The following is a 70,547-nucleotide window of genomic DNA, read 5'->3' on the forward strand; positions in this document are numbered from 1 at the left end:
CACCTCAGCCCTGAAACAGCACAGCCAATCACACCTCAGCCCTGAAACCCCATATCAGCCCTGAAACACCACAGCCAATCACACCTCAGCCCTGAAACAGCACAGCCAATCACACCTCAGCCCTGAAACAGCACAGCCAATCACACCTCAGCCCTGAAACACCATATCAGCCCTGAAACAGCACAGCCCATCACACCTCAGCCCTGAAACAGCACAGCCCATCACACCTCAGCCCTGAAACAGCACAGCCAATCACACCTCAGCCCTGAAACAGCACAGCCAATCACACCTCAGCCCTGAAACAGCACAGCCAATCACACCTCAGCCCTGAAACAGCACAGCCAATCACACCTCAGCCCTGAAACAGCACAGCCAATCACACCTCAGCCCTGAAACCCCATATCAGCCCTGAAACACCACAGCCAATCACACCTCAGCCCTGAAACAGCACAGCCAATCACACCTCAGCCCTGAAACAGCACAGCCAATCACACCTCAGCCCTGAAACACCATATCAGCCCTGAAACAGCACAGCCCATCACACCTCAGCCCTGAAACAGCAGAGCCAATCACACCTCAGCCCGGAAACACCACAGCCAATCACACCTCAGCCCTGAAACAGCACAGCCAATCACACCTCAGCCCTGAAACAGCACAGCCCATCACACCTCAGCCCTGAAACACCACAGCCAATCACACATCAGCCCTGAAACAGCACAGTCAATCACACCTCAGCCCTGAAACACCACAGCCAATCACACCTCAGCCCTGAAACCCCACGGTGGCCCCGCCCGTGGGGAGGAGTGGGGGGTTAACCGCTAAGCTCTTTAAAACCAGCAGAACCGCAGCGGCGGACTGCGAGAGCATCACAGACGGTATGAACGCCGTCTCCAGTTTCTCCGAGCTCAGACTCCGACTCCTCCACTGTGTTTTCTCTGTGAAGCTTATCAAAGCACATGCGGGATGGGGAGTTTCAGATCCCTCGCTCTTGTCCTCTCCCTCATCCTCTCTTCCCTCTCTCTCTCCCTCCCTCTCTCTCTCGCTCTTACTGCAGGCCCTGTTTGGTAAACGTCTTGCGGGAGCTCCTTCTGCTTGTGACAGGAATCTTTGTCTTGCCGTGTGCTTCCTCCTGCTCGTAACGCATGAGGTCACCGTTTCGTTTGGATCGGCACGGCAACGAAACCCGCTAAGACGAAGATGGCGGTCGGTGGCGATGGAATTCTCAGCCCGTTCGCCACCCCCCCCCCCCCCCAAACTTATCTCATCTGGCTAAGGCTGGATGTACACCACACAATATCACAGCTGATTTGGGTATCGCAGACTAATTTTCGAGAAAACTTACAGAAGCAAGAGAAACCATGTGGCGCATACATTCCCCCCATGTGACTCTCTGCACCAATAACATGTGAATTTATCCCCAGGCCCCGCCCACCTGCAGAGAGGATGATGTCACGGTGCTGGCCGAGGCTTGTGGGAGCCTCAAGTGAGCTCGGGGAGTCCAGGTGACAGCCTCTCCCCGTGACCTGTGATGACCTGCGCTTCCACGGCCAGCACCAGATCACAGCAACCGGGCTCCAGCATGACGGCACGGAGGGGGATCTCTATGGCAACCCCAGGACCGGAACAGCGTAGAACACTGAGCTTCCTTACTGAGAAAGGAGGGCATCAGCTTTACTGAGAAAGCATCAGAAAACCTGCCACGCGCTCATGCTGCAAAACACCGTCACCAAAACCGCCCACATGCTAATGATGCTAAACGCATTACAGCCACATGCTAATGATGCTAAATGCATTACAGCCACATGCTAATGATGCTAAATGCCCTTACAGACACTGTGCACATGCTAATGATGCTAAATGCCCTTACAGACACTGTGCACATGCTAATGATGCTAAATGCCCTTACAGACACTGTGCACATGCTAATGATGCTAAATGCCATTAATTCTAGGGCAGTGTTGACCTTGGGTATCAGAGTGGGAGGGGCAAGCAAGAGTTGTGTAGCCAATCAGATGTAGGGGATAATTATGTGACCAAATATAGAGAGTTAGTTTTTTGCACATTTTGACCAGGTTAGCAGCGCTGCACTTCTGAGAAGTGGTAAGGGAGCTTCAATGAGCTCCAGATGATAATCTCATCAATAGACTACATTAAAACCAAGAAATGAACCAATACTGCTATGAGATTTTTGACCTAAAAACCACATTTTTCACGAAAAGCTTCAACATCCTGCTTTCGGCCGCCAGCGCTTCCCCGTCCGCTCCCTCGTCTGAAACACGAACGGCCGCTTTCAGGGGAACTCCAAAATTCAAATGGGGTTTGAGAAGACAGACGAGCACGGATCAAGCAGACCGGCTGTTTTGAAACCGACAGAAGAACCTCTGGCAGTAATGAACCTCTCCGTCACTGGCACACATGATACACGCTGTATCTGAGCTCTGGACAAACCTCACAAGACACATTCCTCGGAGTTTTGGAGAGACGTGCGTAGAGCGTGGATTAAATGTCCTCATCAGAGCTCTACGGGGGCTGAATAAAGCAAACTGTCACTCAGCCCTTCTGCGAGAGCCCGCCGTCCGAAGTCCGCAGGCCCACCGCTTCCGTTTGCACACCAGTTCATTTCAGCTCCGAACTAGACAAAAACAACCCAGCAACCAAACAAACACAGAATGTGAGCTGGGTCCTGAGGCTCTGTGGTGGAGAGGCTGCTCCCAAAACCACAACAGGGGGAAATCAGGCTCGGAGACGGCCAGGAATTCCTTTACCAGCGAGGGGAGGGGACGTGAGGCTACACACGCCGTCCTCTCCGGTGGTTTATCGCTAAACGGCGTTCGCCGACGTTCGTGTGTGTGCGTGTGTGAGTGTGTGTGTGTGTGTGTGTGAGTGTGTGTGTGTGTGTGAGTGTGTGTGTGTGTGTGTGAGTGTTTGTATGTGTGTGCATGCGTGTATGTGCATATGTGTGTGTATGTGTGTGTGTGTGAGTGTTTGTATGCGTGTGTGTGTGTGCGTGTGTGTGTGTCTGTGTGTGCGTGTGTGTGTCTGTGTGTGCATATGTGTGTGCATGTGTGTGTGTCTCTGTGTGTGTCTCGTGTGTGTGTGTCTGTGTCTGTGTGTATGTGTGTTCGTCTGTGTATGTGAGTGTGTGTATGTGTGTGCATGTGTGTGTGTGTGTGTGTGAGTGTTTGTATGTGTGTGCATATGTGCGTGTGCATGTGTGTGTGTGAGTGCTTCCTCTCCAGTGGTTTATTGCTAAAAGGCGTCCACTGACGTCCGTAATCAGCCTCAGATTCACCCCAAAGCGTTCAGGGTTAGGGAGTTCAGCGAGTGACGGTGCGGGCGAACGAAAACTCAATCAAACCCACCGTCCCACCGATGGCCTCAGCGTGGACCTCCCAAAGGAGCGTTCCAGTTCCAGTGTATCAACACATGAAAAACCGCTAGTAACAGACTAAGGCAATAAAGTAGCCGGCGTTAGATATCACAAGCTTGGATTGCAGGCTACTCCGTCTCCTCACTCCTCAACAGGAGAAAGACCCCAGTGAGTGTCATAAAAAAAACGAAAAAAAAATTTGGCATAAAGCTAAAAATTCCAGTTCGTCCAGCGTTCCCGAGTCTGGCGTTCCCTGTATTCCTGCGCGGGGACACGGAGTGCCGAGGTGGCGTGTGTTATTTCGGAGGATAATTTTCCCAAAGTCAACATTCCCCAACATGGAAAAGGAAGCCAGGCCAAACTGGCTGCATTACAATCGCGGCTTAAACAAACGGAGAAGGTGTGTGTGTGCGGGCGGCCGTGCCCCTGAAACCTAAACAATGAAACTGAAGTAATTTACACTTCACAGGGGTTTTAAATCCATTTAGTGATTTTCCTAATTGGTGTAACAAAAACCTCCGAAACGCAGATTCTTTGGATGCAGTGTTTTGCTTACGTTCGTTCAGGCAAACTTGTTTTTTTTTTTTTTTGGGCTTCAGAATCAGCAATTTCACTTACATTTTTTCCACGGTCTCATTCCCAGTCTCCAGGAATTACTGCAGTGCGAAGTCTAAATGGAGCTTTAATCGAGCGGTTTATAAATGATCTCATTACGTTCTTTAGATGTGTTCCACCAGAGCCCCGTCTTTAAGTTCCTGCAATTTTAATGTAATTATGAGCCTTAAATTCCCACTGTAGGTCTGTGCCGCAGAAAACGGCTGTTTAATCTGGCTGCAAATCCAGTTCTGTCACTTATTTCTGCATTTTAAATTTTACTTGTAAGCTCCCGACTGGAGAAGCCTCTTTAGAGTGTTTCTGTCGTGTCGCGGCTTTAAAACTGCAGAAGAATTTGTCTCTCTCTCTCTCTCGCTCTCTCTCTCTGTCTCTCCTTCTCTCTCTCCCTCCCACCTCTCTCTCTCTCTCTCTCATCAGCACACCTGACCTCTCTCCCAAACCCCATTATTTCTGAAACACTGCAGGCCGGGTGATGCATCCTGGGAAATCCGCTTTCCAGGAAGTGAGACGGCCCGCGTATAATCGAGTTCCGCTGCGTGACATGGTGACCCCCCCTCCCTCTCTGACACAGGCGGGCCCCCCTCCCTCTCTGACACAGCTGAGCCCCCCTCCCTCTCTGACACTGATGAGCACGTGCAGTAGAGACGACAGAGCTCCCGTCGCCACGGCGATTTTTCACAGAGAGGCGGAGCTCACGGGCCCTCTGGCCCTGCGTCGGCCTCGGTCACCCAGCATCCCAGAATGCACCTCTCTCCTACAAAGGGGCTGCGGGCTGAATGGGCAGAAGTAACGGACACAAAGCCGCCCGAGCGGCGCGTCGTGATGTCGGTGCGCGTGTGATCGATCGTCATGGTGATGGCGTGTTTAAAGGCATATTGAACGCGATACATATTCATGGCTCTCTTTGTGTTTCACTTGAAGGGAAGCACACCTCGTATGGGCACAGCAGCACTGCTTAACATTCAATTCAATTCAGTTCAGTTCAATTTTATTTATATAGCGCTTTTGAGAACTGTCACGATGACACTTTAAGAGCAGCAAGGCAAGAGGACAGAGCAAAAAGAGCAAACAGAGCAAACACCAGGCCTGAACCCCCAAACAGCAGGTACATAAGGTAAAAAAAAAAACTCCCAGTCGGGAGAAAACCCTCAAACATGGCTGCTTATCCTGGCATGGGGGGGCAGCCGGGTGGGTTGTTGTTGCTACACAACAGAATATCCAGTAACAGCAGAAGAAAGTGTGCATTATGCGACTCACATGAACGCACTGACACCGTAAACACAGGGCTTGGCCGCGTGGCCCACGCTGCCTTTGTGTTCAGTAAACGAACCCGCGTCTGATCCGGGTATCGAGTGTCGGGACTGGGGAACGTAAACAACGTTAATAACGACGGCGCACGGAAAGGACCGACGTGTCGACCGCAGAAACGCGGGGAGGCGGAGCAGACCCCCGGCGACGCGGCGAGGAAGAGGCTGCGCGGCGTTGTGTCTGCGCCAGAGCTGATCCAGTACATCACCGCAGGACTCAGGCAGACATAACGCTGCTTACACTGTGCGTGTTTAACAATAACCACCGCCCTCTCCCCCTCAGCGCCTGTGCACTCAGCGCTATAAAATGGCCGCCGCACCGTCACACAGGTGGGCTCACGCACTGCCGGCACCGGTGGCTTTGAGATCACGAGATGAAAGGCGCTATATAAATCTGGCCAATTATCATTTTCCATAAATTAGTGCCCCAGTCCCCCAGCTGAGCTGCAGTCTGCAGTCCCCCCCAGTTGAGCTGCGCAGTTTCTCTGCAGTCCACCAGCTGAGCTGCGCAGTCTGCAGTCCCCCAGCTGAGCTGCGCAGTTTCTCTGCAGTCCCCCGAGCTGAGCTGCACAGTCTGCAGCCTATCAAGCTAAACCTACCCACCCTGTATGACATCATAACCCACAATCCTCCTGGCCTCGCCCAGGTGTGGGCACAGGTGAATGTTTCCCTTACCTGTGTGAGCGCTCTGAGAGCCCCTAACACACAGCCCCTCTGACACTCAGCCTGCGCACGTGTTCCCCGGGCTGTCTGCGCAGACGTCTGGGCAGGCCTCCATCGCACAGCGGATCGTGTATTGCTTTTTCCCCCGTTTGGGGCATGCTGGGATACGGGCTGAGTACAACAGACTGTGACTAACATGTAAAATATGCTGCCCTGCCCCTCCGCTGTAATAAATACATTTCCAGCCCAAGAACCCTCGTCCTTTATTATTAGTTATAAAATGGAACATTGAAGTGCCCCTAAATTTCTGTCGGAACTGTCATTTTGAGCGGAGCCTCTCTCCCTCTCCCTCACTCTCTCTCCCTCGCTCGCTCCTCTCTATGTCTCCCTCTTTTGCTCCCTCCCTCTCTCTCTCTCTCTCTCTCTTGCTCCCTCTCACTCCGCTCTCTCTCCATCTCTTGCTCCCGCTCTCTCACTCTCTTTCTCCCTCCCTCTCTCCCTCCCCTCTCTCTCCTCTCTGATGTCATCAGTATAGCATGTCTTTATCAGGATGTGGGATTAGGCCAGCATCTGTAATTACACGCTGGCTTCCCAAGAAGCCCCGTCCAGGTCAGTCACGTCCTTAGGGTACGACAGTAACGACAGGCGGGGAGCCTTAGCGAGCGTGTGTGTGACCGGCAGCAGCGAAACACAGGAAGTACACGCGTGTGCGTGTGACCAGCACAGTGAAACACAGGAAGTACACGCGTGTGCGTGTGACCAGCACAGTGAAACACAGGAAGTACACGCGTGTGCGTGTGACCGGCAGCAGTGAAACACAGGAAGTACACGCGTGTGCGTGTGACCGGCAGCAGTGAAACACAGGAAGTACACGCGTGTCCATAAACCCAGACCGGCACCCAGCTGAAAAACAGATTTAAAAGGACGAGTCTGCACTCTGTATGCGCTCCTGAGAAACGTGAACCCGTTAACAACAGGAAGTTTCGAGTCAAGTCTTTGAGTTTTGAGCCTTCAAGTGTGATGCAGAGCCATCAGGCTGGAAACGTTACTCTCTGGCGGTAATGAGTTCACGTTGCCCGGGAGCACCTGCAGTGTGCGTGTGAACACTTCCTGTTCACCGGTGTAAACCGCGGCACCACAGTGACGTCATCGGCAACAATGACTGCACTCACTCAAACCCTCAGACTCACCTGTCACACCTGTAACCTGCACCTGCGGAACCATGGCAACGTGACCCAAAAACTGCTTGAGGCCTTAGAGACAACCAATCCTGTAAGAGCACTAGGCCTTCAGACAACGCATCAGATGACTTTTACTTTAAAGAATCTGAAGCTCTGCATTTATGCTCTAAATTTATCCCATTTCAAGCAGTGTCCCTGGGTCACAGTGCGGTGTGGTTGTTATGGAACTTTAAAACCGTTTTTACTATGGGAGCTGCGGGTTCAAACCCCCCGGTGGGATAAAGCCACTGTCATTTTAAGCAAAGTGCATGACCTAGACTTCCTCAATGCATATCCAGCTGTACAAATATGTAAAAGACAACAAAAAATGCTATTTAAGTCAGACTGAAGAACAGCGTCTACCAAGTGAAAAGTAAAGAATGCAGCAATTTATACGCGATCAGAGACGCTGTTTTTCTGAAGAGAAATGAGGTTCATTTCCAGAGCAGGAGGGTCTGAGGTGCAGGAACAGACCATAGCTAAAACCGACAGGTAAAACCACAGGCATGAATGCCCTTGGCGAAGAGGACACCCAGCTTCTTTCATTCCCTTTAAGAGCATATTCTTTCATGATTTAAAACTGGAAAAGGGAAGGGGCCCCTGGGCGATGACGGGGGCCTGTTCCTCAGGTAAGGCAGGTGTTTGGTGAACTGAGGACGCCCCACACCGCCCCTTTGGGAAACAGAGCCGGTCCTCAGAGTCGAGCAGTGATTACCGCAGCGGAGTGGAGAAAAGGGCCCAGACCACGGCTTTTATTTTCAGAGCGCACTGTAAGGACAGAAAGGGATATCCTATAATTTCTCCCCCGACCGAAAAACAACCTATTTTTATGCACGAACACAGCATGGCGTCGAAGCAATAAACATAAACGCGCTTCTTATATAAGGAGACTGATTTACTGCTTCGTTTGACTCGTTTATAAACGACACTTTGATTCGTTTCGCATTTCTTGTAAAAAAAATAATAAAATCCTTGAAACGAGGCCTGACAGAATTCTGACCACTGAAAGGCATCCAGGAGGCCGTCTTTGCAGCAGTGCGCTACACTGCCGCGATGCGGCGTTTGTCTGTGATTTACTTTAAGTAAAAACGCATGCGTGCGAGTTGGCGGCTTTTACGGTACACGCAAGAGGACTGGTCGCTGAGAGTTTTCCGTCAGCGCACTGGAGAGGTGGCATTCAGCATGCGCACCTGTTCCCACGCTCCTCTCTTCTCAGGATCAAATCAGTCGGAGCCTCCATTCTCCACTCCGGTGCCATGCGGGGACATGCTGCTAGACCCGGTCTGAGTAAAGCAGCACAGCTACAACACAGACCAACACAGAGCAGCATAGCTACAACACAGCTCAGCTACAACACAGAGCTGCACAGTTACAACACAGCTCAGCTACAACACAGAGCTGCACGACTACAACACACCTCAGCTACAACACAGAGCTGCACAGCAGCAACACAGCTCAACACAGAACAGCATAGCTACAATACATCTCAGCTAAAACAAAGATCAGCATAGCTACAACACAGAGCTGCACAGCAGCAACACAGCTCAGCACAGCTACAACACAGAGCTGCACAGTAACAACACAGCTCAGCACAGGCTAGTTCAGCACAGCTACAGAGCCAAACCAGTGAGGAGCAACTGCAGGATGTGGGGAACGAGAGCCAAACGCCTGCAGAGTGATGCAATCTACAGAGCAGAGAGAGGGAGGGAGGGAGAGAGGGAGAGAGGGAGGGAGAGAGGGATGAATAAGAGAGAGAGAGCTGTGGTGAGGAGTGCTCATAACAGGCTTTGACCTTGCAGGAATGTGCTGATGGGCAGGTCTGGCCCAGAGGAGGGAGGGAAGGAGAGGGAGAGGGAGAGAGAGGGGGATAAAGAGAGAGAGAGAGAGAGGGATAAAGAGAGAGAGAGAGAGACAGAGAGAGACAGAGAGAGAGAGAAGCAGGCCACAAGGGGACCTCTTTTCCAGAGACAGGAAGCGTGTCTGCAGCATTCAGTTTCAGGGGGGAAACACTTTCCCCTCTCTCCAAAGAGGGAACGATGTTACGGAAAGTCTCTCAGCAAACAATGAGTGGGGAGAAGAAGAAGAAAACCACACAAAAGGTGTCAAATAAAGAACTTCCTGCTTCTCCTACCTGCTGCAGCCAGCCAGTGTTTCTGCAGGGCATATTTTTATACCTCGCGCGTTTTAAAGGAACAGGATGAATCTTTATTTGTCCACATAAAACACCTACACGGTCGCACAACATCTCATCCATAAAAACACATTCACCAAGTGCTAACATTTCACTCAGTCAGAACAGCGACACGCCGGCCCAGTCTCGTCATTATTTCAAACAGACTCGGTAACGTGTGAGACTGACTATCAGGACACATCTGAATTTTTATTACGAAAAATGACACCGACTCCCTCCCGCGATTGCTCTGCCGCAGGCAGAATAACAGAGAGGTAAAGCGTGCGGTTGGGGGCGGCGCGTGTAAATATGTCAACCCCGTAAAAGGCCACAGTGCCTGGGTTTCATTAAACACAGTGAAATGGGACACAATGAGTACTGCCTCGGCCGGGGAGGCGGGGCTGGGGGGGCTACACATCGCTGATGGTTGAGATCAGCCATCAGTCGCCCCCCTACCCCTTCATAAGCACAAAAAAAACACAATCCATTATTATTATTACTGATCATGTGCCGGGTAGCCAGGCCTAAGCTAATAGCTACCAGCGTGTAGCTGTCACAAGCCAACGATTTCAGCGGTGATGTGCACGAGCGCTGTGGGATACGTTACTCCGCAGGAGTGGAATAATTGGAGCAGCCGTGTAACGGACTATATTTCCCTCTGAGGAGTTTGGGGGGACACGGAGGTGAAGGGGGGTGGGCTGGTTTGTGAAATAATAATTTACAAGCCGCGGACAGCAACCCTGCCGTTCCACGAATGGAATTCCGCCGTGTCCGCGTCGAGGCGTCGGCAGAAACCGGTAATCACGGAAATGGATGAAGCGCGAGCGAGCTCTCTGTCTGGAATGTGTAACGCATCCATCAACCGTCGCTTATTGGCCGTCCGTCCCATAGACGAGACCACTGCGACGGTTCCCGTTAAAAACGTAGTTCAGATAGGCTAAGTGTAATAACGCTATAAACGTTAAATGAACTCGCTGTGAAACGGTCTGTCGGTTCCACCCCCTCCCCCACCACAACAAAACAATGATGCGAGCTTGAGCGGCTGCCACGCGCACAGATGGATTATTTACGGCGTGCTGGGAGCGAGCGGCCGGATCCGGAGTTCACTTTCCTTGGTCCTGAATGGCCGACTGCTAAGTGCTGTATACAATTACACTTCAGTAACATCACCAAGGGCGACTCAATGAGAAACGGGAGCGCTGAAAATAGCCGGTGATTCAGAGTAGTCTGCGAGACGCGGCTGAGAAATCTTATCTCTGAAGGATGTTTGAGGGTTTTTTTTTTTTTTTTTTTTTAATCAATGACTCAGATTCTGTTCTTTTTTCAATGGAGAGCCTTGTTCCATTGAGTGGGACAGTTCTATTACGGCGAGGGAGAAACATTGTATTCAACAAAATTTTTATTTAGCCTTTACATTCATTAGAAGATCAATAGCAAATGAAGGCCACATCGCCTGTCCATTCATAGCTCGCCTTTCTGCGCCGCTCGCGCTAAAGCGGCACGTTTGTCGCGGTTCATTGCCTTTCAATCTTCGTGACAAGCTCGCGCGGCGATTTATGCTTTCCTCCTCGGCTCCCCGGTCTCAAATTCGCATCTCTCCGCCAATGCTGTTCGGGGCTTGTAATTTGTTGCCATTTTTCCTGGACTGGTTTGCTGTGGTTTGGAAAGTTCAGCCAGTCAAAGAGCACCGAGACGGCAGCAGCGGTGGTGGCGGCCGGGTTTCGGCCTCCTGTGAGAGATCCGATCACCTCTTCGTGCAGCTCCCAAACGCACATTTTGTGAAGGTTAAGTTCACCACAGACTGGATGTTCTCAGCGTCCGCACCGGTGTTGCGTAAAGTTGAAATAACCGCGGAGCGTCTCCCGTGGGGCTGGCTCTTCACTGCAGACGGTTAACAGACCCAAATACCCGTGGAAAACTGCGCGAACCAACGGCGTAGCCAACACCGCCAACCGCCAAACTCTGGGGTTTAAAATGTTCCACTGGTGTGGAAAACGTGGCCGCGTGTGCGGCAGCGTTCGGCGTTTATTCCCTCACAGGTGCACGGAGACCAGTCGACATAAATCTCCCAAAACCCTCTACTATCCCCTCCAGTGACTTGCTAGCCCCCCGCCCCCCTCCAATTACAGACACTAGATATGACAAGTCCTATTCCTCAGAAACAGTCAATATATATTCCGAGGCTTGAATCAACCTTAACTTCTACCCTCTAGCTGCGCTGGCACCACCTCCAAAACAATATTAACTAAAACCTTAAAATGTCATTGGCAGTCACGAATGCAATTTTATAACACACAGGCTTGCACTATAAAGCTCTATTTATTTTTCCGGAACAGCAAACATTTTAAAGACCAGCATTTTTTTTAAAGTACAGCGCTCACCAGTCATAGCCGTCTGGCACGAGGCTTTAACGCTTTATATTACATAAGCTGCTGAGGTTCCCCCGCAAAAATAACAAAATCTTTTTTTAAAATCTTTTTTTTAAAGTGGCACAGGTCCTGGGGAAGCAGCAGCCATAGGCCGGGGGTATTCTCTGTGTTCGCCATCACCAGCCGGGCTGCCCAGTGAATTGATTTAATGGAGATTTAAAACCGCGGAAAGTTCGAGTGAGGACAGAGCCGTCCCAAGTTAATGGCTTCATGTTGCTCGTGCTGTGAGTCAGGCTGGCTCGCCAAAACTTTCTCTAACTACTCATTCATTCTTTTATTTTTTTTTTTGTTTCAACATTTTTTCCAACCAAGGAAATACATTTAGGGTTTTTTTTGGGGGGGGGGGGGTGTTCTACTTTCCTCATTAAATATTTCTCTTGCTTGTTTTTCTATCCCGCATTTGGAGTAATATATTCATATATTTTCACATTTTATCCACCATTAGAAAAACAACTCCTGAGTTAACACTTCATCATACTATAACTGCATATATTATCTTATGATCTCCTGCATTACCCATCTCCAGAAAGCATACTTCAGCTATTACACATTCACTCTAATTTAGCCTCTCAAGATACATACATTTTTCTTCTTCCTCTTCTTTTATTAGCGGTAGTAATAATAATATACATCATAATATTATTGTCTGTTATGACTAATATACATATGTATTTGTTTTTGTTATTCTTGTTAGTCTATAAGGTTACAACAGCACAGCGCAGGTACAGCAGCCCAAACAAACGGACAGACAGGCAGACAGACAGACAGATGCTGCAGACAGACAGACGGACAGAGACACAGCTGCTGCAGACGGACAGACAGACACTGCAGCGCAGCTCAGCTCAGTTGGAGCAGACAGACAGACGGACAGAGACACAGCTGCTGCAGACAGACAGACAGACAGACACTGCAGCGCAGCTCAGTTGGAGCAGGCAGACAGATGGACAGACGGACAGAGGCACGGCCGCTGCATTCCTGTGTGAAATGGAAAAACCGCAGCCTCCGGTCTGCGCCGAGCCGTGTGAGTCATCGGAGGGGGCCGCGCGCTTGCAGAACTCATTACCGCTAATGTGAGGCGCATGGGCTTCCTGGGTCAATAAAGAGGCCTGGCAGCCCTCTCAGCCCAGCGGCGTGCGCGCACAGACGTCCAAAACGCGTTTTAAAGGAGATGATCACACGGGACGCAGGAGAGAATGCGCCAGGAAGCTCGCGCTAAAGTGCTCGAGGGAGATCCGAGCGAACGGGGGAATCTCCCTCTTCCGCCGAGCGCGTACGCCCGTGCTGATTGTCTCGCTCTGATGTATCCCACAGTCCTCCTGGGATTATCTCACTCTGCCAGACTTCAATGCTGCTGAGGTACAGAGTGCTTAAAATGGTAGCAACCGTGTTCTAAATGTTGCACTTTTATAAACGTCTTTAAAATAGGTTCAACCGGGCGGATTGGCAATGCTGCACACATCTGGATGCGGCATTTCTATACAATAGTGCCCTCGTGTGGACATGTGAGGAACAGGATTTTTTCCAGAAGAGACGGAGGGCGGGGGAGGGCTTGTCTTTGGGACTTTCTCCCAGACGTTTCCATGCTTGCAGTCCACCCACACTGCAATGGCTTTACACCTGAAATGTATAAGAACGCTAAAGTTCTCATACAGTTCATTGGGTTTTACAATGAACACAACCCATTCCCTGTCTATTCCCTGTCTAGTGATGTCACAATGAGCCAGAACCTGTGCATGTGCAGAACAGGCCTCAAACTGGCAGTCCATAGCACTTCACCCAGTAATTATCCTCACTGCCAAAACAGCAGCAATATCAAGAAGGTATATAAGGGAATATCATACAATGCATTCCATAGAAAGGCTGGCTCTTAACCAGTATATGACCCCCCCCCCCCCCTCCGCCCAATCCAGCTGGAGGTTCTGGGTGATGCAAAGTGTTTAGCTGGGGAAAACGGGTGGCTGTATGGTCGCAATGACACACCCAAACGCCGAGAGCGCTCATTTTCTGAGTTTATAACATGGGCACATACGAGGGGTGTAACCTATATTTAGGCTGACATGTTGAGAGGTATCGAGTTGAAGAGCAATTTGCGGTAGCATTGAAGATCTGCATTAATCAGACTAAAACACGTGTTTCATTCAAATGGATAATTATCATGGTGGCAAATTTGTCACTTACATATAAATATGTAATTGGCATAATTAATAACGGCATGATTCTGGGTCTTACTGGTCCTTGAGGACTTTCTCAATGAATGCTGGTGATTTGAATGATTATAGGTGCGTTAGAAAGCACATTCAGAGATTTAAACTACTCGGGTTTCCCCCAGCCATCAGTCGAAATTTGTTTAGCTCTTTGACAACCTACATTCACAGCCAAGGAACTCTCACAGCTGCAAGCGGGTTCACTGCTGACACCCGTGAATGAACAGTTGCGGTTTGGGCGGATTCATGATTTGGCTAAGAGTTCCGCTTGAAGTTAAGACAATACACAATTTCTTTTGTTGAGGAGTGCCGGTAACGAGATGCTCAATGGCAAGGAATCGTCATTGGGATATCTGGTTGCCATAGAAAACCTTTCACACAACGGCACCGCGCATGTGCCGAGATGACGTACAGGCATTCGCTACCATTCTGCATGTGTTCATTGTTTAGATCTCGCAACGCTGCTGTCAAACAAAACCCTGTGACAGAACAACTCGCGCACCCACGCGCAAGAAGCAAATCCCGAGCATCGCGCTTGAATGGCATAGCTGAGCATTTGAGACAAGCAAACGAGTTAGTCATACAAAGGCATGGACATTCAAATAAAATAATATTCCCCTTATCGCCTTATGTGCAACAAAGGGACCTTACCGGGCGGTTGTACAGCCAAATGTTAGCTGAAGTAGGCAGCTCCAATTAGCAAGGTAAGTAGGGAGATGCCGGCATTACGCATTGATTTTCTGTCGGTTCTGATAAGGTGTTTAATGATATAGTATATCCTTAAAGAAAAAATGTTTCGCATTTTCAGAAATGTTCAACGCTAATATTACTAAACCCAATTTACCGGCGTAATGCATTTACTTAATGTTGCGACTGAAATTTTCTGACTACCCAGTACCCTCATTACCTACAGGGCAGACAGTGGCGTGTGTTTAATTAGCTAACGGTCATATCAAAACCACTTCCCTGGGCAAATTATTTGTCCCAGTTTTACTTACTTTCTCTCAATGTAGTTACTGCATTTATTAATATATAAAACGTGAAAACAAACCAAATTAGATTTTTATGAGTATATCTACTCCAAGACCCAATTAACCGATATTTCGCTCACTAACATTCGAAATAGCAGCAAATGAGGAGCCAAACTAGCTGCACGCGCCTCAGCTGTGGGCTATGTATCTGGGGTTGAGATTTTCCGCAAGTGACAAAGCGGCGTTGTAGTTTTGGATAGTGTTTCAAAAACACGACTGGGGATTAAAAAATTAAGTAACATTTCTTTTCATACCGTATTCCGTTTGTTGTTCGCAGATGGCTTCGTTATGATGGAGGTGAAGATCACGCTGGAATCCAAGGTAGCGGCGTCCAACCTGCTGCGGTCGCTCCACTCCCAGTATCAGCTGGGGCACCTGTGTGACGTCACAGTGCAGGCTGGGCGGGAAGATCGCGAAGGCAGCTTCCACGCGCACAGAGCAGTCCTGGCCGCGTGCAGCGCCTATTTCCAGAAAGTGTTCATCGGCCAGGGGCCGGTAGGAGCGCAGCAGCCTGCCGTCCTCCTGCGGGATGTCAGCTCGGAGGACTTTGCCGCCTTCACGGAGTTCGCCTACACAGCCAGCGTAAAGGTCACACGGGCACAGCTGCCAAGGCTGCTACAGGTGGCCATCAGGCTGGAATGCAGGGACCTGGAGGAAGTGTGCAGGGTTACCGGGGTTACGCCAACCCCAGAGACCCCTCCCGAGCCCACTGACTGCAGTTCGATAGGCGTAGCTCCTCCAGAGGGACAAATCTCAAACCTGGAACCTGGGAAATGTGAAACTCTGGAAAGCAATGGCGGTATCACTTCCCCGAATCATGCGTCCGAGGGCGAATCAGCGGCCAATCAAGACAGAGCAGGCGCCGACGCCACTGTTGCTCTGGCGACCAAGGTGGTGATCAGGAGGATGCGATGCCCGGAGATGGAGGGAGGGGGCGGGGCAGAGGGAGGGGGCGGGGCCCAGGAGGAGGTGTTCCGATGCGAGGAGTGCGCGGGGGCGGAGTTCGGCTCGCTGAGGCTCTTCCAGGCGCACGCCCGGCGGGCGCACGGGGCGCGGCTGCTGGTGAAGTACGCCTGCGACCTCTGCCCCCGGCTGGTGGCGACGCGGCAGAACCTGCGGCAGCACCGCGCGGCCGTCCACACCAGCGAGCGCGCCTTCGCCTGCGCCGTCTGCGCCAAGCGCTTCAAGCGGCCCAAGGACATCAGCGACCACGCCCGCCGCGTGCACGGCCACAAGACCCCCCAGGAGTGCCCCCGCTGCGGCAAGCTGCTCGCCAGCAAGGCCGGCCTGGCCCTGCACCTGCGCACGCACACGGGCGAGAAGCCCTACCGCTGCGCGGACTGCGGCGCCAGGTTCGCCCAGAAATCCTCCTACAACACCCACACCAGGTGAGTCTGCCGGAGCCCCACACCAGGTGAGCCCCACACCAGATGAGTCTGCCGCAGCCCCACACCAGGTGAGTCTGCTGCAGCCCCACACCTGTGCTTTAAGAATGTAGATCTAAAACTAACAACAGTAATAACAAACTATTGCCCCCCAGCGAATCTGGGCCCTGTTTCACGAAGCCCTCCAAAATCTGGAACATGGACTGAAGTAAAAATGGCTGTTCTGGGTTTTACTCGGCGCAGTTATCCAGCCTAACGGAGTAATCCTGCTTTGTGAAACACCCCCCCAGGACTGTGCAGCCCAGCAGGGTGGTGATTAAAATACTTCACTACAGCATTTTCAGTGAAGATAATTGTTTATTTATCTTAATTTACAATAGCTTTTCATTTGTTCGTAATCTTTTCATTTTTAACACAGAAACATTCATCTGGGAGCGAAAGGAAGGAAGTCCAGTAGCCCCGCCCCCTGCAGGCGATCTGGCTCCTCGACTGATCTGGGATCAGCGGGAACACCGGCGAGCGGAGGAGAAGAACCGCGAGCGAGGGAGGAGGGCGGCGGACTGGGGAGGGGGCGGGATCGGCACGCCCCCGCGGACAAGGAAGATGATGTCAGAGCAGAGGGGGGCGGGGTGGAGGGGGAGGAGCCGGGGACAGAGACAGCGGTGCATGCTGGGAAAGGTAAGATGGAAGAGGGAGCCAGACGAGACAACCGTGAGGACAAGGAGGAAGAGGAGGAGGGGAGAGAGGAAGAGGAGAGGGAGAGAAGGGAAGAGGAGAGAGAGGGAGAGGAAGTGGAGAGGGAGGGGGAGGAAGAGGAGGAGAGCACGGAGTCCGAAAATAAAGATGGCGTCTGTAACGTTAGCGTCGGAGGGGTTGCAGCCTGTAGGTCCAGAGACAAGAGCCAGGGAGGGTCAGAGAGCGGGCGGGGCACGGGGCGGGGCAGCGAAGGTAAGCGTGTTCCGGAAGCCTCCGGAGGGGGCGGGGCGCTGCGGTGTGACCGGGGCGAGGGGCGGATCCCGGCGCGGCGCGCCCTCGCTCGGCGCTGCCGGCAGGCACGCGGGGCGGAGCCGCGGGACAAGCCGTTCCGCTGCGAGACCTGTGGGCGGGGCTTGGGCAGCGCGGGGGCGTGGCGCGAGCACCGGGACTGCGTGCACTCGGACGAGCGGCGCTTCGCCTGCAGCGCCTGCGGCGGGACCTTCAAGCGGCGGCGGGACGCGCGCACGCACTACGCTCGAACGCACGAGGGGCGCGTGGCCCGAGCGCTCTGCAGCGTCTGCGGCAAGATCCTCAGCTCCCGCTCCGCCCTCCTGTTCCACATGCGCACGCACACCGGCGAGAAGCCCTACCACTGCGCCATCTGCAACCAGCGCTTCACACAGCCCTCCCAGCTCAAAACACACACCAGGTAATGCAGCGCACGCGCGCACACACACGCACACACACACACACACACACCGGGGAGAAGCCCTACCACTGCGCCATCTGCAACCAGCGCTTCACACAGCCCTCCCAGCTCAAAACACACACCAGGTAATGCACACACACACTCACACACACTCACACACACACACACACACTCACACACACTCACACACACACACACACACACGCACACACACTCACACACACTCACACACCAGGTACACTAGACACATTTGCAGTATTGACCAGGAAAATCAAAATGGGTGGGCAATGCAGGGGGTTGTGTAGCCAGTCAGATGGATGGGGGGTGATTAGCTGCCAGATGTAGAGAACTTTTGTGTGTGTGTGTGTGTGGAGGCGGAGCAGGAAGTGACGGACGTGTCTCTGCTGGGGTCACACAGAGGTCACACAGGAGAGAGGCCCTATATCTGCGAGGTCTGTGGCGCGAGCTTCGGGGACTCAGGAAAACTCACCACTCACCGGAGAACACACACAGGTCAGAGGTCACGAGCTCACCCTTTCACATCAGCACTGTGACATCATCTCCTCTGTCCTCTCTACTTCCTGACTCTAGCAGGCTCCGCCTACCACCTCAGCACACAGGAGGAAATGGGCGTGATTCAGTTTTCTCATAATGAGCACACGCGTTGTGATTGGTTGAAGTACAGTCAGTCATATTTGACGTGGTTGTGGTGTGTTCCTCCAGGCCAGCGCTTGTTTCAGTGCGACGTGTGCGAGAAGAGCTTCACCTCCAAAGAGTACCTGAAGCACCACAAGGTGTGCCACCTGGGGGCGCGGCCCTTCCGCTGCGAGCGCTGTGGGAAGAGCTTCGGTCTGCGATCGTCCTACCTGCAGCACTGCCGGGTCCACTCAGGTATCGCCCACATGCTTTTCCCTCTTTTAAAAATATTTTCTGTTTTTTTTCTATTCCATTCCAGGGCCATCAGTGTTTTTGTTGATATCTGTTGATATTAACTTCAGGCAAAATAAAGTTGTGATGGATAGGTTGACTGATTGGTTGATTGCACCTTGTATGGTCCAAGCTGTATTGCTTTCTTTTTAATCATTGTAGTTGCTGCCGAGCAGTATGGAAAAGGGAGAGTTTTTGCACCAGCGCACCCTCTACTGGCAGGATGCTTCTACTGCAGCATGTCTCCCTGTTTCCCCCATGAAATGAGCTGTATATTTTTAAAATTATCTTATTTAACAGGTACATTTCAACATGGATTTTAATGTGTACTGCATACTACACCATACTTGGCTCAGAGGCTAATTTATATCTGAATAATCATATCTGTATTTGAATAGTACTACACTTTTTTTTTGGCATTGCTTGCCTTGTATATCCCTTTCCAAGCCGGCTGGATTTACACTAGCCTCATTCGCTGATTCAAAACGCAATAAAAATAAGTCCTCGGAAATTCTAAATGTAAATCCCCTCCCTCAGATACGCGGCCCTTTTTCTGTGAGCTGTGCGGGAAGTCGTTCACCCAGCAGGGGGCGCTGCGGAGGCACCAGAGGATCCACACGGGAGAGAAGCCCTTCAAGTGCAAAGCGTGCGAGCGCTCCTTCACGGACATGTCCACCTTACGGAGACACGTGGCGGTAAGCTCTTCACCTGGACCTGCAGAGTTTCAAATGAACATAAAATCTCTGATAATGCTGCTGTAAATTACACATCCTTACACCAGTCTTCTTCCCTTTTTAAAAAAAAAAAAAACTGAAAACCCCTCTCAGGTTCACGATAAAAAGGCTGAATGGAGGACCTATGTCATTGACCTCACCAACAAGAAAGAGCACAACTGGTCCAAGATCAAAGTGTTAGGAATCGGTTGTGAGGACGGTTGCCATGAGGATGCCGTTTCAGGTCTTTCTGCACCAATCGCCCAAGCGACAGGGCACAAGACCGACCAATCACAGCGCCTGCTCTGAACTTCATACAGTCAGGATGCTCCTGACAAAGGAGGTGGACACAACAGCTCCCTGCAACTGAGATTCATCAATGAATACATTTCTTTAACGTGAGAAATAAAAAAGACAGACTCTGCTATAGAAGTATTTATGTGTTCTGGTCATATATTACATTACATTTATTTAGCAGACGCTTTTATCCAAAGCGACGTACAAAAAGCACAACTCATACCAGTGTATTGATTACCTTTTTCTGTTGTTGACATTTCAATTTTTTTATCATTATCATCTTTACCATTTTTTATTGTATCATTATTGTAGTTGTGTGCTTAGCAGTGTCAGCCAAAAACACAACTCAATGTAAAATAGACAATGAAATTTATTACTTTTTAAAATAACATTTTTGGGTACATTTATGTGATGCTAATACGAAAACAATGGGAAGTATCTTGGCGTCTCAATGGAAGCATGCATAACATTAGCATAACATTGCCTTTGCTCGTTGCTGTTCTGTCAGGTACATGCGTACCTTGTGATTGACATAGTCAGCCTACTATGGTTCACTTTGATGTGTCATTGCAACACCAGTCTCACAGTGTGAGGTGGAACATTAATTGGTGATCTGCCACTTGCTGAGAAACTGCTCTAAGGCAGATAGGCTGGTAAACGTTTTGTAATTGGATTAATGTTCTCGTCAGAGTCCAATAAATTCAAGGTTGTAAGTCATAAAAGTACTTTGCATGATTTCATGCTCCTAATTTGTAGCGATGTTACGCATTACACAGTGAGCAAGGCCTCTAACGCGTTCATGGTATCCTCTTCCATTTAACGAAAAGTATAATCAGTGCATATATTGTGATTGTTTAAGAAATGTAGGCATAATTTCCTTTGACTTTTTTTTATTCTGTATTTAAACTGAGTAAATACAAAACTTACTGAAATACAATATAATATTTTATTTTAGTTTAGCTACCAGTTGCTGGACATGTATTTTAGTGAGTACGTGTGATCTGGGAACGTTCCGCATTTCTGCTCCGCAACCATTTTGAAAGACCTCGCCAAAGCGGTTTCAACCACCATGATCCAATATGGACGCTGCTGAGAGCGAAGGAGTTCTGGGTGCAATTCTTACAGGAAATACTCTCAGCGTCGGGCTGCTGCATTTGTGGAGTGCTGCCATTTTACCGAGCTTACGGTAAGAACGCTGTCAGGGAAATGTGCATATGTTTATCTGGTCTTACCGATGTAGTCCAGCGTAGTGTTGAAACGACGTGCTTTTGTTTAAAAATATGTTCGCAGTGGCACTAGTACAAATTAGCAAACTGTGCTTTTGAAAATAATCCAACACCGCGCCATTGCATGGTTGGTAGCTAGCTAGCTGCATAGCTTTAAGTTATTTAGCTGGCTAACTAGTTAAATGAAAACCGAAAGTTTTCCCACTAACTAGCTTGCGAGCTGGCTACATAGTTCCTTAACTATGCAACTTAGTTACATTAGCTAGCTACATGTCGTTCAACGGTATACCTCAAAAATAATACCTCAATCGCCACAGTCTAAATGCTTCAGTTTTAACTTCTCCCGCTAGCTAGCTAACGCAATTGTCCCCAAACGTATAGATTCGCCAGATGACGCTAGCCGTTTTCTGGCTAACATACGTACATCACTCGCTCCCTAACTAGATAGATTACATTAATTAGTATTGGTCGAGACTATGACGCGTCTGCTGTCGACAGCCTTTCTTTGTTAGCGAAGGTTAGATACTTTGCTTTCATTAGTTTACGATAGCTAGGTCAGCCAGAATTTCCAAGCTAACTGCACCATTGTGTGTTAGCTACGAACTCGAACACACGTGATGTCAATAATGTGCGTGAATCCCAAATCTATATGCGAATTACAGTGTAATGAAAGCGAGCTTCTGTACATACGTTTATCTTCCATTGCCAAACCAACTAATTATATTGACAGCCATGTTTGCAGTTAGTTCAAATCCCCATTACCCAGTGAGTTCTTCTTCACTGGAATTATGTGGAGGAGCCCGCAAAAATTGTATCCCCATGCCTTGATGTTCCGTTTTGGTTCGATAGCACTAGAATAATTATCACTATTAACCCCTTGTTTTAAAAACTGGGGGGGAAAAAAATAACACTCAGGATGTAACTCCTGTTTCCCTCAATGTTTTCCTACAGGCGTGTGGAATCATGGGGGACTCTGTAGTCCAGCTCGCGTCAAATTTCTACCATGAGAATTTGCTGGGGGAGATGCAGCAGCTGAGACTGACGGGCCACCTGTGTGACATCACGGTCCAGGTGGACTTCGAGGGCGAGCTGGAGGAGTTCGAGGCGCACCAGCTGATCCTGGCGGCTTCCAGTGGCTACTTCAAAGGCATCCTTCTCGGCAAGGACCCACCCCCCGCGAAAATCTTCCTGGGGACCGTGCCCCCGTCTGACTTCGGCAGGTTCCTGGAGTTCGCGTACACCGCTAAGCTGGAGGTGGAGAGGTCGAAGACGGGCGACATTTTGGAAATGGCCAAGCTGCTGCAGTGCCGGGACCTGGCGGAAGCGTGCCGACGGGCGGGCGGGCCGGGGACGGGCGCCGCGGGCGACCCAAACGCGCCGCAGATCGACGTCCTGCTGCGGGACGGCCAGTCGACCGATGCCCTGGAACACGACCCCGTGGCAGGTCTCCTGGCAACAGACCTGCTGGAGGACGGTTTGGGCGCGGAGATGGGCGGGGAGTCGGCCCTGACGGAGAAGCCCCGCCCCCTGAAGAGGGGGCGGAAGCAGGGTGAGGGGAAGTCGGCGGCGGCGGCGACGGGGTCGGCGGGGTCGGGCCGGAGGCAGAGCAACAGGCTGGCGGGCCGCAGGGTGGCGGTGGACCCCCCCAAAAAGAAGTACCTGAGGAAGCTGAAGGCTCAGCGCAAGGCTCCAGAGCCGACCACGGCGGCAGACCCCGTGGAGGGGGCTCCAGGTGGGGAGGGGGTCCCAGAAGGGGAGGGGCCCCTGGGTGGAACTGCGGATGGGTCCGGGAGCTCCAGGGGGGGTGGCGCTGAGATGGGGGGGGAACCTCCGGAGCCGGCGGACTTCGCCGACGATTACCAGGACCCACCGGAACACGACCCCAGCGAGTCGGACTTTCAGATCGAAGAGGACGAGGAGAAGGAGGAGGAGGAAGAGGAGGAGGAGGAGGGGCGCAGCAGAGGGGAGAAGAGGAAGAGGAACGGGCAGTTCCAGTGCGAGAAGTGCCAGCGCTCCTTCCACTACGAGAAGAGCTACCTGAAGCACGTCTCGGCGAGCCACGGCGAGCAGCCGGAGGTGACGTACCGCTGCGCCACCTGCGCCCAGACCTTCGCCAACCGCTGCAACCTGAAGATCCACGAGCGGCACGTGCACAGCGACGAGCGCCTCTTCCCCTGCAGCGTCTGCGGCAAGGCCTTCAAGCGCAAGAAGGACGTGAAGCGCCACTGCCGCCAGGTCCACGAGGGCGGCGGCGACCGGCACGCCTGCCCCGTCTGCGCCAAGAGCCTGAGCTCCAAAACCGCCCTGGTGCTGCACCAGCGCACCCACACCGGGGACCGGCCCTACCACTGCACCGACTGCAGCGCCAAGTTCTCCCAGAGCTCCGCCCTCAAAACGCACCGCAGGTAGGTGTGTGTGTGTGTGAATGTGTGTGTCTGTGTGTGTGTGTGTGTGTGAATGTGTGTCTGTGTGTGTGAATGTGTGTGTGTGTGTGTGTTTGAGTGTGTGTGTGTGTGTCTGTGTGTGAATGTGTGTGTGTGTGTGTGTGTGTGTGTGTATGTGAATGTGTCTGTGTGTGTGTGCGTGTGTGTGTGTCTGTGTGAGTGTGTGTGTGTGTATAACGTGTCTCTCGTGGTGTTTGTGTGGCAGGACACACACCGGTGAGAAGCCGTTCTCCTGTGACCAGTGTGATGCGCGGTTCACACAGAACCACATGCTGTCCTACCATAAGCGCTGCCACACAGGTCAGTGACTGAAACACAGCTACATAACTCCCCAATTCTCAGCTTGCGTCCAGTCTTTGAGTTTCAGCTCATCACTAGTGCCAGAACCAGCTGTACATTCCTTGCTGAGATTTCTGCTGTTTTTCGGTCTTTTCCTGATCAGGAGAGAAACCCTTTATGTGCGAGAACTGCGGCAAGAGTTTCGCTTCCAAGGAGTACCTGAAGCACCACGCCCGGATCCACTCCGGGTCCAAACCGTACAAGTGTGACATCTGTGGCAGAGCGTTCGCACAGAGGAACTCCCTCCATCAGCACATGAAAATACACACAGGTAACCCCCCGCCCCCAGCTCACCTGTAACGACCCGACCCAATGCTTACTGCCGACTGCGCTGAACAGGTCACAGATTCTATACGCTAACCAGATGATCTGCTGCTATTCCTCGCTTTGCTCTGGTTAGCATTAGGAGTTTCAGGTGTTACAGTACAGAACCTCTGTTGCCATGGTTTTGTACTTGACCCACACCCCCTACATAAATATTTATAAGATGCCTCAAATTGGGATGTATCAGGAGGCTGTATCTGGTCAGGCTATAGAATCTGTGGTCAGACTTTGTGACTCTTTATTGGACGCCCTTTGACCCTTGACCCTTGACCCCTGGGCTTGCAGGAGAGAGGCCCTACAGCTGTGAGGAGTGTGGGAAGCAGTTCACCCAGCTGAACGCCCTGCAGCGGCACAACCGCATCCACACCGGGGAGAAGCCCTACATGTGCATGCTCTGCAACCGCACCTTCACGGACAAATCCACCGTCCGCCGCCACACCATGGTGAGGTCAAAACACACCACGCCTTTATTAGGCTTTTTAGCCTCAGCACAGCTGTGCACTGAATGGTGGAGTAGCCTACTACTGAGTGTGATATTTCTGGAAACCCTTTGAAGAGTCGGTTTTTTGGAATGTTTTTTCAAAAGTCAGTGTTCTAGAACTCTGTTGCTTTCAGTTACCAGTAGTGACTGTGACATCAGCATTAGAATGCTCCGTTAAGTGTGATCTCACAGTTAATGCAGTGTGGGAGTCTTTATTTTTATTCACTGCAACTCATTTTGCAAATGATGCAAAAAAAAAAAGAAAAGATATTTGGATGTGCAAATGCGAATAACCCAGCCTCACACTAACCCAGCGGCTCTGCTCTCTCCCACAGACCCACGACAAAGACACCCCATGGAAGAACTACCTGGTGATTCTGGAGGGAAACATGGAGGGGGGGCGCAAGGTAACCAAGCGTGGAGGGGGCGGGGCCAAAGACAAGGAGTCATCGTCCTCCTCATCGAGGCCTGCGGTGGCAGGGGGGAGCGGTGAGGGGGCGGGGCAGGAGGGGCTGGGGCAGGAGGGTAAACAGGCGGATGGGGGTGCGGTGATGGCGCAGGTGCAGCCGGTGACGCTCTCCGGGGACTGGACCAGCACCAGTCACGGCGCCATCACGCTGGTCAGCCACACCTCGCTGGCCGGCTTCACCCTCATCCAGACCGAGCTGCCCGCTGCCCAGCTGCAGCCCGTCGTGGGGCCGGACTCCACCGGCATGGCCGCCACTCAGGTCATCTCCCTGGAAACGCCGGGCGTCGCTGTGCCGCTGCAGGTCCCGGTCTCAGTCTCCGCCCCGCTGTCCATCCACGTCCCTGGCTCCGCCCCCTTTACCGTTCCCATCTCCGTCTCCCTCCCCGCCCCCGCACCAACTTCCCTCTCGGCCGCAATTTCAGATCCACTTCCTGTCCCTGAGTCAACTCCACTTCCTGTCCCTGAGTCAGCTCCACTTCCTGTTCCTGTGTCCGTTTCACTTCCTGTTCCTGTGTCCGCTTCACTTCCGGTTCCTGTGTCGGCTCCACTTCCTGTTGCTGACACTGTGGCTCTGTCCGTGTGTGGGCCCGTGTCCGTCTCTGGAGACGTGTGCGTCTCCGTGTCTCCAGAGCTCAATGCCATGCAAGACCAGCCCCCCATCGTCACCTCTGACCCCTCCCCCTCATGCGGCGGCCATCTTGGTGGGACAGAGGACGTGACCTTGGAGACTGTAGACATGGAAACCATGGAGGTGACCACTGAAGACACACCCAGCTCTTGAGCTGCACGTTCGGCAGTTTTGGGGATTAAATCTAGTTCTCTCTACAAAACAGGACTTTGCCGAACTCCTTAGGAAAAGAGAAAAAATGTTTTTTGTTTTTCCGAGTGCTACGGATTGTTTTGTTTCTTTTGTTTAATTCAAACCGTAGAAGTAATTTAGAAGATGAAATCATGAGCCTTAATCTTTCCAAGATGAGTGGGATGGCTGCGTTTGAGCTGTGATGACGCATGACAAACCACTGTCCTCTGGTAGTACGAATGTTGAGTTTAATTTTTTTCTGCAAGTCCACAAAGCAGGTTTATTTTCCCTCCTGAAGGAACGATCATATGAAGCCCATGGTAGTGAAGCTGGTCGTGCTGGCTGCTCACTGATAAACTACAGGAATAATGCACACGATAGGTGTGTCAGAACTGTGGTTTTTTAGTTTACCAGCTTATTACCAGTCTGAGTGTCAGTTACAGCACAGGTAAAAAAGCCAGATGCTCCAGGTACTGAGGGCTCTGCTCTGTCAGACATTCTGCACTCTGTTAGTAATGCCATCTGTCCCAGCTAGAGGGTGAAAACAAACAAATGCTTCTTACAGCAGAAATGATCTGTTAAGGTTTTAAAACAAAAACTTTTCTCATTTCATGAAGATCATACAAGAGGAATTAGTTTCTGACAAAAAAAATGTAGAACTGTATTAATTGCAAGTATAGTGGTATTTTATAAGGTGAAAGGACAGAAGAAAACCATTTGCATAAAAGTTGTTGCACTATCTTAAAATACCACTGAATTGATGGTGATTGATGTATGATTAACTGGCTGGGGGCAGTTTATTTTTGTCCCAGGATGTACGGTTTGTGTGATCAGGGCGATGGTTCTGCTGGATGTGTAACACCAGATATAGTACTGCTGAAGAGAATATGTAGTGGTTTTCCTGAAAAACAGCGAATAATAAAATCGTGTTTTCCCTTGGGGGTGTAAACATAACGGACTCCGCTAAAGGCCATATGGACTGAACCCTGGAGAGGTGGAAGTGTGTGTGTGTGCGCGTCAGAATGTGTGTGTGTCTGTATGTGTGCACGTACACGTCAGAATGTGTGTGTCCACGTCTGTGGACTAACACACCTCAACGTGACTGGACAGACGGGTGTTCAGATGAAGGAGATGAAACGAGAACGAATTGGGGTGAATCAATTAAAAGAAATGTTCCAGTAAAAGCAGGAATATAATTCAACAATTTACCTCATCTCAGAAGCACCCCTGATTCTTCTTCCCCATGACAACGGAAGCCAGAAATATCGGTATGTCTGATTTTATTACTGTACATTAGAACGATCCGACACACGGTAACGGACACCAAACAGCTGGTTACTCAGCTGGAAATGACTCCAGAACGCAGGCGGATCATCTCTTTGCTGAAACCTTTTTTTCTTTGTCTTGTTTGTTTAATTTCACAATACTTGACACAATACTTTACATTACATATAATGGCATGCAGTTTGCCAGTGCGCTAGGGGAGGGGAGAGGAGAACAAGAACACAATCACGACACAGACATTTAGCACATTAGAAAGGTGTTACACTGAGGCAAGCTAGAATTCACTAGGGCAAATCTGGACGCGTCTCGTCCTGCAAAGACTCAAACACTGAGAACAGAAGGAAATGCAGACTATTCATTGACAGGGTGAACCGGACAGAAGCGATATCAATCCAGAGGGACAAAAATTCTGCTTTCTTCAGTGTGCATGAGACCAATTACACAAATACTGTTCAAGAACGGTCACCTGTGTAAAAATCAAACGAGAGGGCGGAGAAACCAGAGCATTAACCAATCACACGCTCCGAATCCACATCCGAGTCACCTGAATATCGATTATGCTTTATGTATATATGATAAATATATATATATATATAAGTTCATACCCATATTCCCTGTACATATTACAGTAACATCTAGTGTACAAGCATGCCGGTAATGCAGATGAGCGAGTGCTTTTAAAATGAAACTCTCTCATAATAACGCGTGGTGCAGTACAGGCTACGGTAACAGCAGTGATATGCTCAGCCGTCACCCCCCACAGCGCAGGTACTCATGAACTAAAGTCTGAAACGAAGCCCTTCTGCTCTCTGTTTAAAAAGAACCACACATATTTCCACCACCCGTTTCCAACCTGCCAATCAAAGTGTGCATGTCATTCACCACCCACAGAACTCCGCCCCCCTGTCTCACCCAGAGGACAGAACTCCGCCCAGCTTCTCCTCCACCACAGGCCAACCTCACAAGCACACACACCACACACACACACTCATACACCTCACACACACCTCACACACTCATACACACACAACTCACACACACCTCACACACTCATACACACACACACACCTCACACACTCATACACACACACACACCTCACACACTCATACACACACACACACCTCACACACACACACACCTCACACTCATACACACACACACACCTCACACACTCATACACACACACACCTCACACACTCATACACACACAACTCACACACTCATACACACACACACACCTCACACACTCACACACACCTCACACTCACACACACACAACTCACACACTCATACACACACCTCAATAACCTTGATGGAGTCGTCACACTGACCAGCAAACACAAGCAAACACGTGCACCCTACAGCTGCGTTTGATATGCAAATGAAAAGATAAAACACCTGAGAACACAATTACAGAAAATAAAAAACATAAGAGCCTGTTCAAAGAACTGTCATAACTGAAAAGATAAATATATATTTTTAAATATATCATTTAAAAAAAGATATCTTGCTTCCACGCTATCTACCGAGAGTACTACACGTCATGCACACCTTACACTTGTACCATATAATGACTATGATATACGTGGGGGGTCAGGACGAACGAGATAGAAACGCTCAACACTACCCAGCTTTCTAGAACCCGCTGGTCTCTACCAGCGTAAAAACCAGTTTCTGAACAAAAGCAACAACCCTGCACTTCAAAAGTCAGGAAGGAAGAGAGAGGAAAACAGAAGAAAAGGACATCCAACAGACAGAGAGGGGAGGCAATAAAGAGGATATAATTTCTGAAGTGCCGGGGGGTATGGAGTATGTAGGTACATCTATTCATATTAATATTCATGTCTATTGCAGCAGTATTAATAAGGGGGTTAGGAGAGCCTGAGAGCGGCTGATGCACAGGAAGAAGAGGGTGGTTGTGGGTAACATGCTGCAATGACCGCAGGACAGAAAGAAGAGGGTGGTTGTGGGTAATGTGCCACAGCGACCGTGGGACAGGAAGAAGAGGGTGGTTGTGGGTAACGTGCGCAGTGACTGCAGGACATTAAGAAGAGGGTGGTTGTGGGTAATGTGCCACAGCGACCGCGGGACAGGAAGAAGAGGGTGGTTGTGGGAAATGTGCCACAGCGACCGTGGGACAGGAAGAAGAGGGTGGTTGTGGACAATGTGGATGCTTCACTTCAGATCTCCCGCGTCACCCTGGATGGTCTTCTTGATGCGCAGTAGCATGGTGGTCAGCCATTGGTCGAGACGGGAGATGGAGTCAAACTCCTTTACCTGGCGCACAAAATAAACAAACACACCCTTAAACGAGTCCTCCAGTCTGGGCAAGAACCACCACAGTAATGTAATGTCATACACTACATGGCCAAAGGTATGTAGACACCTGACATTTTCCTCCTCAGTTATATTTCTTAGCATACACACCTGTCCAGATTTTATTTTACATAGTATCAAGTGAACGTTTTGCTGAAGCTGGTTAAGCAACACAGCAATGCCCCGCCTCGGATCTGAACCTGCAACCTCTCACTCTGACCCAGTTAGAAGAAGAAGAAGATGGAGATGAAGACTTACTGCTTCAGTGAATGCCTCACTGTTCTGCTCTTCATGAGCTTCCAGAAGTTTCTGCAGGGAGAGAAGAGAGAGTAAGGGAGAGGGAGAGGGCGTTCATGCATGTGTGTGTGTGTCTGTGTATGTGTGTGCGCGCGCGCGTCTGCCAGTGTGTGGACACGTGTGTGTGTGTGTGTGTAGTGCTGTAGTGTGTGTGTGTGTGTATAGTGCTGTAGTGTGTGTCTGTGTATGTGTGTGCGCGCGCGCGTCTGCCTGTGTGTGGACACGTGTGTGTGTGTGTGTGTGTGTGTGTATAGTGCTGTAGTGTGTGTGTGTGTGTGTAGTGTGTGTGTGTGTGTGTGTAGTGCTGTAGTGTGTGTGTGTGTGTGTGTGTGTGTGCGTGTGTGAGAGAGGGAGCATATTATATCTGGATGAGAGTGTAATGAAGCCCTAACTCACACACCTTCAGTAGCTTGCATTCCCTCGAGTCGGAAAAGGCGGGAAACATCTCCTCATACTTCTCCACCGCGAGCTGCAGGGAGGCGGGAACAAAACAAACAGCAGCGGTCACACAGACAGAAACACCTCCAGCGTCAGCGCTCACACAGACAGAAACACCTCCAGCGTCAGCGCTGACACAGCCTGCAGCCGGACATCGATAATCTGACAGGACCCGAGAGGCGGCAACACAGGTATTTACAGAGAGCGGTAAAGCACAAGCTTTACACAGGTAACACAGTGTAACACAGGGCAACACAGGCACAGAGTAACACAGTGTAACATACGGTAACACAAGTGACACAGGGCAACACAGGGTAACACAGGCACAGAGTAACACAGGGTAACACAGGCAACACAGGCACAGAGTAACACAGGGTAACACAGGCAACAAGGTAACACAAGGTAACAGGATGACACAGGGTAACACAGGCAACACAGGGTAACACAGGCACAGGGTAACACGGGACAACACAGGGTAACAGAGGCACAGGGTAACACAGGTAACACAAGTGATCAGGTGACACTCACCTTTGCGTTTAATTCGTCCACGATGAAGTGGCAGAGAGTGGCCTTGAAGAAGTACTCCTTGGCGCTGTACTTGAGCAGCGGGTTATCCATGGTGTTGGTCCCCACCTGAACACAAACATTTAAAACACACGAGCGTATTACTGTGCTAAACTGTCCTGGCCTCAATGCACACTTTCTGCTTCAGGTTTTTAGGCGTAAAATTAATTAAACGCACAGACAGATCATCTTCTTTAGGCTCCTGCTATAATGCATGTAGATAAAAGGTCAAACTGAACAGTGGAGGTGGAGGGGGGGAGGACGATGAGGGGGAGGAGAAGAGGGAGGAAGATGGAGAGGAAGAGGAGGGGGAGGAGGAGGGAGGAGGAACAGAAGGAGGAGGAGGAGGAAGATGAGGAGCAGCAGCAGGCTGACCTGCTCGTAGATCTCGACGGCCTTCTGGTACTGCTCCAGCTGGGCGCTGTACGAGGCCACCTTCAGCAGACACTTATTAGCAGAGCTGAGGAACAGAGAGCAGCGTCACACAGTGATACACACACTCTTACACACACACACACGCTGATACACACACACACACACACATATAAACACACAGAAACACACATATACACACACTGAGACCCACACACACACACATCCTGAATGCTACAATGCATACATTAGGGTGACATAACTACATGCCATTCATGACTGACAGCTGCCGGTGACACATTACCTGTTAGACTCCTCCCCCTTGTAGTAATCTGCTGCCTGCTCATAGTGTGCAATCGCCTGAAACACAGCGTTCAGTTAAGAGTACTTAACACAGCGTTCCGTTTAGAGTACTTAACACAGCGTTCAGTTTAGAGTAATTAACACAGCATTCAGTTTAGAGTACATAACACAGCGTTCAGTTTAGAGTACTTAACACAGCATTCCGTTTAGAGTACTTAACACAGCGTTCAGTTTAGAGTACTTAACACAGCGTTCAGTTTAGAGTACTTAACACAGCGTTCAGTTTAGAGTACATAACACAGCGTTCAGTTTAGAGTACTTAACACAGCGTTCCGTTTAGAGTACTTAACACAGCGTTCAGTTTAGAGTACTTAACACAGCGTTCAGTTTAGAGTAATTAACACAGCTTTCAGTTTAGAGTACATAACACAGCGTTCAGTTTAGAGTACTTAACACAGCGTTCAGTTTAGAGTACTTAACACAGCGTTCAGTTTAGAGTACTTAACACAGCGTTCAGTTTAGAGTACTTAACACAGCGTTCAGTTTAGAGTACTTAACACAGCGTTCAGTTTAGAGTACTTAACACAGCATTCAGTTTAGAGTACTTAACACAGCGTTCAGTTTAGAGTATTTCACGCAGCGTTCAGTTTAGAGTACTTAACACAGCGTTCAGTTTAGAGTACTTAACACAGCGTTCAGTTTAGAGTACTTAACACAGCGTTCAGTTTAGAGTACTTAACACAGCGTTCAGTTTAGAGTATTTCACGCAGCGTTCAGTTTAGAGTACTTAACACAGCGTTCAGGTTAGAGAACTTAACACAGCGTTCAGTTTAGAGTATTTCACGCAGCACACAGCTCAGAGTACTTTAACCTCTGAAACAAACACAGCAATGCAGACTGAAGTCCCTTAGCAAATATCACAGCTCAGGATGAGCGCAGGACAGACGCTCAGACTCCAGCGGGGTAAACATCACTGGAGACGCAGGCGATTCAGAGCAGAGAGCGAGCAAATTCGCCCTGCCGTGCTTGTGACAGAAACACCACAGCAGAGATACAACTCATAAACTCTGGTTACACACTCACTCCATACCAGCTCATTAAAGTTTCAAACTGACGCCGCCATGTTGGTGCATAAGACTGCACTGCATGGTATAAATATATAAGCACAGCTTCAGCAAGAGAACCAGCCGGATGCTGGGTGAGCAGTTCATGAGCAGGAAACCCATGAACACTAGAGAAAGGACTGAAGGTGGATACTGCTTCAATGTGCAGGAAGGCTAAATCCCTGTGTTCGTTTTGAGTGCCCCGTCCTGCTTCAGGCCCTCACTCCTCCATCATGAACACATATGTGCCTGAACACGCAAGCGGCGTGTTGCGCAAACAGCGCCCGGGGATAGGGCAGGTCCTGACTGACCCATATACTGACCAATCAGAAGCCAGCTCTGCCAGGTTTTGAAGCTGCAGCCGAAGGTAGCGACTGATCGCAGCAAACATGGTGAAACAGGACAGAACATGTCACTGCCCTTCCCTTCCTGAGTCCAGCTGATCTCTACACAAGAACTTTTCTACAAGAGGCCTGTTTCAGTGAAAACAAAAGAATCCCACCTGACTAAAATCTAAAAAAAAAACCTTTGATTAAGCTTTATTCATTTAGTTTTAATTTAGTTTGACTCCTCTTTTAAAATGGCGGCACTTGCTCCAGCACACCCCAGAGGAGGCTGTGGAGTTACTCTCGTGTCAGCAGTGTCCTCAGGGTTCAGACAATGAGGGCTGTGTATGATTAGGGCCTGCAGACCCAGCTCCTCCTGTTTGTAATGCTGGAAGCCCATCACGCCCAGTACCCACAATGCCCTGCACCCAGGCTCATACAGACCTTCTCGATGTCCACCAGCTCCGACTCGTACACCTCTGCGATTGTGATGTGATGTTTGGCAGCAATAGTGAACCTTCCCTGAAACAGCAGAGAACACCACAGTCTAAAGAGAGCTCAGCTTAAACCAGAGACTAAACCACAGTCTAAACAGAGCTCAGCTTAACCCAGAAACTAAACCACAGTCTAAACAGAACTCAGCTTAAACCAGAGACCAAACCACAGTCTAAACAGAGCTCAGCTTAAACCAGAGACTAAACCACAGTCTAAACAGAGCTCAGCTTAAACCAGAGACTAAACCACAGTCTAAACAGAACTCAGCTTAAACCAGAGACCAAACCAGTCTAAACAGAACTCAGCTTAAACCAGAGACTAAACCACAGTCTAAACAGAGCTCAGCTTAACCCAGAAACTAAACCACAGTCTAAACAGAGCCCCGCTTAAACCAGAGACTAAACCACAGTCTAAACAGAACTCAGCTTAAACCAGAGACCAAACCAGTCTAAACAGAACTCAGCTTAAACCAGAGACTAAGCCACAGTCTAAACAGAGCTCAGCTTAACCCAGAAACTAAACCACAGTCTAAACAGAGCTCAGCTTAAACCAGAGACTAAACCACAGTCTAAACAGAGCTCAGCTTAAACCAGAGACTAAGCTACAGTCTAAACAGAGCTCAGCTTAACCCAGAAACTAAACCACAGTCTAAACAGAGCTCAGCTTAAACCAGAGACTAAACCACAGCCTAACACCCAGCTACACACCCATCAGAGACTACACCTTAGCACAGCCCAATTTAAAGCCACCAGAGACCAAAACTAAACAGGCTTTTCATGCAATGTGCAATTCCCAGCATGCTATTAAAAACAGAGCTGTACATCCATTAGATAAATGATTACCCTGTAAATAGGAGGCTTCTCATGCATACATTCAGAACATCAACATACTGACACAATCACACACACAGACAGACAGACAGACAGACTGACAGACAGAGAGACAGGCAGAGAGACAGGCAGGAAGGCAGGCAGACACAGAGACAGTTCTCCTTTTTGAACAGAAGGACTTTGGTGGCCCTTATCTAGTGTTACAGAGACAGGTCATCACCACCTGCAGTAATGCTTACCATGTCTGTGTATATATCGATGGCTGTGTTTAAACAGTTGATAGCCTCTAGCGTTAGCATTAGGAGAAAGGACGGAAGAGTTAGACAGGGAGGGGGGGGGGGTCACAGAGAGGGTTAGTCAGGAAAGAGAAAGCAGAGCCAGAGAAACACTCAGCGGTTCACCTGAGGCTGAACTCCCTCTGCTTTTCATGACCTTGCTACACGGTAAACAGCGTAATCAAATCCATTTACTACCCGAAGCTCTGTTCACAGCCCCCCCCCTCGCACAGCCTCCTTTCACAATAAGGTTAAAAACACACGCTGCCATGACAACGACGCATCATCCACACAGCAGCCGCAGGAAAACACTTTGGAAATTTCTGCTTGAGTACCAGGAAATGATCAGATCCACTCACACAGCTGGGTATTTTACACTGAGAGAGAGATCCACTCACACAGCTGGGTATTTAACACTGAGAGAGAGATCCACTCACACAACTGGGTATTATACACAGAGAGAGAGATCCACTACACACAACTGGGTATTATACACAGAGAGAGAGATCCACTCACACAGCTGGGTATTTTACACTGAGAGAGAGATCCACTCACACAGCTGGGTATTTTACACTGAGCGAGAGAGATCCACTCACACAGCTGGGTATTTTACACTGAGAGAGAGATCCACTCATACAGCTGGGTATTTTACACTGAGAGAGAGATCCACTCACACAGCTGGGTATTTTACACTGAGAGAGAGATCCACTCACACAGCTGGGTATTTAACACTGAGAGAGAGATCCACTCACACAGCTGGGTATTTAACACAGATAGAGATCCACTCACACTGTGTGCCATGTATTACTTTTTAATGCTTATTCACTTAAAGGCTTTCTCATACTTGTTTTAATTGATCCACAGAGCCAGCAGCAGTGTGTGTGAAGTCACTGGGAGCAGCTGTGCGGTGTTTTAATTCGGGAACAGCAGACTGTCTCTCCTACAGTCACGAAACGCGTATTAAAGATTCAAACACGCGCTATAAATAGCATGAGAATATAAACCATCACGGCATGCATTTTTGTCCTTGCTGATTTAAGAGCTCGCTAACCTGACCTTGGAGCTCTTTAGGGCTAAAGGCCTAAACCTGAGGATTTAAGCCCAACGTCTGCAGTTCAGAGACGCCAAGCCATGTGCACACAGCACACACTCCCCGCAAAATCCCAGCATTCCCTGCAAAATCCCAGCATTCCCTGCAAAATCCCAGCATTCCCTGCACAGCTCTGCTAGTGGGGCATGGAGCCCAGGCCAGCACGTTTACCCCACTCTGTGTAAACGGGGGGAAACAGAGCCGAGAGAACCCTAAAACAAGACCAGGTCAAAACCCAGTATACGGCAGGACCTAACACACTTCATCCAGCCGACCAATGGTGTAACTCCATAACTCGGCCAAACAATGGTGTAACTTCATCACTCAGTCGGTCACTCAGTCACACACATTCGCGTTTGTAGGGCTGGCCCCGCTGTTGCGGTCCAGCCAAAAATAACACGCTGGACGTCATGTCTGGTGAATCCATGCGCGATGATGACCGCATGGAAACGATGACGCCGGTCTCACCTTGAGGATCAGCCTTCTTGTAAGCGTTCCCAGCGTCCACAAAGCTGGTGGCAGAGTCGTGCTTGTTCTGCAGCTGCATGTGCAGCTTGGCCGCCTGACAGAACGCGTTCCCCGCAGCTGCAGCGCAGGAAACACACGTCGCATTACAAACCAGTGCAGTGACTAACAGTCACTGGGAAAAAAAAACAAAAAAACAAACGGTCAAATATCAGAGCTGCAATAAACCTGCAGCTCACGGTTGGGAAATAAAATGCCCTGCATTCATATTACAGCTCAGATATTACTGAATATTAATTTCACTGTGTTTATATGCAAACTTCCAATCTACTGCAGCCCAACAGCACCACAGCCCAAAAGCATTACTCTGAAGAACCATGGAGCAATGTTAGTCACACGCACTCACTCACTCACACACACACACTCACACACACATTCACACACACACAGGCACGCACTCACACGTACACACACACGCATGCACTTACACTCACTCACTCACTCACACACACACACGCGCGCGCGCAAGCACGCACGCACGCACACACACACACAAACACGCACGCACGCACACACACACATGCACACACGCACACACGTACCGCTCCAGTTCTTGGCCATCTTAAACATGTTGGCAGCCCTGGCGTACATGTCACATGCTTCCTCTACCTTGTGGTTCCCCCTGGCAGGACAGAGGGGGAGAGAGGAGCAGAGAGGGGACAGACAGGCAGAAGAAGCTGCTGAACAAAAGCAGTGCTTAGTGATTAGTGTGCTCGTGGTGTACCCGTCATAGCTACACGTCTGATGTACATCCATCACATGACATTTTAGACACGCTGACACATACTCCTGTAGCTGTCAATAACAAACTGTTTTATCGGGGGGGGGGGGGGGGGGACACCCTCATTCCTGGGAGTCCTGCGACGAATAGGTATGTGTGTGTGTGGGGGGGGGGGGGCTGTGGGCTAAGCGACACTCCAACACTACCGTAACCCCCACAGAGAGATCAGCCAGAGCCGGTAACATCCTCACCATAAACGTCACCATTCCGTTTCCTAGGTCACGCAGCCCATGGTGACCTCGTTTGTTCATGGTAGACCCCCCAGGGAAGTGACACCCCCCCCCCCCCCCCCCCCCCCCCCCCCCCGTGGCTGAATGACTAAAGCATGTGCTACACCTGAGCATTCATTAATTCAGCCGTAGATGGCAGCACATCAGTGGCTGGGTTACTCACAGAACTGCGTGTTTTAAATGCGGGGCATGTCAGAAAATGCAACGGCTTTTTCCACTGTGTGGAGGCCGAGGCTCGATGCCAACGATAAAGTATGGCCAAAATATACTGGGATTCAATCAACAGTTACTACTTAGAAATTGACAGATAAATTAGTATTAACAACAACATAACGCACAGATATGGCAATGCAATTATAGTTCCACAGGAAAGTATTTCCCTTCATTTAAAAAATGACAGAAGGAAATCACTTGTTGCCCTGACATGTAGGCAAAAGTCCAAAGTGAAGTTGACAGACATGCACTGAGTTGGCATTATATTTCCCCAGTGCAGTTATGAACCAAAACATTATACAACCAACATTGGTGAATTGAAAAAAGATGCACTATGCAAGAGATCAATCGTCGTCAGTCAATTTAACCGAGACAACTTATGAATAGTTAACTGGTGAGACCGATTTACGGCCACATAACTGCATGCCAACGACGGAACATAAACCTAAACTATACGGTAACCCTATACAATATACGACTATTCACATAGTCCATAAATGTGTAACCGTATACACATTTGCAGCTTACAAGCTATACACGCATACGTGCAAAGCTAACGTTGCATTTACATAACTTGGATGCTGTAGGTTTGTCAGAATGCAATTTCTAGGTCACTGGCGGTGCTTCTACATAATTCATTGGTAATAAGCCGTCGTCAGTTAAACAGCAAACTAAAAAATTAAGCGAACAATTCTCGCGGGTCTCGTTGATGGCACGTCGGTTGTGAAAAACCTCACCGGTTTGGTATTTTGAGACTCGCTGCTCCTCATAGTAGAAGCTAACGTTAGCTATACTAGTAGCTGCAATATAACGAATGTCAGTATCGGTAAGACAGCGACAGTTTGGCAAGATAAATTACGCTCTCAATCACGCAGGGTAGTATTAGACAGCTATACCGTGCGTCTCTTCAAATTGGCCTAAGTATGTATATGGACAAAATGCAGTTATCTCCTATGCCGATTGACAACAATGGCACGTCTGACCAGCTAACCAGCTAATAATGCTCATCAAGAGCCAACGATAGCTAGAAAATAAAATGCAAAAACGTTATGGTTTCATGTCCGGGGATAAGATAGGCTTCAAATCACTGGATGCATCAGTCGTGACTTGTCATTAGCTTGCTACTGTAGCAACCTTAACACCCATTTTCATGTAGCGGTCCCACCACACATATGATTTTGCAATCCCACAAGCTAGCTAATTGACGCTAGCTTATACCCACGCACTACAGCTAGTCAACGTATTCATTTCCGATATAGCTACTTCGACATGCAGTTTGCAAAGTGAAAATAACGTCTGCTAACTGCAACTGATATTGCTAACTACCATACAGTATATTTTAAGCATTTCAATCTTCTGACAAACTGCCTACCCTACTCGCTAGCCAACCACATAGCTATATAGGAGCTAGCTAGCTAGCTAATCTTACCCAAACATTCCTCCCAAAAACGAGCCTGAGGACTTCACTTTCTTATCTGCATCAGCCATAAGCTGAACTGCTTCTTTCTCTTTGCCGGAGTTGTCCATTTTTTGTTTATCAGAAACCACCGAAAAGTAGAAAGCCAAAAAATAAATACTACTAGCTATCAGCACTGTTTCCACGGCTCCACATCAGCCTAGTGTTGACACAGGATTAGCCACCGCCGATGGTTGCATCCTGCGTAGGCGGGCAAGCGGTCACAATAGGCTCGTGGGATTTGAAGTCAGTAGCTCTGTCAATGTGTCGCAGTGTGACAGAAATAGAACTTCAACTCCCATGACTACAACAGTCAGATTAAAACACCTGCCTGTAGTGACAACGTTGTTTATTCGGGTTTGATCATAGGCAATGGTGTTTTCGCTGGCATATTGACAAACAAGTTTGTTTATGTTGTCTGAATTTTCTTTCTTACTGTAGTTTTCAAGAATGAGGTCGTGTACTTGTTTCACTAGCTAATATTGACGTGTTGTGCAATTATTCGTTCAGTAACTGGGGTAACTTCGAAAAATACGGGGGATTGTCGCTTCAAGGTATATTTAAGCGTAGTCATCCTCTTTGGTCATCAATACCACTAACTCAGAGGCTATACGTACCGTAATTCCTAGATTATTTGCCCACTGGTAAGCATCGTTGTTTCCCAGTGGTATGAACATGAGGTTTGAAAATCTCTGCATATTCTTCAACCCTAGTTCTGGACCTTAGTCTGCTGGTTTATCCTGTTAAATCAACACTTTATTTTCCTTTTAAATCAGCCGATTACACTCACCAAACTTAGTTTTGGGACAGAGATAGTTACCGCATTTTAAAGCGGAAAACAGAAAGCGGAACACCTGCGGTATTCCAACAGCAGGGATGTGCATCATACGGCCGAAGTGTAATTATCCCCAAGGTACAAGATAACCTTTTTTCCCCTTATCACAAATAGTGTCTTTCTGGGAATTGTTTTCTGCATTTTAACCCCAGATGGGTAGCCCTGTTAACATCTTAACAATCATGTTAACAATCTTTTATTGGCTTCTGTCACATTACAGACAAAATACTATATTCCCGTATGCACATCCTTACATATCAGCGAACTAGATCAGAGCTTATAAACACAATGGACTCTCTTTTTTATCCATTAATTTCCAAGTGCCTTCATGCAACTGCACAGTGCACACTAGGTGGTAGTCACCATCACCAGCATAGCCAGCCAGACATGTTCTCTTCAGGGAAGCGCACATACTGTAGCGCTGAAAAAACATGGCTGAACACTGAATTTATTTTTCATTTCTTTCACGATGTTTTTCTATTGGACGCGCATTTTATGCATAATGATGTAGGTTCCACGCGACCTTTTATACTGGACGTCACTCTTTCAAGCCATCCCCGCACTCCCCACAAAATACATCAGAAATGCATCAGCAATAATTAGTTTAATTTCTGCCACTCTTAAGTGTCCCCCCGATCTCAGGGGGCAGGAGTTAGTCACGCATGCACAGTTTAAGTACGCAGCCCGGGGCGGGAGCATGTTTATACAGACAGTGTAGCCAACCAGACACAACTTCTGCAACAGAATCAAGTCTCACTCGCTTTGCAGTGCTCTATGTGAAGTAACGCTACAGGCAGGTTTAGATAAAATAAAATACAAGACAGTACATGATATCTCATTGTGACAAATTAACAACCCCAAGGTCCCAAGCTTTGCATTGTTACTGACAGAATTGTTTAGTGGAAGATGAGTAGAGGTATGTTTGTTCAGACACAGAGAAAGAAAAAAAAAAAAACCTTGGCGTTGGTCTGTAGAGCTTTTCACTTTTCTGTTAAGACAGTGAAATAACCAGCATTCAAGTACAATTATGAAGTTCATTTAAAAAAAAGTTTAAAACAGTTTTTAAAAAAAAACTAATATTTAACAGGGTTCGGGTTCAATTCCATTTCAATTCAGTCAATTACCTGAAATTTAATTAATGAACAGGAAAAATCCCCACCAGACAAATATGGACATTTTTCCAAATTGTGAACTCCCAATTTCAATACATTCCCTCAGCTGACTGAGCTGAAATGAAGCTCAACCCCCACCCTGATATTAAGTCATATTCTGAAGCAACAGCAAAATAAGAATCTTCCCAGGCCACTGGGGCCAATATACCCATAATGCCCTTTGTCCTCCACCTCCATGATCAAACAGAATTTTTTTTTGTTTTTCATTTTCTTTTTTGTCTTTGTTTCGCGCGCGTTGGTACATTCCAGCGCACTGCTGGGCCCACAGGAGCCGGGCACACGCCTGAGCGCCCGCAGCGCTTGGCACGGTCTGTCCGGGGATAAACGGGTGCCGTCCACACCGGCTCGGCCTCTCCGCGGTCCCGGCCGCGAACTCGAGGTTCCGATCGCAAAGCTGTAATCTGACTGAAGCTAAAGAACGGGACGGGAGAAACTAACTATGATACCTGTCACGATTAGACACTGGCTACTAATACTAGATACATCCAGAGTGAGCCTGGAAAACTGCCAGATGCATTTCTAGTTTCTGTTTGGCGTCTTTAATGACTACAGGGATTCATACGAAAATAAGATCACTGCTATTGTACGCCTAATCATAGCTCCATACAGCATGAAAGACTATTGCCTACGCAATAAGAGTCAATGTTATTCAAGCTATTTTTAAGATAATGCTGGCTTGCGTGAAGCTAGTTGTGCTGTGACCAGAGGTCGACTTTCAATTTGTGTATGTTAATTGATACAAGCCATTTGAAAATCAGTTGTGAAAGTGTTTAAAAAGTTGTTTTACCCTGAAGGCCAGAATTCTGACATGATGTCAGATCTGACCGAACCAGGAATCCCGAGCTGGAAGGCTGTTCCATGGGATGTTTCCCAGTCGGATGCTCGTAAGACTTGGCCAGATGCCTGGAATGCATGGAAAGACTGACGGCAGTCTACCTGTGGTACGCACGGTCACACTGGTCCTTCTAAACCAGGGCTCTCTAGAGTGAAATTGGCACAGCTGAGGTAAGGTCAACATTGGCTTTTATCGTCCACATTCGCTTGTGGCACAGTGCCCATAAGACACAGGACCCCCCCCACCCCACCCCACCCCACCCCACCCCCGCCCCGGGACCTTACAGCTAAAACAGTTAAAATAAATAACGGAAATACACAAACTGAGACGCTATCGCTAATTGGCTAAATAAAAGTTAAGATCGAAATACCATGGCAGCATTGGTTTACAGACCTGCAGTCTAGCTCTAACCTTCTGGGCTTAAACCCCTAATCCCACGCTTGTTGCACGGCAACAGGAGGATTTAAGAGCTCGAGTAGCGCGAGTCGTTGTTTGTTTGCTTGAACTCGACCCGCACAAGGACGCGTGCGATGTGATTGGCTCGTTCAAGCGCAGGCGGCTCAGACAGCGCTTGGGTTAGCCTCCAAAGCTCTAAGCTAAGAAACTCTAACAGTCTACAGCTCCACTGCACATAATCACACCTCACACAGTCACAGGGACATGGGTGTGTGCGTCGGGTGTGTGCCAGACTTGGGTAGAATCACCCTTTAGACACCGGTAAAATTCTGCACCATTTGAACAGAAACCGTTATTTTAAAACATTCCAAATTCTTCTCTTGAATTTACATTGTTATCTGACAAGTTTTTTCCAAAATGTCACTAAAAGCATGCTTGGAGTGTTGTTTTTTTTACCACTGTCTAAAGAGTTAAAAAGTAATTCAAGTACAGATGTGCCCAGGGTCTGGAAGGTGTGCGTTAGGCGTGTGGGTGTGGCGCAGCGGACCTAAGCTCTGCAGCAGGGATCGCAGAGCCATCACACTGCCACAGCTAAACGCAGGTCATGATTACAAAAAGGAAATGCAGCGAAAGCCAAATGGAAATGGCAACTTTGTCCCCCCACCCCCGCCCCCCCTTCCCCCGCTCCCACCCCTCCCACCCTACCCTACCCCAACCCACCCTACCCCCTCCCCAGTTTGAAGGTGTGTGGCAGGCCAGATCAGGTGAGTTCAGACTTGTTATGTCATGCAAAGCTAATCAAATTCTGCAGCACAGTGTTCCTCTCTCTCTCCGTAGGGAACATCCTTTCTGAGCGAGGGGGGGGGTAGGGGAGGTGGGGGTGTTCAGGAGGAGCTGAGCCCAGAGTCAGACTCCCCGCTGCCAGCCCCCGCCCCCCCTGCCCCCGCCCGCCCCTTGCAGGGGAGAGAGGAGCAGGACAGGCTGAAGCTGGAGCAAGCGCAGCTCTTCAGCGTCTCTTCCGGAAGCATCTCCTGCAGGGACACCTGCTCCTCCACTTTGAAGATGTTGGGCTGCTCCACCTGCTCGTCGCAGATCCTGAAACAAACAGCAGGGGGCCAAGCGTCAGCATCCCGCAGGCCCTGCGTCCCAGAGGAGGCTGCAACCGGCGGCACGCTTACCAACCTCTCCACCAGGGGGCGCACATACCCAGGCTTAAACCGCTCTGTTTAAACTAAGAGGCAAAGACCTGCGACAATGCAAATCCCCCATGGCAAGACTTAAGACCTGAATGACCTTAAGTGTCGACATGCTACAGCACAGAGGGGTCAAAATACCACATGCACAGTATTTTGTGTTCTTGTCAACTGCAGCATAAAATATGTTCCATAAATAATAAAATAAAAGCACAAATGCATCATTCAAAGTACTTTGAAATGCTCATTGTGGTGCATTAAAAAAATGTAAAAAAAATTAAAAAACAAAAAACTAAACTCATAGGTGTTCGCCCTGCTCAATTTTCTCAATTGCAGTTCCTTCTTACAGAATGGGGGGGCGATAAAAAGTATTTTGTTTTGAGATGCAGGGGAGAAATGGAGCAGAGCGTTGGGGGGGAGGGGGGAGTGTTGGGGGAGTGGGTGAGTCGGCACTTGAGGGGCCGTAGTAGTGCCAATAACAACGCTCTGCATCTAACAACACGCACCGGACAGCACACTACACTGAGAGGAGTACCAGCTACACACCGTCTAAGAGTCTAGTGCAGGATGCTTTCATGCATATATGTGTTTATGCTCAATAACTGCCAGACAAACACAAACAAACAGACAATCACAATCCACCTCTCCAATAGAAAACACCATTCAAGGTACAAGCAATTAAATAAGAAGAAAAAATAAGTAAAATTCAACGAAGAGTACCTGCAGATCGGCACCTACATTCTATCAGAATATAGCCCATAATGCACATACAATTAGTGCATTCAGTTATGAAATGCAAAATCATGAAAATTCAGTAATCTAAACAAAAATAAAACTCAAATGCCGTCAATTTCTCAGAAAATGTGCTGTATGACGCTCGCCTGGTCGTTCACTCACCCACTCACACACACAGTCACTCACTCACTTACTCTCTCTCTCACTCACTCTCTCACTTACTCACTCAGCCACTCTCTCACTCACTCACACTCACATACTCTCTCATTCACTCTCTCACTCACTCTCTCACTTACTCACTGAGCCACTCTCTCTCACTCACACTCACACACTCTCTCATTCACTCACTCTCTCACTGACTCACACACTCACTCTCTCACTCACTCTCTCACTGACTCACACACTCACTCGCTCACTGACTCACTCATTTCAGCACTGCAGTTTAGTAGAGTTTCCAGCTCATACAGGAGCTTTAAACTTAAAGCAGCACGGTGCTCCAGTAGTCATGAAGAGCCCCTGGGGCTCACATTCCAGCAATGCAAGGGTTAACCACCCCCCCCCGCCCCCCGCCCCCCGCCCACCCCCTCCCTGCAAAGTAAACTCCCCAGGGGCCACGTGCACACGCTCAGTCCGGGCCAATGAGAACATTACACAGCTTACTGGGGATTAAGGGGAAATGGAGAAGATACCAGTGAGTGGATGAGTAGAAACACATAGTCATGAGCTACAGGGAGCTGCCACAAGTGACTCACATACAGAAATGATGCGCAGGGCAGTTGACCAATCAGAGCTCACAGCCTGCCCTCATACTTAAAGGGACAGTTCACATTTTTTAGACTCGAGCCCGCTGAGTTTCTCCCCATGAGTTATGTAATCAATTGGGGTAGGGGAGAGCGACGAAATAACAAACGGTTTTCCTATTTGGCTCAATTCTGAATATATTACTGGAGATGGATGAATCATTTTTTAAAACAAACAACCTACATCCCTTGGTTAGAAATACACAACACAATGACATTTCTGGTACATCCCATTAACTAGCAATCTGACCTAAAGTACCGAGAGTGAGATGCTACATTTAACCCCAAGGTTGGTGTAAAAACTAACATGACGTGACTTCACTTACAAAAATGACACTATGGGCCATTGCCAAGCAACTGATCAGCTGCCATGTAACCAGGAGTAGAAACGGTTGTAGTTTACAATAGGGCAGTTTTTTTTGCTATGTTGGAACGTTTTGATTACAAGATATGTATTTATGCAAGCAAATAAACATATAAAAAAGTGTTTATTAAAGGTTGCTTTATTAATAGTGTCTTTGTTAAATAGCTGTCAGGTGGCGATTACGAGCCTCCATTAAATCAATGTTATTTGGCTAACAAAGCTAACGGCTAAGGAAGAACGAGCTACTCAAGTTAGGAGGGCTTGAGCCCAACATGTACCCCAATTTATTACATAACTCATGGGGATAAAGTCAGTGAACCCAGGTCTAGAAAATGTGAACTGTCCCTTTAAGGGTCAGAAGGCCCAGAGGGCAGGCCTGGAGGGCCACAATGCCTGCTGCCTGACAGTGTGTTTCAGTCATCAGTTAACCTGCAGACACAGCGCCCCCTCCAGGACTGGAGTTAAACCTGCAGACACAGCGCCCCCTCCAGGACTGGAGTGAAACCTGCAGCCACTGCAGCCCTCCAGGACTGGAGTTAAACCTGCCGGCACTGTGACCCTCCAGGACTGGAGTTAAACCTGCAGGCGATGTGACCCTCCAGGACCGGAGTAAAACCTGCAGACACTGCAGAGTTTGAGACGCCTGACTTTTAACACATTCTCAGGTTATTTTTCAACCCTGCAGCGCTGCTCCTGTACGCCATACCATGTGACCAGTCAAGTGCCACACATCATTTTCATGGACGGGCTATGAGGGTGGGGCTATGTGGTAAGCCAGAATGTTCTTTCATATCCAAAACAAGCCATAAGAAAATATCGAAAGTGATAACACAGTCAGGAACTAGAGGGACATTACTGGTGTTTGCAGAACTCGTGTCATTGTAATTTGGGCCCCGAGCGTTGGTAAATTCTGAAAGAAAGAGGCAGAGTTACCACAACAAGATAACACTCACACACACACACACACACTCACACACACACACACACTCACACACACACACACTCACACACACTCACACACACGCGCACTCACACATTCATACACACGCTCACACACACACACACATACACTCATACACACACACTCACACACTCACACACACGCGCACTCACTCACAGACACACACTCACACATTCACACACACGCTCACACACACACACACATACATACACACACACTCACACACACACCCACCCACACACGCGCACACACACTCACGCACACACACACAATCCTGCCCCAGGCACACAGAGAGCAAGGGCTGCATCGTTGGCTAAACTGCTGATCAACATTGCGCTCACACGTGTCTGTAAAGTGCAGCTCATTCTGCGAGTGCAGCATGCCACTACTCTTCTATCCAGATGAAATAGGAGGGAAAAGCACATTTATCCTGCTGCACAGGGACACATACTGACAGGGCTCCGCATGAAGAGAGACTACAGCAGACATCAGACCAGACCAGACCTGCTGAGTGCTGAGGGAGTCACTGTGAGTGAGTGAGTGAGTGAGGGCACAGATGAGTCAGTGAGAGTATAGGGATGAGGGGGTGAGAGAGTGAATGGATGAGGGAGTGAGGGTATTTCAGTAGAGATGCAGGACATGAATACATCTCAGAAAGATTCTGTCTATCGCACTCACCCTGCCCTGACCAGGCCTGCCCAGCCATTTCACTACTGGCCTTAAACAGGAATGATCAGCGATCAGTGATCAGAGATCAAGAATCTCCCAGGTTTCACAACTGCTGTTAAACAGCAGTGATCAGTGATCAGAGATCAGAGATCAGAGATCAGTGATCAGGGATCAGTAATCTCCCCCGATGGAAAGACAGACGGACGGTAATAACAGACAGATGTACAGGGAGCCACTTTAAGCAGGACGGCTTCAAGTTGCTGACTCCATCCAGACCCCCCCACTCCCCCCCCCCAAGTCTGCCGGCGTGTTCTCAGAGCGTTTACTGAGCGTTGTGGGGGCGCTGTGGGAGCGCTGTGGGAGCGTTGTGGGAGCGTTGTGGGAGCGCTGTGGGAGTGTTGTGGGAGCGCTGTGGGAGCGCTGTGGGAGAGTTGTGGGAGCGTTGTGGGAGCGCTGTGGGAGCGTTGTGGGAGCGCTGTGGGAGAGTTGTGGGAGCGTTGTGGGAGAGCTGTGGGAGCGTTGTGGGAGCGTTGTGGGAGCGCTGTGCGTTGGTGCGTTCTCAGGGTGTTCTTGGGAGCGTTGTGGGAGCGTTGTGGGAGCGCTGTGGGAGCGCTGTGGGAGCGTTGTGGGAGCGTTGTGGGAGCGCTGTGCGTTGGTGCGTTCTCCGGGTGTTCTTGGGAGCGTTGTGGGAGCGCTGTGGGAGCGTTGTGGGAGCGCTGTGGGAGCGTTGTGGGAGCGTTGTGGGAGCGCTGTGGGAGCGTTGTGGGAGCGCTGTGGGAGCGCTGTGGGAGCGTTGTGGGAGTGTTGTGGGAGCGCTGTGGGAGCGCTGTGGAAGCGCTGTGGGAGCGTTGTGGGAGTGTTGTGGGAGCGCTGTGGGAGCGCTGTGGGAGCGTTGTGGGAGCGTTGTGGGAGCGTTGTGGGAGCGCTGTGGGAGCGTTGTGGGAGCGCTGTGGGAGAGTTGTTGGTGCGTTCTCAGGGTGTTCTCGGCGCGTTCCCGGGGCATTGTGGGAGCGCTGTGCGTTGGTGCGTTCTCAGGGTGTTCTCGGCGCGTTCCCGGGGCATTGTGGGAGCGCTGTGCGTTGGTGCGTTCTCAGGGTGTTCTCGGCGCGTTCCCGGGGCATTGTGGGAGCGCTGGCGGGGCCTTACCTGTCGTAGATGAGCCCGTCGATGTCGTGCTCGCGCAGCGTCCTGCGGGTCTCGTGGTTGTTGTTGTCGTCGCCCCAGCAGAACACCACCAGGCCCTTGGCGTGCGCCTCGCTGATGGAGTCCATGTGCCTCAGCAGGTCCTCCGTGTGCGCGCTGATGCCCTGTGGGAGAGCAGCCCGGCTCAGCGCCACACATGCTTAACGACACGCCTTACACAGAAGGGCGTGGCTCAGGTGTGTATATACAGGTGTGGCTCAGGTGTATATATACAGGTATGGCCCAGGTGTGTAGATAAGGGCGTGGTCCAGGTGTGTATGTACAGGTGTGGCTCAGGTGTGTAGATATGGGCGTGGCCCAGGTGTGTATGTACAGGTGTGGCTCAGGTGTGTAGATATGGGTGTGGTTCAGGTGTGTGAGATGCGATGGCAGCTCACTAGGATGTCCTCGCTCTGTGCAAAGCTCATGGCGATGGGCGTGGTCTGGCAGCGGATGTCCATGAGCTCAGGGTACACGGTGGAGATCCCCTGAGTCAGGAACAGGATGGGGTACCTGTTCTGCTTCCGCCGCACCCTGCAGAGACAACAGCCCAGATTTAACTCTATTCACACACTATACACATACACTATACACACACTACACACATACACTATACACACACACACTCTATACACATATACTATACACACACTACATACACATACACTATACACACACACACACACACACTCTATACACATACACTATACACACACACTCTACACACATACACTATGCACACACACTATTCACACACTATACACATACACTATACACACACACTGTACACACACACTCTACACACATACACTATGCACACACACACTATTCACACACTATACACACACTACACACACACACACTCTATACACACACTGTACACACACACACACACTATTCACACACTATACACACACCACACACATACACACACTCTACACACATACACTATGCACACACACACTATTCGCACACTATACACACACTGCACACATACACACTCTATACACATACACTATACACACACTACACACATACACACTCTATACACATACACTATACACATACTATACACACACACACTATATACACATACACTATACACACACTACACACATACACTATGCACACACACACTATTCACACACTATACACACACACTATACACCCGCTATTCACTCACACACAACAAACAGCTGTGCAGACTCACTGCCTTCAGTAACTCCTGACACACAACTTGAAGTTCACTCACAAACATAGCTTTTGTGTAAAGTGAAGCCGACGTTAGATATTTACAGAAGTTTCTGCACATTATCAGCGCATTCAGGGTTTGTGGCTCAAAGCAAGAAAGAAAGAAAATACTCTTCAATTAATGTTAAACCAGCCTGTACAGCGACATTAAGTCACTTTTATGCAAATTATTTATTTTTTTAAATTCTAGATTCAGAAACAGTTCCAGTTGGACCTTGCAGCCCCACAGGCCTGCTCCAGCCTCCCTGCTGCTGTAGGCGAAATTTCAGACGGGGGGCGGGGGCGACTACTGCGCAGGCAACGCATTTTTTAAAATTCCTCCTTTTCTTTGGCGCCCCTCTGGATGATGACGCCTCAGGCGATCGCTCAAGCCTCCTCTGCCTAGAACCGGCCCGGCAACCCGAGATCGCGGAGCAATGGCCTTCCTTGGTTTAGAGACGCTTCTGGGAGAATTAAAAATACCCTTCACAGAACCGTGTGAACGGCCTGGGCCAATCAGAAACAGGCTACCCTTTCCGTCTGTCATCACTCGAGGGGTTCAGAATACTGTAAATACCGCACACACACCCTCTCAGGACTGCCTAACGCTACCTGCGTCATGAGTTAATGCGGAACCTAATGCGGGCGGGGGGGGGGGGGGGGAAGAGGAACTGAAAAAAATGCTGAAACTGGATTCTTTTGTAACATGGGAAATGTTAGTTCTTCGCTCGTGAATCTTGTTTATTTGGATTGTAAAAGATTCAGCTGATGCCTCCTACTATTTCATTTATTATTCTTAGAAAATTTTTTGTTCTTTTTTTGGTTTTCATTGCACCTCGGCACCACTGCAAATGAGCGCTCCACCCTCGACGCGCCACCGAGAACGCTGAACAAAGGTCAAAAACACGCTGCAGATACACCAAAACAACACAGAGAAACCCCTGAGAGCGAGCTGTCACTTTAAGATCACAGCCAGTGATTCATTTGAAATCTTTTAAGGACAAGATTGAAGGAATGTCACCCACAACAAGTAAAACACGCCAGGCACCTACACTGCACCCAACCTGCATACGTGAGGGAGCTGCAGACCCTACACATTTAGCAGTATTTGCCCTGCGGTAATGCGGTAGATGGTGCAGAATGTATGTACTGTACACACACAGGGTGCGCCAGCGTGCACCTACATGGAGCACACATCCGGGTCGAAGCAGGAGAAGACGATCCTTCGCTTGCCGGCGTGCTGGTGGACACATTTCAGGATGATGTCCAGGAACAGATTCATGTCGAAGTACGTGGACAAATTCCCCTCCCAGGACCCGTCCTGTTAAAAACAACAACAGGCACCTCTGAGGGACGTCATACAATCAACAGGGTTACACCGATCACTGTACAGCAATGTCATACAATCAACAGGAATACACCAATCACCGTTCAGCGATGTCATCCAAACAACAGAATTACACCAATCACCATTCAGCGATTTCACTGGTGTGATCAGAGTAACGCTAGGTGTACCTTCAGCCGTGTGATCCACTTCAGCTCAATGTTGAATCCCACGTTTTCTGGAACGGCCTGAAAAATCTGTAAAACAGACCGATTTTTAAAAACCGCCACAGATCCTAACGACTGGGCCTCTGTGCGCTACGCTTGTGGTAAAATGGATTTAAGGGGAAACGGGGTGAAAAGCAGGTGCTTGAGGTTACCTGGTCGAGCGAGGGAAAGGGCTGGTGTTCCGCGATGTACTCCTCTTCATCCTGGGGATCTGCGAAAACAAACCAAACAACCAGCCATCCACACGCTGTGGCTTTAACTCACCAAGCACGACATTTCAGCCAGCCAGACTTTCCTGTTCACTTCTGCAATCTCACATTATATTCTCACACTCCTCAAACTACAGCCAAATTCAAATCTGGGAGTAGGAGGGGATTTACCCACACATGGGACACTTATTTATGAGAAATTCACAAAAGATCTGATAAACAGTGAGAACTGCCCAGTCCTGTGCCATTTATTTCACCAGTCTTATTTATCTCATGCAAATCTAAGACAAAAACAGCTTTCTGCAAAAAGAATAAGAAAACTGGGCCCAAATGCATTGGGCTGCTAGCATGGAACATACGATTTTATAAATCTCCACCATGAGAAGGAGATTTTCCAACGGAAACAAAGCACTGGATCAGCTGTACGAAACCCAGCAGATCAGGTTCGCGGACAAAGGCCTTTCTGTGTGTGTGTGTGTGTGCGTGGGGAGTTACGGAGATTATGCCTTGACGGACAGGATTACGATGAAAGAACAAGCAGGTAAAAGCAGGTAAGAGCAGGTAAGTACCTTGGTCATTCACCTTCATGGCAGTGACGTGGGCCAGCTGTTAGGGCAAAATGGGAGAGCACATCTAAGCATCACGGAGAATTAGGGAAACCTCCGGAAAGGGCTTTAACACTTCTTAACACCGACGGTGTGGGCAGTGCCCCCCGGAGCACAGCACCACACCCGCCTGATGGCACACACACTTCAAAACAGGGAGGAGCTTTTCACTTTAATGGATGTGTGTGTTTAATACACGTGCCCCTCATTAAACCAAGCCTATTCTGCATCCTTATGGCTTTGAGTGTGTGTGTGTGTGTGTGTGTGTGTGTGTGCGCGAGAGTGTGTGTGTGTGGTGTGTGTGTGTGTGTCCGTGTATGTATGTATGTGTGTGTGTGGTGTGTGATGTGTGTGTGTGTGTGTGTGAGTGTGAGTGTGTGTGTGTGTGTGTGTGTGTGTGCGCGAGTGTGTGTGTGGTGTGTGTGTGTGTGTGTCTGTGTGTGTATGTATGTGTGTTTGTGTGTTTGAGAGAGAGAGTGTGTTCCAGTTAACTGAAATTTCACCAGTTTGCTTACACTGATATGTGATTTCCTTTGAGTTATAAAATAAAAGTGGGGAGATAACAAAGACTGAAAGTGTTCAAAAGGCGAAGCCAAATCCCAGCCTGATGTTATCAGAGGCGCAAGCCTGTGGACCTCCTTAAAGGAAAGGGAAAGGCTGAGAGTTCAAACATGCCCTGCCCAGCTGCGTCAACAATCACTGCTGACGTCTCACAGGGCAAAGGTTCCTGCTTGGGTTGTTTGCTTGGAAGTGATAAAACGTGATTAAGATGGCAGAAGGGATTCCTGAAGATTGCCATGCCTGCACGTAAACATTTAAGCCGCGTTTCCACCGCAGGAACTTACCCCAGGAACTAGGAACCTTTTGAGGAACTCAGTGCGTTTCCACCGCAGGGGTCTAAATTAAGTTCCGGGGACTTTATTTTACCCCCAAAAAAGTCCCTGCTCGGGGGGTAGTACTTTCCAAAAGTATCGGAACTTTTGGGGTGGGGTGCAAGCGCTGAATATTTATGATTGGTCGACTACTCGCAGTATTTTATTTCAACCGCCATTTAAAAAAATCTGCAGCCGCAAACCGATTTATTTTCATAATAATAACTTGAATTCAAACTTGTATGTTATGCGGCGCAGTTGCCTACTTTTGGTTATAGCCTGCCAACGTCTTGGAACAGATGAGAAATTAAGATAGAGGATTATAACGTGTGCTCTTCTGTTCTTTTCTTGCTTTAGTATTTGTTTTATAAAATGTTAAGCATTCGTGCTGGGACAGCATATTACGTATCAAACGGTTTAATTCAGTTGCTGAATATTTTCTTCCGGATTTTCTTTGTTAGCCCGTTATAATTGACTCAAAACGCTTGACACAGTTATGTGAGGTATGCGGTAGTTCTGCATAATTTACATTGGTGATACAGTAAAAGCAAACAGGAAATCACCTTCCGCACTTTTTGTCAGGGTAAAATAACAGGTTAATTCTAGTAATCGTCCCTTTTGCTTTTTCAGACTGCCATAATTTTACTCTGCGATTCTTCAACTCCACAAAAAGACCAGGAAGACTATGGACTAATTTATGGTGCATGGTTCGCATCTGGAGGGCACACTTCGCTGCTTCGCTAGCAGTAACTTTGAAGGAAAGCAAACGGTGGCTGTACCAATGCAATATGAATTAAAATTTTCGCGCAAATCCGAGTTTTCATTCTATTTATTCTTGTCATTTTGCGATTAGCCTATATGGAATTGACGATGAGAGTCGAATTAATCAATTCAACATCAAATTGTTCACGACGTGTGCATGTTTTCTGCTGTTGTTACCAGTTATTTGTGGAATGTGAATGCATTCTGTCGCCTCGGGTGTCAAGAAATGAAAGTGAATGTTTGCATAAAAACATAATGAATGTGTTTGAGAGGATATATAAAACAGTTACAATCTGACTATTGGCCTGTTATATCCTATTTGTTGCATAACAACGGTCCAAGTCGAACTACCAACGACAGTTTTGCTTGACAACGGTAAAATATGCCCAAACGGCTGCGGAAGAATATTTCAATTTCAGGTGATTAAGTCGATAAAAATCAATAAATACTAAAGTAACCATATATAGTCATTGTTGGTAACCCGTTGTACAAGTGGAATAAACCCCTCCGGGCTGTCCCAGGTTATTAGAAACTAATGTAGGCTACTTCGGTGGTAGTATGGGGTTACAGAAGAAACTTACGACAGATAGACCGACGACGTCGCTTTTTCATACGTCAGTGGGCTAATTTGCCTAATCTTCACGGGTCTTTAGACTGCGGTGGAAACGCAGACAACAGTGGGCTGAAGGAACCTTTTAGTTCCTTGAAAAGTAGTTCCTGGGACTGAAAGTTCCGGGTGGAAACACGGCTTTATAAACATGCCAAAGTGTTTCAGTTACAAAGACCTCCACCAGGCGTCTGTGACAGAAACGCAGACCCTTAACAGATGCTTCTTCAGTGTTCCACTTCAGCTTCAGCCCCTCGCACACCTGTAACAGGTGCGCACGCCAGGTGTGCAGGGGTTTTCCCCGAGAGCAGGAGGACGCGGACGTGGCAGGGCACAGTACAGAAACCCCGTGCGCTAGAGACGGAAACTCGCGGAACTTAAAGAAGCGCCAGGTGCAGAGGAACAGAAATATGGCTGCATCGCCAGGAGAGGAATGAGGGCAACTAAGCTAAAATAAACTAAACTAAACTAAACTAAACAGCAGACGGGGAAAGTCCAGGGTTCAAAAAGTCCTGCCGTGTGTTTCTTTCACCAGTGAACTCAGCCAGCTGATTTCAAAACGAGCTCATCCTCCTGGCTGAATCCAGGGGATCAATACAAAATACTGGGGACTCTCACTTTCTGAACCTGGATTTTCCACCTCTGGGAAACAGTCACAACTGCACAACCGTGCCCTAAATGTTCACAGTATTAAGAAAACCCAGTATTAAGGCAGATGGTGTTTTAATGGGTCTGTTATAAGCACTAGGCACTAGGGGTGGGGGGTGGTGGAGAGAAGCTTTTCTGTAATAAATATCACGGGCATTGCAATGGGGGTTTTTACCTTTAGAAGCTGTAGCTGGTCAAATGTAAGATCTTTCACAGGAACCTCAAACAGCTCCAGAGAATGTTTGTCGTTTTTCTGTGGAGAAGAAGGGAGTAGCACACTGAGATAAGCGGTGTCTTTGCACAACCCTAACCCTAACCTAACCCTAAACTTAACCCCAACTCTAACCCCAACCCTAACCCTAACCTAACCCTAACTCCAACGCCAACCCTAACCCTAACCCTAACTCCAACGCCAACCCTAACCCACCAACCCTCCAGCACACACACTTTATTTTAGTCCTTTTCTCTTTCTCACATCAATGAAAGGTCACTGACTAAAATTCAGGGAAAGACTAGATGTCAGACTCCTTAAATACCGTCACTTCAGGGGCGATATAGCTCAGGAGGTAAGACCGATTGTCTGGCAGTCGGAGGGTTGCCGGTTCAAACCCCGCCCTGGGCATGTCGAAGTGTCCTTGAGCAAGACACCATACCCCTAACCTCTAACTGCTCTGGCGAATGAGAGGCATCAATTGTAAAGCGCTTTGGATAAAAGCGCTATATAAATGCAGTCCATTTACCATTTACTTCAAATGTAAGTGCATTACAGTGCTTTAAGACTGAAAGGGCTGGTTGCAAAGACACAGATTAAGCCGAGGCCTGGACTAAATTCAGCTTTGAATGGAGGTTCTCCACGCAGAACTCCGTTTAGTCCCGGACTAAGTTTAATCTGTGTCTGTGAAACCAGCCTTACAAGCGAGTTTGTGCAGTTACAAGCCACTTTTAAATGTCACCTTTTTGGTTGAGATACAGCAGGTAAGGTCGTGATACACGATGGGAACAAAGTCCTTGGAGAGGTGGACATCAAACTCCACATACGCTGCCCCCTACAGGACAAACACAGAACACACCACGGTAATGCAGCAGTACGCAAACACATATCCTGCATTAACTGTGTCATGCACACAATCAAACTTGATATTTTGAAAATAAATAAATAGCATGTTTTAGCATTCCTGTAGCCAGTTCTTCCGTTTCTAGGTTATTTAGGGCAAAGCAAACTGGGTGAATCCGGTGCACTACAAATCTATTTATGCACCAATTTATCTCGTTCTACCTGTTTCTATTTATGACGCCTTGCACAACGAGGGCTGGTCGGTTTTGGAATTTCGTGTCAACATCTGTTCTTAACTACTCAGCCCAACTATTTATTGATATTACATTTATTCATCCAGAAGCAGCAGCTGTGTACTGCACACGTATATCCACGGTGAAGGTGTTTTAACCGCAGTCTGATGTTGGAGTGAAGTGGCACTGGAGTGTACAGCTATGTAAAAATGAAGGCGGAGTAAGTGGCAGGAACAGAAAGCAGCACACTGGCCCTCTGGGTAAGGGGCGGGGCAGAAGACCCGCCCCTGACATACGGCCAGGAAGTCAGGCACGCGACTGGCCACTCACATGACTGGCAGCGCTCTTGAAGGATACGATGGTGTTCTCCCTGATTTTGGTGTGTCTGAAACCGAGAGAAGCACGTTTTCACCACACAGAAACCCAAAACAGTGTCTCGCATTAACAGTGCCTTTCTCACATTAAAGCTTAATGAGTCAGAGCAGGTGAGAGTCAGATCAGGTGTGTGTGAGTTAGAGCGGGTGTGTGTGAGTTAGAGCGGGTGTATGAGAGTCAGATCAGGTGTGTGTGAGTTAGAGCGGGTGTGTGTGAGTTAGAGCGGGTGTATGAGAGTCAGAGCAGGTGTATGAGACTCAGAGCAGGTGAGGCTCAGATCAGGTGTGCGTGAGTCAGAGCAGGTGTATGAGAGTCAGAGCAGGTGTATGAGACTTAGAGCAGGTGTGGGACAGGTGAGACTCACTTGGCAGCGTGCAGGGAGCTGCCGGCTCCTCGGTGTCCCACGTCCAGCGCGCTCCTCTTCCTCCAGTATTTAGTGAAGCAGGAGCGCATGTCACACATCAGGCCGTTAATGGGCCGAATCACCAGGTAATCCACTGAAACACACCGCCGCACACCTGTTACACACCTCACACAGGTACAGCCGCACACCTGTTACACACCTCACACAGGTACAGCCACACACCTGTTACACACCTCACACAGGTACAGCCACACACCTGTTACACACCTCACACAGGTACTGTTACACACCTCACACCTGTTACACACCTCACACAGGTACAGCCGCACACCTGTTACACACCTCACACAGGTACAGCCACACACCTGTTACACACCTCACACAGGTACAACCACACACCTGTTACACACCTCACACAGGTACTGATATAAACCTCACACCTGTTACACACCTCACACAGGTACTGTTACACACCTCACACAGGTACAGCCACACACCTGTTACACACCTCACACAGGTACAGCCACACACCTGTTACACACCTCACACAGGTACAGCCACACACCTGTTACACACCTCACACAGGTACAACAGTAACCATGGCAGCGCCGTGCGTAAGAGCCGTGGCCGTTGCTATGGTAACTCACCTCGCACTTTGCCGATGGTCTGGCGGAAGTTGCGGCTCATGATGGGCAGCGTGGCCACGCCCGTGTTCCTGCCGCTCTCCAGGAAGGAGGAGGACAGCAGGCAGGCCGTGCCCACCAGCCCGGGGAGAACATCGCTCTGAAGCACCCGCTCCCCCATGTCCTCCTGCGGGGACACAGCACACCCGCCGGCGTCAGACACACCCCCAACCCCGCCTTCAGTCTGCTCACTGGACAACATAACCAAGACCCGCCTTCTGCCTGCACAACATAACCAAGCCCCGCCTTCAGTCTGCTCACTGGACAACATAACCAAACCCCGCCTTCAGTCTGCTCATTGGACAACATAACCAAGCCCTGCCTTCGGTCTGCTCATTGGACAACATAACCAAGCCCCGCCTTCAGTTTGCTCATTGGCTACTATAACCAAGTCTCACCCCCTGCCCCATGGAACACACCCCATGGCCCAAAACCGCAGTGACATCACAGTCAGCCAGGTGACGCACCTCAAAGAACTCGAAGGTGAGCTCCAGGTTGTCGGGGTCCATGGTGTGGATGCTGTACTCGGTCCACAGCAAGGGCTCCAGGGCGTAGCCGTGGTCCGGCTGTGAGTGCCGTGATTTGTAGCCGCTGTCGCTGATCATGCTCATCTCCAGCGTGCTCGCCATCCTGTTGCAGGAGGTGGGACTCTGCTCTTCCTCATCCCCCTCTTCCTCAAAGCCCTCCAGATGCAGTTTCAATCTGCGTCCAGGGACATTCAAATAAAAGATGAAATAAAATCAGCCACGTGTTAGGAAAGAACAACTGCTCTGTTCTCTCCCATCCCCCACCCCCCCACCCCAATTGAGAAGGTCACATGATATGCTTGCAGTGCACCCTGGAACTTCAGAACTTTCTCACTCAGAACCCCAGACACCCGACCCCCCCAGGTGGGTACCCGAAACGCCCGACCACCCCCCCCCAGGTGGGTACCTGAATCGGGACTTCTTAAATTTGCGCTTGGTGATGGACACCGGAGCCTTCTCAGACTGGTGCAGCCTCAGACGGATCTCCGTCTGCCAAGTCAGCCAGCCAGAGTCCACACACTCCACCTCGTCTGTGTTAAACACACATCAGCATCATTAATAATCATAACATCATTCACAATCCCCATCTAACCCAGAGTCCACACACTCCACCTCGTCTGTGTTAAACACACATCAGCATTATTAATAATCATAACATCATTCACAATCCCCATCTAACCCAGAGTCCACACACTCCACCTCGTCTGTGTTAAACACACACCAGCATTATTAATAATCATAACATCATTCACAATCCCCATCTAACCCAGAGTCCACACACTCCACCTCGTCTGTGTTAAACACACACCAGCATTATTAATAATCATAACATCATTCACAATCCCCATCTAACCCAGAGTCCACACACTCCACACCGTCGGTATTACATTACAGTACATTGCATTCATTTGGCATACGCTTTAATCCAAAGTGACGTACAGTAAGTGCCTACCAAAGGTCATTGAAACAACTACAGAGCACAGGTCCGATAAGGTACAATACTCAATATGTAACCATTATTCATAGCCAAGAACATCAAGTCCAGTTCGCAAAGTAAGCATGGGCTAGGTCAGAGAGTATTAAATACATATCAACATTCTTAATAATCACAGTATCATTTACAATCCCCATCTAATTTACCTGTACAACAACAAAGAACAATTACAAGACTGAATGCCTTCTGTTATCATTTGCACAGTTCATTTCTAGGCAAAGGTTTACAGAGACTATGAACGTCACTTACTGTAAATGCCAAACTGTCCATCGTCAATAACCAGGTCTGATTCTGAAAAACAAAACCAGTAATCACACAGCAGCACAGAACGCACTTCAACTTCACACACTAGTCATTCAGTACAGCGCACTTCCATTCCCATTCAAGGTCCGCTCCCCAAAAAAACACAGCCGGGGGGGGGTCAACCTCCCTCCAATTCTCCACTTTGCCCCCATTCTATGGAGTTACACAAGCTCAGTTAAAACAGGAATGGAAATGCTCTGTACTCGGCTGTAGCTACAGTATAAAGCCGTCTGCTGCAGTTTGTTTAGCTGGAACTCGAGTCAGGTAAATCCATACTGCCTCCACGGGTTCCATTTAACAAACAATGTCTTTATTATCTTACGTTAGCTCTGTCACAGTCTGTGTGCACTGAGACACTACCCTCTCACACCTGATCCAAACTAATATGGGTCTGTTCTGTGGCAGGCTGGTATAGACGTGTGAGATGTCCTAGCCACTGATAAATCACTACAGATAAAAGCAGGAAGCAATGGCAAGCAATGCATCAATACAGTAATGAAAACATACAAGAATTATTATTATTACCTATGAATTCAAAAACAAATACTAAATAACGCTTTAAATGAAGCCTTTTATAACATTCCTCCATTAATACTTGTGCTTACATAAAAATAACACTCAGCACTGCGGTGCTTGTTAAAAAACTACACATTCACATGTTTTGTGTTATTATGGTGCGCTTGTGTGTGCAGGTATGTGTGTGTCTGTGGGAATGTGTGTGCGCATATGTCTGTGTGCGCGTGTGTGTGTGGGTGCGTGAATATGTGTGTGGGTGTGTGTGTGTGCGTGTGTACCCGTGTGTGTGTCTGTGCGCGTGTGTGTGGGTGGGTGTGCATGGGTGTTTGCATGTGTATGTGCGTGGATGTGTGGGTGTGTGTGTGCGCGTGGATGTGTGTGTGTGTGTGTGGGTGTGCGTGTGTGTGGGTGTTTGGTTTAGGGTTTGGATCCAGAAAGGTGGTACAGTAACTGCAGTACTAGGAAGTGTTGGCACGTCACAGTGTGGAAAGAGATCGTGTTTAATGCTGTGACCCATGGTCAGCTGGCAAGCACTAAGGAGTGACCCGTGTAAATATGTGACGTCACCAGTGTGAGCGACCCGTTGGCCAGTCCTGGAAACGCACTGTGTGTAGCCATGGAAACGCACCGTGTGCTGTGTGTAGTCGTGGAAACGCACTGTGTGTAGTCGTGAAAACGTGCAACGTGTAGTCGTGGAAACGCGCTGCGTGTAGTCGTGGAAACGCAGTGTGTGTAGGTCTACCGTACTGTATGGGCTGCACTTCGCTGAGCGACAGCGTGAACGGGGGCTTTATTTTGTCAGTAGCTAATCAAACACAAGACAAACAGCGCTGCACCACTTTTGCCAAAGCTCCTCATCCAGGACAGTGCCTCCCCATGAACAGCACTCAACACGGCTACGCCCTTTGCCCTTGTCCGAGTTCCCCAGCTCCCTGGACGCTGGTATCAGGTTTTGCAACTGCGTCAGCTGGTGGGGGCACTTTTAGTTCCTCGGGCCTCGTGCTCGCGCTGACAGTTGGCATCTCCGACTGACTTCACGGAAAAGTCTTTGGAATTCCCCGAAAGCCGAGCGCGTTTTTTTTTTTTTTTTTTTTTTTTTTTTTTTAAGCGCTTAATGACGAGCCCCCTTTTCCGTCACAAACAGCATCCCCCTTTACGGTAAGAGCTAGCAGCGACGTAATTTAGCTACGGACTGCAAAGTCACATAAAATGGGACACAGGTCCTTCTTCCATGGGGGAAAATAACTGACAGCAGTCCCAAGACACATCCAACAGCAGCTACACTACCAATGTTACAGGACATTAAAACGGCAAGTACATAAACACATAATGATAGGAGCATAAAGTTCCACGCACCTGTCTCCTCTTTTACCTACAGACAGCAGAGCACCCAGCACTGCATCAAATCTGAACTTCAACACCGCGCATATTGGCGAATGGTGATTCAAATACTTTGCGCCTAGAGCAAGCTTAATTACAACTGGCACTTGACACAGGCTGTCTCAATGTCTCTTAATGAAACAGAGTCACAAGCCTGAAGCTGCACTTCATGTTCACTTCGCAAGGGGAAACCACCACCAGCATCAGCAATGCAAAACACCCCCAAATTAGCAGACTTGTAGATGAAGGAAGGGCAGCTATACTCCCCCCCACCCCCTCCCCATGCGCAGTCAGCTATGCAACCTCACCGGTAAAGCTGGTTGGGGAAGCACTGTGGTTGTGGCCCAGGAGCTGTTATCTATCTGCGAGGTGCGTTGCACTAAACCCAGATCGTGCAGTTTCTGCATTATATACCTGCGTTCACTGTTCTCGGGTGCTGGTGCGTCTCCCACTTATTGACTATCACGTGACATGGATCACCTGCATTCTGTAATTTCAATGTTCAGTGTTAAGACTTTGTATATAATATCTGTAAACGTATCACTTTTCTGTGTCTGATTGTTGAGGAGTTTCTTTTTGTCTTTTTTTATTAAAAGCACATTTCTCCAACAAAGGATTTTAGCTGGAAATATTCACCAATCTTCCAGCCAGCCGGCCACAATTGGTTGAAATCTGAAAAGCGGATTCATTAGTGCAAGGGAAATGGAACGCATTTATCGTCCATAAAACAAAAATAACATTCTAACTGTAGAAAAACTCTTTTTAAAAATGAATAAAAATGTTAAAAAATTAATAAAAATTTTAACATATTTTTTAAATGTACCGTTTCCCTCCCCTCTTTTCACCCCAAATTTAGAAAGCCCAAATATCTTCTTTTTTTTTTTTTGTCAGCACCCACCGCTGCAACCGCAGCCCTGGATCCTGAAGCGCGTGACTACACCACTGCCTCCCCTCACCCCGCAGTCCAGCGGCCGCGCTCACACGGACATGAGCCGGAGGAAGACACGTCGCGCGCAGCTCAGCCGCTGGACTTGTGGGAGCTCAACTGGCCAGCAGGGGGCGACGGTGCCATATGAGACACCGTCACACTAACTGGCTGAAACCCATCCGTCCCTGGGCGATGGGACAGAACCAACTGTGCATTGTCCTACGAGACTGCCAGGCCAGTCGGCACTGGCACGATCCGGATTCGACACCAGACCGTGGGGCCCATCCACACACCAGAACAGGGCGAGCCACCAAGCAGAACCATTTAAGGTAGAAGGGGAACTGAGGCTGAGTAACGTCCTGTGGTACAGATGCTAAATCCTTCAGGAAAGCCTTGAAAAAAATCTCCTCAGAACCTTGCATCTTCAGCTCATGGGACAGAATATCAAACACTGACAGCAACATTAAAATCCATGGCTCAAATTATGAGTTGGGTGCAATACCACTAGGGTCAGATATTTTATGAAGGACATGTTGCTTGGCAACAAGCCAGACTGCCACTCTACCAGACTGTAAACTGTTTACAAACTTCACAAGCACTAACTGCCCCTGAGGAGTGTGGCCAGCGTGCATGTGACAGATAAAACACGCAGCCAAAGATATCCCCAGCTCACTCAGTCTCTCTCACGCAGCCAAAGACCTATCACTATCTCTCTCTCTCTCACGCTCGCTCACTCACTCACTCACTCACTCATCCAAGGTAACTTTAACATATGAAGCCTGAAACATTTACCCATGAAACCTTAAATGGCCAGTCACATTTCAGAATCATTGTGTCAATGCAAGCTGGCAGAATCAGATGGAGCTCACGTGATCACCATTTGCTTCATCAAAGTATTCAGTATTTATCAGTGATTGTCTAAACACACATCCCTTTGCGGAAGAATTAAAAGTACACATGCCTGCCTCACCTGAGGTTCAGTTATCAAACATCTCACTTTGTCAGAACAAATCACATCAGAACATAAATGTGCACTTGACAAATAATTACAAAAAACAATCCACATATCCAAGATCTGCACCTACAGAAATTTTCAAAGAGGTAAAGATCTGCCTGAATTAAAAAAACAGCAATCTCACCTTTGATTCCAGAAAGAATCCTTTGAAATAGCGGTATTTACATTCAACGCCCTTTGGCACGTAGATGGTCCGTTTCCACAAAGTTCTGATGGGGTGGGGGGCATGTGTAGTTATTGTCAGAAATTTGAAAATCAACCGAATTTGAACAATTGTTTTGAGGACAGTGATCACAATATATTTACCCGTCATCCTCCTGTGGTTGAAGAGGCACGGATCTCTGCGAACACCAGTCGCCCAAGGACTCGCAGCTGCCGACGACCCCGATCTGCTCGCCTGTGGGACGTCATTCTTACATTAAGGAGCGGGTTAACACACCAGCTACTCTACACTTACTTTTCAGGTAGACCTACTCCACATTTCCACATTTCCTTTTACGCTTCGCCGTGTAGGTGCGTCTTTTCTGACAACACGTAAAGTTGTGTTCATAAAAATACTCGTAATAATAAACATTTCTAAATAAACAACCTGACTCGATGGCAAATTCCAGTAATAATAACTAGTGTCCTTTCGATCATTACGCGTTGTTTTTAGTCCTTACCGGGGGACGTTGATCCTCTCACTGAGAGGGTGATTTGGATTAAATCCATGGCTAGCAGCTACCTGTCTGGCCAGACGCCATGCACGGGCCAACCTGAAACCAAAGTCAACAGAAAGTATGAGCGTTCAGACAACCACAACAGACAAGATTGACAGTACCATTCCAGGGGAAGAAAACTGGTAGACGTAAGTTAGTTAGTTACTGGATCGACCTTCAACCGTAAAATATTTGTATTATATTTCTTTTTTTTTACGTAACGAGCCAACGTCACATCGTTATGGATACACACAGAAATCTAGAAAACTATCTAACCATTTTCTATCTACGTAGGTTAACTAACGTTAACTATCTTACACAAGTTTACACGTTGACAGCTAGCTCGTCATCTCAGCGCTCGCTGGCGTGGAAAGTGGGTAGTACCGCCTTCCTCTAGAGAACATATGGAAATTATTACTACCAAGATAACGGTAGCTTAGCTACATCCACATTGTGCCAAATGGTGAAACAACATTGTGTTTATAGCTAACGATTTAAATTCTGTCAATCTACTGAGAGCTGGTTCGATCTGTTTCAGAGAGAGTGCGGACCATCTGCAATGCAGCAACGTAACGTCGGCTCAGTAATCGGGCTAACCCCGTCCACTTCCACCGTTCATAACACGGATTTACAGTTACACGGTTTTATCAGCATAGTGATGCACATCAGACTGGGAACTACATGCGCTTTCTATTTATCGGTGTCAAAAAGCAACGTAAACAACTATCTTATTAAACCGCTGTTTCACAAAACCCCGTAACATTAAATTCAGCTGATGCTTACCTTTCTCAACTGCTTTTACTTTCGCCAACGATTGTCAGGTTCAAACCGCCCTAAGCCGGATCGGACAATAGCGAGCTAGCCGGCTAACGGTAAACATTAAACAGAGCCGCAGAATGGGCGCTTACAGTGTAACCAAAGAGTAAAGCCAGAAACGGCTAGAGTAGAGAATATATATTTACGTGCTTTACCTGTTGTCCTGAGAGGAAATCCGTCTAATGACGGAATTTGTTGTTATATGAAGCGTTATAGTGTTGTCATGCCTCCACCCGACATCGGAGAATATTATGCATCCGCGAACCAGGCTACAGATCTTACATATCAAGCGGATCCGCGACTCTCGCCCCTTTCAGTCTTCAGTTTCTGAATGAGAGCATGCGCACAACAGCGCATACATCGCTGTGATCCGCAATCGGCCCAATGTTCATCTGAAATTATTGTTGAAATATGTAGCCTCGGTACGACGTGGGATTGTTCACCGTGTTCTTTTTTTTTGTTTGTTGTTTTTTGCATAGCCAGACTAAATTTAAGATACGGACCCTTGATCTCTAGGCCTACACATTAAACAACTTTCTTGTGCGTGCCTAACAACATTCAAAAATAAGTTTGGATTTTCTATTATTTGAAACATGTTATTTGTTGACAATCATACGGCCAATGAGAGCTGCTCATGTATTTCCTCCTACCATTTTCTGTGAAAATAATCAGTAGAATGTACTTTTTTCTGTCAGGGGTGCTATGTCAAATATTATTAGATAAATGTTGTTGATTTTTAGAGAGAAACATGGTAATGTGTTCTGAACTCTGTTTGAAGGTTATATAGCCTTAAAACAATATGTAACACATACGCACGCGTTGTTTTTAGCGTCAGAAAATGTGTTAATCTGTTCATCAATAGCAATGCTTAAGTCTGCTTTCGAAAACATGCAGGAAATCAATTTTACATTTTAGATCTGAGGGAAGCGAATTTAATTTTTCCTAGAAACCAGTGAAAACTGAAAGATATGAGTTAGTTTCTCGTTATCATCACACACTCTTTGTGCCTCAATGCCGAAGACCCCTCCTCCCCGCCGCTGATTCGTGCTGCGTAGATGTGTCCCACTTTTTGATGAGGCGGTAAAACGGGGTCACCCCCAGCAAAACCACTGTTGTTTTGCCGAGTTGCCAGATCGCGCCGGTTCGGTGAATACACTCGCTCAGACACAGCTAAAATGTCATAGCAGGGGATGAAGAGGATTCAAGGTCAACGTGTGGTATATTCCACAATGAAGAATCGCGTCGATGAAAGATATCCTGTCTTTTTTAAGGCTTACTCCAGAAGGTGATATTCGTTTGTGCCAATTTAGTTCAGTGAAATGTGAAGAATTTAAATTACGTGTTTCTTTTTTTCTTGAATTATAAAAGTCCATGCATAGGCACCCTGAGCAGGTACTTTCAAGGTCTGCTAGGCAGTTCTGACAAAAAACCTGACTTTTATATAATAGGCCTACTAACAATAATAATAATAATAATAATAATAATAATAATAATAATGATTGAATTGAAACGGATAGGTGACTGCTAAACGTTGAACACAAAAAAGCAAGAAAGTGACACATTGTAATCTTCAATTATATTTGTTATTGAGACAAAGACCATCTCTGTTCAGTCAGGACCTGTATTACAGCCAATCCACGGTGGGTGAACGTGTCCCTGCAGAAGCACTGGCTGTTAAACGCAGTGCTGTCTGAACAGATCTTTAATCGAAAGCAGTATTTGGCCGCGTGGCTTTGTTGACTTCACCGGCTCTGGCTACACGCTGAGTGCCGTCACAAAGAAGCGAGAAGCCAATCTGACTCCGTTCCCTGCTTCTGTATTCCCCAAAAACTGTGACCAGTCACACTGTGGTAACGCCCACATGCCACCCACTATAGCCCCTTCTTTTTTGGATTAGTCACTCTGTGCAGTGTAAAAAAAAAAAAAAAGGCACTGGCATGTTCCTCAGAGCAGAAGTCCCTCTCTAAATGTGCTGGCTGTGGGGCATACAGTACGCGGGGGGGGCGTTTGGTGGAGGGGGCCCGCGCGCAGTTTTCGGTAACCCGAGAGGAGTCCCCTTTCCCCCGAGGTCACGCAGTGACGCGGCCGCTTGGAGCGGCTCTGTTTACACACTCAAGTGCGCGGCGCGCCGCGGTAACCAGACCGATGCCAGACCCCGGCTCATTCACTAAAAGACCCGGCTCCGCTTTCCGCGCCGGGACTTTCACTCGGGGCCGAAGTGCCGGGAAGGACTGGGCTCAGGACTGATGTGCGTCCGGGCCGACCTGACTCTGAAGAGCTCCGCGGCCTCTCAGCACGCGTGAACATAATCTTTTCTGCTCTTTACTTTGCCCCCTTTGGCTAAGGACAGGCCTATTCATTTGCACGCACACTTAATAAATGAATGAAGATGGCGAATGTTTGCCCTTTCTGACCCTCGTGCGCGTTAAACGGGGAGAGGTCTACGCTTGCCGTGTCCTGCCGGTGAATTCTTTATAACTCACTTGCACATCCATACGTTAACCCACGAAGGGTCTTCCTTTCTTGCAGATGGCACGAGCATTTCTGAAAAGGATCTTCATACTTTGCATCTGGGCCGTGTTCATGCTAGAGATAGCAACGCTGTCCTCTGCGGGGGACTCCTTAGCCCGCCACCGTAGCAATACAAATCTCATGTAAAGGCGCAGAAAAGCCATCACACAGGTCTTTGAGCAAAAGCGTGATCAGGAGTAGGCTTAAGGCGCACGGCTTATTGCATGGAACGTGATACATGGAACGTGATATATGGAATGTGATATGCATGAGGTGAAATAACTAGAGGCAAAGAGCTTCTATCAGGGGGACCACAGACAGACTCCTCCCACACACAGCACCTATGGTTATCCTATTCAGAAAAACTATTTGTGATAAGCAGTGAAGTTGAGCACTCCCCTTGGGTACACATACCACACAGTAGCACTGCCGGTACAAGGCACAAAACAAAATGTTTTGTCCAGAACAGTGTGGCCTGCACAGAGCCGCGACCTCAACCCCATCAAGCCATTTTGATCTCTGACAAAAATGCCATAAGTGCATAGCAGAAATAGCTGAATTCAGTCTCCTGTTCCCATACTTTTGGACGGCACGATATTCAAACAAAACTGTTTATTTTGCGCCTGCCAACCCCCCATCTAATTTCCCTTCAGCTGCAAAGAGCATCGGCTGCAAATAGTCACAAATTCAATGAAAACATATGGAGCCTCCTGCCTGGTCTAATCCTAGACTGCATTGCGGTGACGTCATCATCTGAGCACTAGAGTGTCCTCAGTTCACCTCTTTTGTGTTTGGGGGCGGGCTGTAGCTGGGGAGGAACAGCCAGAGCAGCCTCGCTGAGCCAGACTGAGAGACTGCAGTGTTACACACGTGCACGCACACACACACACACACACACACACACACACACGCGCACACACAGACATACACATACACACATACACACACGCACACACACACATACACACACACACAAACACACAGGAGCACTGTTTCCCTATCGACATTCCACAACAGAAGTAAACTGCAGAAATCGGTCTCCTTGGCAACGTGGTTAAGCACGACTTAATACGATCGATGAGATCGCCTTGCTGCTTGTAAGCAGACGGAAGATATTTTCTGCTGTGTCACTGTTCTATTGCCACAAGAATTCAGTTGTTTATATAATATGCAGGACACAAAGGAAATAATCTGCTTCCACGTATTATTAAGAAAAATATTCAGTTTCTGAGAAGCCTCACCCGCATCTGACGCATTGTTGATTGCGTGGTGATCTAGTGTTGCTCAAGTGGAAAGGCCCACAGAGCACAGTTCATTTCTAAAGCTTAAAATCATAACCGCCAAACAAATAAACAGAGGACAACATTTTAAAAGAAGGCAATAATACACAAGGACGAGGGCAGACCGGATGTGGAATAAAAAGCAAGGGAGAAAAGGCGGGATTTGAGAAGAGATGTGAAAGTGTTTATGGAGGCTGCAGACCAAATCAAAGGCAGGAAGCCTGCCCCACAGCCTCAGGGTGGCAACAGCAAAGGTGCGTGCGCACACACACACATATGCACGCACGCACGCACATGCACACACACTCTCACACACACACACACACACACACCGAAGGCCCAGTCCCCCTTGAGCTTAAACTGAGACTGAGTAACAGAGAGCAGCAGCTGGGTGGAAGACCTCAGGGACCCCAGCCTGGAATAGGGGTGAAGGGGTTCAGACATTCAGGGAGGGGCCAAACCATCAAGTGCTTAAAAAACAAACAACAGTCCTGAAGTCCTGAAGTCAATCAGATTTTTTAAAATACCTGTGTGTACCAGCTGCAGGCAGCTTTGGAATGAATGAATGAACAAATGAATGAAACATTGCATCTATACAGAACTTTTCCAGACGCTCAAAGTGCTTTACAGTGATGAGGGGGAAACTCACCTTAGCCACCTCCAATGTGCAGCACCCACCTGGGTGATGCACAGCGGCCATTTTGAGCCAGAACGCTCACCACACATCAGCTGAGGTGGAGAGGTAGAGGTCAATTTGAGTGAAAACACCTGAAATAAATTTTAAAAAATTTAAATCAGAAATATACACTTGGCCGAGCTGGAAAAGTTGGCGTAATCAGAAAAAAAAGATGCGATAAAGGGTGATGGAAACAGATTTTTTGAATAAATGATGACGTGACGGGAACCTAAGTCACATGCTTCCGCACCAGAAAGCCCAAAAATGTCATTAAACAGACCGTTCAGCGTCTCTGGGCTGCGTGTAATACAGCCGTGTATAACCGAGAGAGGGCTGTTCAGCTCTCTCTCCATGCCTGCGCTTGGCTGGCACTCTCTTGATTACGTAATCCTGTTGTGCTCTCTTCAGAATATTCGCATTACAGTAGCTGATGGAATCTTGCAGCCTGAGAGAATCGAGCAGGCCGAATAAGACCACTTCAGTCTTTCCTTCGTTTAACTGGACAGTGACAGAGGAACAGGAGATTGGAAAAGGAGAGCAGTGGCAGTAGAGGGTAGTATAGGGCAGATTGGAACAGGAGAGCAGTGGTAGTAGAGGGTAGTATAGGGCAGATTGGAACAGGAGAGCAGTGACAGTAGAGGGTAGTATAGGGCAGATTGGAACAGGAGATCAGTGGCAGTAGAGGGTAGTATAGGGCAGATTGGAACAGGAGAGCAGTGGCAGTAGAGGGTAGTATAGGGCAGATTGGAACAGGAGAGCAGTGGCAGTAGAGGGTAGTATAGGGCAGATTGGAACAGGAGAGCAGTGACAGTAGAGGGTAGTATAGGGCAGATTGGAACAGGAGAGCAGTGGCAGTAGAGGGTAGTATAGGGCAGATTGGAACAGGAGAGCAGTGGCAGTAGAGGGTAGTATAGGGCAGATTGGAACAGGAGAGCAGTGACAGTAGAGGGTACTATAGGGCAGATTGGAACAGGAGACCAGTGGCAGTAGAAGGTAGTATAGGGCAGATTGGAACAGGAGAGCAGTGACAGTAGAGGGTACTATAGGGCAGATTGGAACAGGAGAGCAGTGGCAGTAGAGGGTAGTATAGGGCAGATTGGAACAGGAGAGCAGTGGCAGTAGAGGGTAGTATAGGGCAGATTGGAACAGGAGAGCAGTGGCAGTAGAGGGTACTATAGGGCAGATTGGAACAGGAGAGCAGTGACAGTAGAGGGTAGTATAGGGCAGACTGGAACAGGAGAGCAGTGGTAGTAGAGGGTAGTATAGGGCAGATTGGAACAGGAGAGCAGTGACAGTAGAGGGTAGTATAGGGCAGATTGGAACAGGAGAGCAGTGACAGTAGAGGGTAGTATAGGGCAGATTGGAACAGGAGAGCAGTGGTAGTAGAGGGTAGTATAGGGCAGATTGGAACAGGAGAGCAGTGGCAGTAGAGGGTAGTATAGGGCAGATTGGAACAGGAGAGCAGTGACAGTAGAGGGTAGTATAGGGCAGATTGGAACAGGAGAGCAGTGACAGTAGAGGGTACTATAGGGCAGATTGGAACAGGAGAGCAGTGACAGTAGAGGGTAGTATAGGGCAGATTGGAACAGGAGAGCAGTGGTAGTAGAGGGTAGTATAGGGCAGATTGGAACAGGAGAGCAGTGACAGTAGAGGGTAGTATAGGGCAGATTGGAACAGGAGAGCAGTGGCAGTAGAGGGTAGTATAGGGCAGATTGGAACAGGAGAGCAGTGGCAGTAGAGGGTAGTATAGGGCAGATTGGAACAGGAGAGCAGTGACAGTAGAGGGTACTATAGGGCAGATTGGAACAGGAGACCAGTGGCAGTAGAAGGTAGTATAGGGCAGATTGGAAC

The 70,547-nt window shown here is 48.6% G+C and overlaps 4 protein-coding genes across 10 annotated transcripts; 2 read left to right on the forward strand and 2 right to left on the reverse strand.

The window, feature by feature from the left end:
• The first annotated feature begins 14,408 nt into the window (after positions 1-14,408).
• Positions 14,409-19,874, forward strand: LOC118230215 (GDNF-inducible zinc finger protein 1-like). The gene is made up of 7 exons (XM_035423028.1): positions 14,409-14,682; positions 15,287-16,397; positions 16,813-17,799; positions 18,218-18,312; positions 18,523-18,690; positions 19,264-19,421; positions 19,554-19,874. Exons 2-7 carry the CDS (start codon positions 15,298-15,300, stop codon positions 19,746-19,748), a joined length of 2,703 nt encoding a protein of 900 aa, XP_035278919.1. The 5' UTR covers positions 14,409-14,682; positions 15,287-15,297; the 3' UTR covers positions 19,749-19,874.
• Positions 19,875-20,643: 769 nt separating this feature from the next.
• Positions 20,644-26,772, forward strand: gzf1 (GDNF-inducible zinc finger protein 1). 3 transcript variants are annotated; one of them, XM_035424087.1, is made up of 6 exons: positions 20,644-20,922; positions 21,914-23,367; positions 23,612-23,706; positions 23,849-24,016; positions 24,355-24,512; positions 24,886-26,772. In XM_035424087.1, exons 2-6 carry the CDS (start codon positions 21,926-21,928, stop codon positions 25,798-25,800), a joined length of 2,778 nt encoding a protein of 925 aa, XP_035279978.1. In that variant the 5' UTR covers positions 20,644-20,922; positions 21,914-21,925; the 3' UTR covers positions 25,801-26,772. The 3 variants fall into 3 exon arrangements, with proteins under 3 accessions (XP_035279978.1, XP_035279977.1, XP_035279979.1); XM_035424086.1 differs by lacking the exon at positions 20,644-20,922 and adding an exon at positions 20,931-21,089; XM_035424088.1 differs by lacking the exon at positions 20,644-20,922 and adding an exon at positions 21,117-21,590.
• Positions 26,773-28,864: 2,092 nt separating this feature from the next.
• On the reverse strand, positions 28,865-41,815 carry napbb (N-ethylmaleimide-sensitive factor attachment protein, beta b). Of its 2 annotated transcripts, XM_035424090.1 has the most exons (12): positions 38,691-41,815; positions 36,580-36,659; positions 35,981-36,097; positions 34,387-34,433; positions 33,267-33,344; positions 31,395-31,450; positions 31,094-31,178; positions 30,683-30,787; positions 30,117-30,185; positions 29,678-29,728; positions 29,266-29,380; positions 28,865-29,217 (listed from the first exon to the last, which is right to left on the reverse strand). In XM_035424090.1, exons 1-11 carry the CDS (start codon positions 38,786-38,788, stop codon positions 29,279-29,281), a joined length of 888 nt encoding a protein of 295 aa, XP_035279981.1. In that variant the 5' UTR covers positions 38,789-41,815; the 3' UTR covers positions 28,865-29,217; positions 29,266-29,278. The 2 variants fall into 2 exon arrangements, with proteins under 2 accessions (XP_035279981.1, XP_035279980.1); XM_035424089.1 differs by having other exon boundaries at positions 28,865-29,380.
• A 920-nt stretch (positions 41,816-42,735) lies between these two features.
• Positions 42,736-64,539, reverse strand: gpcpd1 (glycerophosphocholine phosphodiesterase 1). Of its 4 annotated transcripts, none has more exons than XM_035422554.1 (20): positions 64,385-64,539; positions 63,378-63,470; positions 63,022-63,112; positions 62,840-62,924; positions 61,187-61,259; positions 58,823-58,864; positions 57,986-58,109; positions 57,520-57,754; positions 57,017-57,179; positions 56,370-56,502; positions 55,961-56,015; positions 55,297-55,389; positions 54,519-54,596; positions 51,419-51,455; positions 50,793-50,851; positions 50,605-50,670; positions 50,274-50,410; positions 48,258-48,393; positions 47,824-47,984; positions 42,736-43,050 (listed from the first exon to the last, which is right to left on the reverse strand). In XM_035422554.1, exons 2-20 carry the CDS (start codon positions 63,424-63,426, stop codon positions 42,840-42,842), a joined length of 2,028 nt encoding a protein of 675 aa, XP_035278445.1. In that variant the 5' UTR covers positions 63,427-63,470; positions 64,385-64,539; the 3' UTR covers positions 42,736-42,839. The 4 variants fall into 4 exon arrangements, with proteins under 4 accessions (XP_035278445.1, XP_035278447.1, XP_035278449.1 ...); XM_035422556.1 differs by lacking the exon at positions 64,385-64,539 and adding an exon at positions 64,197-64,336; XM_035422558.1 differs by lacking the exons at positions 61,187-61,259; positions 63,378-63,470; positions 64,385-64,539 and having other exon boundaries at positions 63,022-63,040.
• Positions 64,540-70,547: the final 6,008 nt, after the last annotated feature.

This window comes from Anguilla anguilla, chromosome 6, assembly GCF_013347855.1.
Source record: "Anguilla anguilla isolate fAngAng1 chromosome 6, fAngAng1.pri, whole genome shotgun sequence".
In the NCBI taxonomy this organism is placed as follows: Eukaryota; Metazoa; Chordata; class Actinopteri; order Anguilliformes; family Anguillidae; genus Anguilla; species Anguilla anguilla.

Excerpts from the sequence above, each read along its gene's own strand:
- LOC118230215 (XM_035423028.1), top strand. The coding sequence starts at position 15,298 with ATGATGGAGGTGAAGATCACGCTGGAATCCAAGGTAGCGGCGTCCAAC. Across the intron at positions 16,398-16,812 it reads TCCTACAACACCCACACCAG|AAACATTCATCTGGGAGCGA; the intron begins GTGAGTCTGCCG and ends TTTTTAACACAG. Across the intron at positions 19,422-19,553 it reads CCTTACGGAGACACGTGGCG|GTTCACGATAAAAAGGCTGA; the intron begins GTAAGCTCTTCA and ends AACCCCTCTCAG.
- gzf1 (XM_035424086.1), top strand. Across the intron at positions 23,707-23,848 it reads CCATAAGCGCTGCCACACAG|GAGAGAAACCCTTTATGTGC; the intron begins GTCAGTGACTGA and ends TTTCCTGATCAG. Across the intron at positions 24,513-24,885 it reads CCGTCCGCCGCCACACCATG|ACCCACGACAAAGACACCCC; the intron begins GTGAGGTCAAAA and ends TCTCTCCCACAG.
- napbb (XM_035424090.1), bottom strand. The coding sequence starts at position 38,788 with ATGGACAACTCCGGCAAAGAGAAAGAAGCAGTTCAGCTTATGGCTGAT. Across the intron at positions 36,660-38,690 it reads TTTTTGGGAGGAATGTTTGG|GGGGAACCACAAGGTAGAGG; the intron begins GTAAGATTAGCT and ends CTGTCCTGCCAG. Across the intron at positions 30,186-30,682 it reads TGGACGAATTAAACGCAAAG|CTCGCGGTGGAGAAGTATGA; the intron begins GTGAGTGTCACC and ends GCCTCCCTGCAG.
- gpcpd1 (XM_035422554.1), bottom strand. The coding sequence starts at position 63,426 with ATGGATTTAATCCAAATCACCCTCTCAGTGAGAGGATCAACGTCCCCC. Across the intron at positions 56,016-56,369 it reads AGCTCCCTGCACGCTGCCAA|ACACACCAAAATCAGGGAGA; the intron begins GTGAGTCTCACC and ends TCTCGGTTTCAG. Across the intron at positions 50,671-50,792 it reads CCTTTCCCTCGCTCGACCAG|ATTTTTCAGGCCGTTCCAGA; the intron begins GTAACCTCAAGC and ends TCTGTTTTACAG.